Source organism: Panulirus ornatus, chromosome 13 (assembly GCF_036320965.1).
Source record: "Panulirus ornatus isolate Po-2019 chromosome 13, ASM3632096v1, whole genome shotgun sequence".
NCBI lineage: Eukaryota > Metazoa > Arthropoda > Malacostraca > Decapoda > Palinuridae > Panulirus > Panulirus ornatus.
This window is the reverse complement of record NC_092236.1, coordinates 56,268,820-56,340,908: the sequence shown is the minus strand read 5'-3', so window position 1 is coordinate 56,340,908 and position 72,089 is coordinate 56,268,820. Positions and strand designations below refer to the sequence as shown.

The window sequence follows — 72,089 nt, the reverse complement described above, 5'->3', positions numbered from 1 at the left end:
CACACACCTGGTCTGGTCACACCATCCGTGTTTATATCAATGACCCGTAATCCTCTGTGTGTGTGTGTGTGTGTGTGTGTGTGTGTGTGTGTGTGTGTGAGTGAGGGTGTGTGTGAGTGGGTGCGAGTGTGTGTGAGGGGGTGTGAGTGTGCGTGCGTGTGTCTTAGCTTTCTCAATCTCACCTCCACCTTGTCGAATCACCATTGTACACACACACACACACACACACACACCATCACCTAATCATACCCCCCTAAACCACCTCCCGTCCAATCAACAATGCTGATGTCTGCTGCAATCATCCCTCGCGGCATCCAATCACATAGATCAAAGTTAATGTCTCTGGGAGATTAGCGCCTCTTGGTCGTCTATCAAACACGGGTTCGCAACCAGGTCAACACCACAGGATCAACAGGCCAGAGAGAGAGAGGGAGGCGCTCACCAAATGGTCACAATGTTCCTGTGAGATTTACATACGTTCGTCGTATGCAAATTTGGTCAGGCCTAAATGCCATATGAAGCTCCCAGTTTCGAGCGGGGATGGTGAGGTGTGTTGAAGGGCCGTTAAATAGGATGGACAAATATGACAATAGGTTCCTTTAAAATACGGGAAATATGATGAGGAATCCTTGAAATAGGGGAAATAAGATGAAGACTCCTTTAAATAGGAAAAATATGATAAAAGACTCCTTTAAATAGGAAAAATATGATATAAGACTCCTTTAAATAGGAAAAATGGGATAAACGACTCCTTAAAATACGAAAAATATGACAAAGGTTCTATAAAATAGGGGAAATATGAGGAAGGGTACTTAAAATAGGGGAAAATATGATAAAGGCTCCTAAAAATAGGGAATATATGACAAAAGGTTCTTAAATATAGGGAAAACATGATAACGACTCCTTAAATTAAGTGAAATATGACAAAGACGCCTGAGATGAAACTCAAAATACATGAAAGAAAACACATACTTAATACTTTGTGTGTGTGTGTATGTGTGTGTGTGTGTGTGTGTGTGTGTGTGTAATATCCTGAAAGCACTGGATGAAAATCCAACACCAGCTCGTCGGACGGACTCAGACGGATTTAACAAACTGCATCGTCGTAACAAAGGAAAACGGAGTGAGGACGATTGTAAACGAAAGAGAAAAAGAAATGAAAAATATACGCGTAGGATGTAATTTACTAAATGAATGAAGGAAGGAAGGAATGAAGGAAGAAAGGAATGAAGGAAAGAAGGAATGAATGAATGAAGGAATGAATGAAGGAAAGAAGGAATGAAGGAAGGCGGGTAGGAATCGGAGTGACAAAATGGTAATATTATACAGGGAAAAAATGAATGAAGGAGTGAAGGAAGGAAGGAATGAAGGGAGGAAGGAAGGAAAGAAGGAATGAAGGAAGGTGGGAAGGAAGCCGAGTGCTAAAATGGTAATATTATACACGGAAAAATACTAAAATCACCCAATTAAAGGCCAGAGGATAATATTCTACAGATGGGCTCGGTCGCCCGGCTCACACACACACACACTCAACATCTTATTTTTTCCCCCATTGATGCTGAAAGGTAAGACGATGGTACGATGGTAAATAAGGCGCGGCTGGGGGGGAAAAATAAGGAGGAATGAAAATACGACACAGATGCACGAGGAAAGGAACGTTAAGAAGGCATTAACGGTGTAAGGGGTGGAAAAAGCAAGGGAGGAAACTCACACACATTCGGAAGAGGGTGTGGTGGGTGTGTGTGGTTGTGGTGGTGGGTTGTAGGTTTTTTTTACGTCTATACAGAGGGGAAGTGTTGGAATAAGGGGGAGACACAGGCCGAGGGGAATATCAGAGCACTTTAAGGGGTTTCGAACGAGGGGTTGGAAGAGAGGGATGATATATATATATATTTTTTTTCTACAAGGCGTGAAGACGAGCTTGATCTATCGTACGATAATAGGGTAGTGAGGGCGTGTTGAAGCTTGATCTATCGTACGATAATAGGGTAGTGAGGGCGTGTTGAAGCTTGATCTATCGTACGATAATAGGGTAGTGGGGGCGTGTTGAAGCTTGATCTATCGTACGATAATAGGGTAGTGAGGGCGTGTTGAAGCTCAGGGAAATTGGCTGTGTGATGGCCTCACGAGGATGTAGTGGTCTGTATAGATGGAGCTATAAAAAAAAAAAAAAAAAGAGGGAGGTGGGGGGGGAAGAAAAAAATGAGGGAGGTGGGTGGGAAGAAGGGAAAAAAAATGAGTTATAGCTAGTGATATTGGCGGAGTTAGTACACCAGGAGTGGGGAGGGGGGGAGGGGAGGGGGAAGTGGAGATGTGGGAGAGGCGAGGGGGGGAGAGAGGGGGGTTTATCTCTAACATGTGGATCATTACTGTACTAAAATGTGGATCAGCAAGAGGGTAGACGGAAAATGAGGGTGGATGCTTATGTGGCTGTATATGATGGAGAGGTGGAGGGAAGGGAGGAAGGGTGGATATACAGAGGTGGATGACGTGGTGGATCAGCTCGAGCGGTTTTATGCGATGGGATGGGTAGGTGGACGAAGGGTATACATACAGAGTGGAAGATGTGGTGGACCAGCTCGTGTGGATGTACCTGAAGTGTTGGTGGAGGAGGTTAGAAGGGTGAAAGATGTGGTGGACCAGCTCGTGTGGATGTACCTGAAGTGCTGGGGGGGTGGTGGAGGAGGTTAGAAAGGTGAAAGATGTGGTGGACCAGCTCGTGTGGATGTACCCGAAGTGTTGGTGGAGGAGGTTAGAAGGAAGGGGTCCACATGTATTGTTAGACGCACAAGAGGTTAGCGAGTGAGAAGAATATTCTCAATATTCTCAAAATCTTATGCCATTCATCCACTGGAGGTGAGTGAACGATGACTGAACTATCCAATTGAAATGAAGGTGGGTAGTTACGGCTCTCGGGTTGATGAGGGAGCGTTCATGTGGTTCTAAGTCTGTGGAAAACGCTCTTTAGAATGGAGGGTTTAGCTGAGCCTGATATATAGAAGGGACAGTTTAGCTGAGCCTGATATATAGAAGGGACAGTTTAGCTGAGCCTGATATATAGAAGGGAGGGTTTATCTGAGCCTGATATATAGAAGGGACAGTTTAGCTGAGCCTGATATATAGAAGGGACGGTTTAGCTGAGCCTGATATATAGAAGGGACGGTTTATCTGAGCCTGATATATAGAAGGGACAGTTTAGCTGAGCCTGATATATAGAAGGGAGGGTTTAGCTGAGCCTGATATATAGAAGGGACAGTTTAGCTGAGCCTGATATATAGAAGGGAGGGTTTAGCTGAGCCTGATATATATAGAAGGGACGGTTTAGCTGAGCCTGATATATGGAAGGGAGGGTTTAGCTGAGCCTGATATATAGAAGGGACGGTTTAGCTGAGCCTGATATATAGAAGGGACGGTTTAGCTGAGCCTGATATATAGAAGGGACGGTTTAGCTGAGCCTGATATATAGAAGGGACGGTTTAGCTGAGCCTGATATATAGAAGGGACGGTTTAGCTGAGCCTGATATATAGAAGGGAGGGTTTAGCTGAGCCTGATATATAGAAGGGACGGTTTAGCTGAGCCTGATACATAGAAGGGACGGTTTAGCTGAACCTGCTATATAGAAGGGACAGTTTAGCTGACCCTGATATATAGAAAGGACGATTTAGCTAACCCTGCCATATAGAAAGAACAGTTTAGGAACCTTGATATATAAGTGGACCAGTTCCTGATATAATGAACTAGATTGAGAATGGGGAACAACAGAGCGTCTTGAGAGTGGAGGCTGGGAAGGTGGATCTTCTAATGTTCAAATGTGGAAAGTCCAGAGTGGATTGAGTGAGAAATGGTGTGTGAAGGCTCGGGTGTGTTAGAGAGAAGGGATAATGGTAAGGAACAGAGAAGGGATGGGGTGTGGAACAGAGAAGGGATGGGGCGTGGAACAGAGAAGAGATGGTTTGTAGAAGATGTGATCATGGGTGTGGAACAGAGAAGGGGTGGGGGTATGGAAAAGAAAGGGGTTGGAGTGTGGAATGGAGAAGGGATGGGGTGTGGAACAGAGAAGGAATAGGGTATGGAAAAGAGAAGGATTGGGGTGTGGAACAGTGTAAGGATGGGGTGTTGAACAGAGAAGGGATGAGATTTGGAACATAGAAGACATGGAATGTGGAACACATATACATGGTTGAGGTATGAAATAAATATACGAGTGGATGAAAAAATAACAAAGGAAAATCTAGACTAGAATTCTACAATGGTTTGAGAAGCACGCGAGAAAAGATGGATAACAGAAAGGAAGAAGATGAAGAAGAAGAAGAAAGAGAAAAAAGGTGGAATAACAGAAGAAAAGTAAGAGAGAAATGTGAAAATAAGTGGTGTGGAGTGGCGCGAAGACAGACATACAAACAAAAGCAAGGACAGGAGTCTCAACAGACAGACAGACAGACAGACAGACAGACATGTATATACCTCCAAGAACATTAAAAAAAAAAATCATTACCCGTTAATGAACTTTCGAGTACCCAGAACATTATGAACAACATTACACGAGAAAAAAAAGAAGAAAACAACATCACGGAGTTTTGAAAAATCCTTAAATAACTCCAAAAGATATATGAAAGGGGGGGGGAACTTTTCTTACTGTAGCAATTTATGGACATAAAAGTCTGAAAGGCAAGATAAGACTACAGAAAAATCCGCTCATTTACCAAGAAAAGTTGCCGTCATCTGCATACATTACGGAATCTAATTCCATCATTAAACAACTCGGGAATATATATATATATATATATATATATATATATATATATATATATATATATATATATATATATATCCCAGGTTCATACACTCGTATCTGAGCTCTGGATATTAAGAAACCATCAGACGAAAAAATTACAGGTAATTATGTATGTATGTATGTTGAAATTACTGATAATTAAATACACAATCAATTACAAGTGTAAAAAAAACTCCCCCTTCCACGTACGGTTAACAAAATAGTAACTACACATCAAAAAATACTATATTATCCAAGGACTCTCATCAAACATCAAACTTTAACTTAAACGTCTTAATTCGATGAAATACGCGAGTTTAGCTTTTCGAAACAACGAATTATAATAATAATCATCAAAAGAAAAATACATTGTTTAAAGAACCCCTTTTCCTAACGCTCGTTCGCGTAATAATATGAATATATAAATGTCTTTATTGCATAACCACACGCCAGCCATGAAACTCAGACAGACAGACATAAAGACAGACAGACAGACAGACTAATGGTGCCCCAGTCCATCACTCCCGCCTCTCCAAACGATCCTCAAAGCAATGATTATTAACCTCAAATGGCACATATAAATTTGCATGGGAGAGGGAGGACAAACAAATGGCTTCACTGTGCATGCCTTACGAGAAAATAACTGCGCTATTATTCCTCCTAACTACCTAAGGAGAAAAAAAAATAAAATAAAAAAAAAAGCCACCCACTCGAGCCATAGAGTGGGGACTAAAAAGAATTTATTTACAATAAATCATCATCGTTTTCTTCTTTTATTTAATCCGTTTTCTTTGTCTTTCTTTTCCACCTCCCTCTTCCTCCTCCTCTTCCTCTTCTTCCTCTTCTTCTGTCTACTGGGAAAAAGAGGAGACCTTCGAGAATGTTCCTGTTAATGGCCTTTAATTCCGGGGCTCCAGTCACGGATCCTCGCCTCCGTATATCACCGGCTGCGTCTTAATTAACAAACATCCGGTTCCGGTTTCCGGAAATTGTTTACGCGCAAATAATTAAGACGAAATTACCTTAACCAATCCACTTCTTTGCTTACGTGTCTTGTTATATATATATATATATATATATATATATATATATATATATATATATATATATATATATATATATATATATATATATATATTCACTACACTGTAGGGTGTTGAGTATGTGTGCCCATGTTTTTGCCCACGTATGTGAATGTTAAATGTGTTTACATGGGTGAAGGGAATGATAAACAACACCTCTTGTGTAAACAGTTGAACTGAAACTGCTATAGCTAACCTTTCGGTATCCCTGGGGGAATTACCACCGTAAGAACAACCTAAAATACAACCAATCACAATTCACAACCCAAAACACAACCAATCAGAATTCACAACCTAAAACACACCCAATCACAACCCAAAACACAACCAATCACAATTCACAACCTAAAACACAACCAATCACAATTCACAACCTAAAACTCAACCAATCACAATTCACAACCCAAAACAACCAATCACAATTCACAATCCAAAACACAACCAATCACAATTCACAACCCAAATTACAACCAATCACAATTCACAGCTTAAAACACAACCAATCCCAGTTCAACCTAAACACAACAAATAATTCACAACCTAAAATACAACCAATCACAATTCACAACCTGAAGTATGATCAATTACATTTCACCTCCTAGAATGTAATCTACCACAATCAACAACCTAAATTACATCACTCACAATTCACAACCTAAGCTATTATCAATTACAGTTCACAATACGATACCCGAAGCAAAATAATCATACCTAAAACACAAAAGTTTCAGTAGAGTACAACAGCATTATCCAATTACCAAACACGTAATTCAAAAAGTAATTAAACAAAAGACAATAAAACTCTACCTTTCTCCAAGCGTCAATGGCCTTTTTTTTTTTAAATCACTTAGTCCAACATCGAGTGGATAACAAGGATTAGAAATAAACATATGATAAAATATACTGGCCAGAAATAATAATAAAAAAAATAATAATGACAGGTCAGAGCAGCACATCCTCCTCCCTCAAGCCACTGGCCAGCACTGACACTTACACAAAATTTTACACAGATTAAATCCCCTTCCCCCCCCTCGAGGTACCGTTTTCTAACAACCGTCGAAGGTAGTTTAGCTAACAACCCAGCCGCTCGTTTCGCGCTGATACGCCCCACACTCGGTAATATTGAATAAACGCGGATTGTAGAAAAAACATTTGTCTTTATTCATTTCTAGGGATAATTAAACGATACTGGTTAATAATTTTACATAAACACGCTATGGTTAACATCCACCTCGAACAGAAAACGAGAGGAAATTAGAAAATTCGAGAAGAGTTCCACCATAAATTCTACCCTAACTTAATACTTGTAGATAAAATACCCGAACGAGCCTAATTACATCGTTTGTCATATTATAAAAGTGTAAAGGCCCTCCCTCCCCCCTATCCCCCCAAAAAAAATATAAAGGCCAGACATTTATAAAACTCGTGTGAACTATCGCGTTTCGAGTATTACCTGAATTTACATTTTTATTTGCACTTTGGTCCGATGTTTATACGTGGGGATGAGAACTTTAAAGAATTCATTATTGTACAATCATATTTTTTTAATATCTTTTTTTTTTTGCAGAATAAATCCACTGTGTGTGGAATACATTCACTCCGGAATACACTGAGTTAGTGAAGGTAAATTTAGAATACATTGACTGAATGAGGTGACGTACGAGATTACTGTCAATGTATATAAGGTATAATTTGAATGAATGTTACGTAGATGATTATGAAAGACTCCCCGTGAATTTATTCCGGTTGTGTGAGTGTTAAATGATAACGAAATTAATTTCGAATTACTTCATCACGTTCGTTGGAAAATGAAAAAAAAAAGGTTATCAAAACATATGATAAAAACAATAGTTTGAATCTTTATGAATTGTTATTTTCCGATCTTTTCTATAGAAATAAAAGCGCCGTGGATGTTTTAGATCAGGCCAACACATCTCTTATTGAAATATATAAATGAATTATCGTATATTTGATACAATGTTTAGGGGGCAGCATAAGTTGTCTGCCATGCCGACCAAATGTTGGAAAAAATAAAAATAAAAATAGTTCAAGAATCGTATAATAATCTTATGTTTTGTCACCACCAAATATTATCGAATATTCATTACAATATCGGTAATACGTGAAGACGTAATCTTAACCCCTTGACCATGACGACACGACACGACCCCTCCCCCCTCCACCCACGACCCTCGAGTACGATGACGTGGGTCAGCCTGTGACCTGACCCGTAAGAGGTCACAGATGGGTGACTGACAACCCCCCAACCCCCCACCTTACCTTACCCCCTCTTTACCCCCAGTTTTCGACACTGTCAAACCCCCATACCACAACTAAGATGGGTGTTCGACCCCCACCTCCCCCCTCTTTCCCCCACCCCACCTTAAACAACCCCCCCCCCACATCACGCAGGTGAGTGCTGGACACCTTTCCACCCCCCCCCCAACCCCACCTTAAACCCCAAATACCATAACATTTCCTCCTAACAACATTAACCCCCCCCGCCCCGCCCCACCCCACCCCGCCCCGCCCCCCACCAACCCCCTACACCCATCTCACAACGCATGGCTGCGCGACAACCCCCCCCCCCCCCACGCTTCGCACACACCCCACCATAAACACAAACCAGGTGGCGCTGTGACCCACATTAGGGTAACATTAAAAGATTCGTTTCCCAAGATCTCGAGGGGGGCGTAAACCCCTCCTGGGGAAGAAGGAGGGGGAGGGGGAAAAAAGGGGGGGAGGGGATAAGAATCCATCTCCAGAGGGGCGTAAACAACCGGCGAGGGGGGTGGGGTGGGGGGGTTTGGGGGGGTTGGTGAAAGAGGTGGAGGAAGAAGAGAAAAAAGCATAAAACAAATACGAACGTACAGGATGCCCCGTCTCTCTCTCTCTCTCTCTCTCTCTCTCTCTCTCTCTCTCTCTCTCTCTCTCTCTCTCTCTCTCTCTCTCTCTTACTCTCTCTCTCTCTCTCTCTCTCTCTCTCTCTCTCTCTCTCTCTCTCTCTCTCTCTCTCTCTCTCTCTCTCGTGATGTGATATGCCTCCAACAACCCATCCGCCCTCCCAACCCCACTTTTTTTTCTCTTACTCACAGGTAATTCATAGAAAACGGGAGGAATGGCTTAGCTACGTGTCTTCAGTAAAATCTCCCTAGTGCACGGCGGTGCGAGCCTTGTGCACGGCGGTGCGAGCCTTGTGCACGGCGGTGCGACCACTGAGCACGACGGTACGACCCTTGAGCACGACGGTACGGCCCTCGAGCACGACGGTACGACCCTTGAGCACGACGGTAGGGCCTTCGAGCACGACGGTACGACCCTTAAGCACGACGGTACGGCCCTTGAGCACAACGTACGACCATTGAGCACGACGGTACGACCCTTGAGCACGACGGTACGGCCCTCGAGCACGACGGTACGACCACTGAGCACGACGGTACGCCCCATGAGGACGACGGTACGACCACTGAGCACGACGGTACGCCCCATGAGCACGACGGTACGACCCTTGGGCACGACGGTACGACCTTTGAGCACGAGGGTACCTTTGCGTACAACGGTACGACCCTACCCTGGAGCACGATGGTACGACCCTTAGGTACGGGATGGTCTGGCCTTTATAAAGCCTGACCCTTTAGCCAAGGGTCAAGCTAAAGGCCATAGCACTTACCATCGAAGGGTCGTACCGCCATCTGACCTCATCTGACGGTACGCTAACCCCACCTGACGGTACACTGTGACCTAACCGAACGGTACACACTAACCACTACGTACCGTACCTCCAAAATATTACTAGCTAGACAAAAACATCCTCTCCCATCACCCACCAGTCTCCTATTCCTTCTCTACCACCTCCCATCTCCACATCCCTTTTTCCCCTCACCCTTTCCCATCCATGTAAATAAACACTGAACCATTACACCAAAACTCGTATTTACACTAAATCTTTCTTTTATTTATATATCATTATGTCTACTATGCTCCAAGGCTCCAAGGTCTAAGGTAGCATCTAATTTCGAGATCTAGTTTTCTTCTCCCTCTTTTTTTTTTTTTTTTAGAGACTTAATGAACGCGGGAATGGAGAGAGAGAGAGAGAGAGAGAGAGAGAGAGAGAGAGAGAGAGAGAGAGAGAGAGAGAGAGAGAGAGAGAGAGAAGGAGATTAGAACTATCAGCCAAGTTCTCATTCCGCGTCTTAGCAGACGACCGAGGCGGGAGGCGGGCGGGAGGAGGAGTGGGTGGAGGAGGTTGGCGGGCGGACGACAATGCCAGTGAGTTATTTCTCTACTATTAAGAGAACAGTAATGATTAGCGGCCATGATACCGGGATTTATGAGACGCTAAACAACTTACTGGCGCTCGAGTCGAAGGGGAAAAAAATATATATATAAAGGAAGAAGAAGAAGAAGAAGAAGAAGAATCCCTTGAGGATGATGCATACATCTATCCATCCTTTTATGGCACAGATTTTGGAGGAGAGAGAGAGAGAGAGAGAGAGAGAGAGAGAGAGAGAGAGAGAGAGAGAGAGAGAGAGAGAGAGAGAGAGAGAGAGATGAATTTATACATTCGGATGAGATATCTGAAACCCTTTGGTGACCCTTGAAGAGCCCTCAGCTACGCCAGCCTAGCATTTAATATATAGATATATATATACATATATATATATATATATATATATATATATATATATATATATATATATATATATATATATATATATATATATATATACACGAACAAAATGCATATGAACGCGAACATTCACTAACGTAAGACAAAGAGTATTCGAGTACATAGTATTCGAATAGCGGTAGCGCTCCCGCCTGTTGCACAGGGGTCCTGGGTTCGATCCTGGCTGTTGGAAGCCTGTATGTTCTATGAAGGTGTGCGTCCATATGCACTTTGTTAGTGTGTATATATATATATATATATATATATATATATATATATATATATATATATATATATATATTAGTTGGAAATGACCCATCTTCAAATCACTTGCCTATTCAACAAAACAGCAGAGTAAAAGCGAATAAAAAAAAAAATCAGATATCATCTACAAGTCAACTATCTATCAATACATCTATTATCATGATTATCATCATCATCATCATCATTGCACGGTACAAAAACATCTGTTTCCACCACAGACACAAATTCATAAAACTCTAGCTTAGTACAACATTTATACGCATTTATAAAGATACATCAAAACTGGTGAATGACTAGAGTGTTTGAACAATCTGACATAAAAATTTTTTTTTACATATTTCCATCACATATTGACACACATATATAAACCCTCGGTGATGAAAATCAAACATGGCATCTGATGGCTTGTGTTGCCATAACTTCCGTGGTCTGAGTGTGGCCAATAAAGATGAGACGGGCGAAGATGGAGATGAGGAAAAAAAAAAAAAGAAAAAGAAAATGGGAGAGTGCGTTCCTTTAAGAAAAAAAAATGAATATATATTTCTTACGGAGAAAACGTATTAGAAGAGCAAAAAAGAAAAAAAAACCATGAAAACCTTTAATTTTCTTTTTTTTTTTTTTTTTCAAAACCTGATGTTTGAGGTATTATATGCAAGGGTCCTGAAAAAGCACTCGTGTGATTCTGGAGTCTATTATTCCAATTTGAAATCCAATTATAATCATTTCAAGCGTATTGCTTTGATACGGAAGCTATTTGCGTGTGAATGAACAGCACACACACACATACACACACACGTAATACACATGTACTCACACACACATAGAAAAGAAGAAAAACAGATACACGTAGTGCAGTGGTTAGCAATGGTGACTGATTCACGCACGGGACCGTCCGGGTTCGAATCCTGGGCGCGGCGTCGGCCCACAGCCAAACTAACTGTTCATCCTCCCCTCGGAGGGTGTGTGTGTGTGTGTGTGTGGTGTACATTCACAGAAGAAAACATGACAGATAGACATCTTTGGTTAAGAGACGGGGGCAAAACAAGCGTAAAACTCTCTCTCTCTCTCAATATATATATATATATATATATATATATATATATATATATATGAGAAATTTGACATATCAGCTGACACAGACTGTCATATATTGCTTTGTTGATATTACCGAGCCTCACGAAGCCACGCCGCTCCCCGGCGTCACTCCACTTTAGAAAGGGAGTCTATCGGCCCAGTTGAAATACCTCAGTGTGTCTATTTTTTTTTTTTTTTTTACTTACAAAGGATGGAATCCCATGATGACGTCCGATGAAGAAGGGAAGTTAACATAAGGGGGATCACATGGCTTCCAGTCGAATTAGAAGATCAAGATCTCTTTTTTTTTTACTTTCTTTTGCTATGAAGAGAAGCCAACTCCATCCCATCCCCCATCTCTCTCTCTCTCTCTCTCTCTCTCTCTCTCTCTCTCTCTACTGTGCAGCCCTCCTCAGTCGTCTAGGGGGTCTGAGCCATTGCATAACACACACACACACACACACACACACACACACACACACAGAGCTCTCATATCAAGGGGGGGGGGATAATAATCGTGTGTCCTTACAATTCTGACAATAGCAGGTAAATCTTTTTATTCATCTTTAAATAAGAGTATGGGTTGTTGGGTCATTCAGTCATATAGTTAATCAAACAGCGGTCTGTCAACTACCCGGGGTTGTTAAGACGCTCAGACCGTCAGGTTGTAAATGTAAATATACAACCCAACAATTGTGTAATAAGAAAAAAAAAAATATAATCGTGATATACAGAAAAACATAATCGCTGAACACCCATTTTCTATTCAAAGGTTCTGTAAGACATGTTCTTAATGACACATAAATACACACACACACACACACACACGATCTTAAATCAGTGATCTTACGCATCTAATAATAAAAAGAAAGTCTATTATATTTTTTTGTCACTGAAAGAAAAAAGAAAGAAAAGGAAATCGAAGGATAATAATTCTGGCGTAAGCAACGAAGTGAATGAAAGTCAGTCATGCGAGAAAGCAACATAGTCTAGCCATTAACCAAGAGGCCAATGAAAACCTCAGGATATTGCTCAACTAACAATATGCCAGGAATATATATATATATATATATATATATATATATATATATATATATATATATATATATATATATATATATATATATATATAAAACGCGCACCAGATGTTTTCATATCTCCAATAACATCGGTAGAATTATGAACGGTCGTTAGTATGAAGTGAAAAGCTTGATGCATTGGGTAACCCCCCCAACACATACCCCCACACCCCCACCACATAACCCCCACACCCCCACCACACACCCCCCACACTGCAGTGGACAGATAAATGGCCCGTGGTGGTGTGGACTGCCCAAAGTGGAGACTCAAATAATTCATGCTTCTGATCATTATTCATAGAAATGGATGGAGTAGAAATGTTGCAGTAAACTATTCGTTGTCCGTGTGTGTGTGTGTGTGTGTGTGTGTGTGTGTGTGTGTGTGTGTGTGTGTGTTTCAGAGAGAGATGATATTTAACGCCTGTTAGAAATGTTTTAGCGTTGCACGACAGACACATCTGCCCTAAAAGCGGCTATACACACACAGAGAGAGAGAGAGAGAGAGAGAGAGAGAGAGAGAGAGAGAGAGAGAGAGAGAGAGAGAGAGAGAGAGAGAGAGAGAGAGAGAGAGAGAGAGAGAGAGAGAGAGAGAGAGAGAGAGAGAGAGAGAGAGAGAGAGAGAGAGAGAGAGAGAGATTCCGATTTGTGCCTTTAATGCTTCACACAGAAACGGTCCGTCTTGAACACCAGCTTGCGTCAAGCTTAGTTCTATGCGTTTGGTTAAGCTTGAGTGGCCGACCGGACCCGAATGGGGTCGGGCAATTTAAGGAGACGAGGTCTTGCAAGCAACAGGAGGTGAGAATTATAGGGATCAGCTGATGCAGGATGCCGAGACCCCAAGTTAATGGGGCTCAGTTAATAGACAACGGATCAGCCTGAGGATGAACACAACGGCTCAGGCTGGAGTGAGAACTGGATCAAATGCTGGAAACCCAGTCTTTTGTGTGTGTGTGTGTGTGTGTGTGTGTGTGTGTGTGTGTGTGTGTGTGTGTGTGTGTAAGGATGAGGGAAAGGTTCCCGTCAATGACATCACAATCTCAGGTGTGCCATCACTGGCACAGGTTGAGTGCGTGTGCGTGCTCGGAGTGTCACTATCGGCACAGGCTGGATGCATGTGCTCGGTGTGCCATTACCGGCACAGGAAGGCCCGGGTGTAAGTACTGTGTAGTGAGCGCTTTTAAGTAGATGTGTGAGTGTGTTGTGTAAAGTGTGAGGATGTAAATAAACTCTTTGACTTTAATGTTTCCCTTCGACACAAAAACCTAATTTTTAACTTTAATATCATATAATATTAACATTTCAACTCATACCTTTAAGAGTGCAACGTAATCTTTGATTTAATTTGGAAATCAAAAAGATATTTACGAATTGTATGTCACCTATCCTTCATCCAGACTCGTTTACTATGTACCATCCAGTTACATAAGTCTGTCAAAATCCCACTGTGGTAAGTGTACCATCATGTGGATTGTACCATGTACAATCGCTCATCTGGTATTCTCAAACCCTTCCACCCCCCTTTTGAAGGTGTACATTGTACTACCCTCGTACCACACTCCAACCCTGGGTGTCCTTAAACCCTTCCCCTTCCCCCCCTTCAGGATGTACATTGTGCTATCCTGTACGTGTACCATCCTCCAAGTCTGTGTATGCTACACCATCCTTAAATCTAGGGTACACATCCATTCAGAACGTGTACCATAAACTAGGCATAACAATGATATGTACCATTCTTGGAGGAGTTGAATTTACCATCTTAACCATTGTACCGCTTAGCACCAATGCACATGTACCATTAGAACAGGGTACGGTACATGAGGTTGTAGGACTGTACCGTATGACACGTACCGCCTACCAGCGAACTGGCTCATGTAGCGAAAATGAAGATAAAATGTAATATATATTATCATATCTTCTAACGCCATATACAAACAGATACACCTCGCCATCAGTAGACAGTAAGATACTCAGCTTCCAGCTTAAAGCTGTAAGATAATCTTTGTCTCCAAGTAGAAATTAATTAGTGTACAAAGCCTCCGGGTTCGCCTACGTATGAGTATATGTAGTAGAGCAACGGAATGAAAAATAGACAGAGCTGATAATCTACATGTTTAGTTTCTTTGATATAATTTGTCTCTACACCGCTGTAGATTAGTTAACTCGTATTGAGAAATCATCGAATATAATAATTCATTTCTGTTGAGACTGTATTACGTTTCTTCCTTTTTTGTGGGATATTGTAAACAGGAAGAGAGAAGTGTGCAATTGCAACGGGATCCCAAGAGCTTAACCAATGAATCTAGACATTTACTTATGTTGGGGGTTAAATAAACGTTTTCTATTTTGACACTTTTACAGAAAACAAGAATCTTTTAACAGAAACTAACATAAATTTACCATCGCTTGGTAAAATTTACAAACACAAATTGCAGTAGTGTGGTAGTTAATAGTTGCGACCTATCCATATAACTGGCACTGGTTTTGATCCTGGAAAAGACAACGGGTCCACAGTCAACCCAGCTGTTTATCCTCTCCTTTGGGGCTGGACGATGAATGAGTACCTGGCGTATGCTGGATGTGTTTATATGTGTAGGAACGTTGGAATGGTTTGACAAGCGGGTAGATATCATTTAGATATTCTCAGTTGCGGCATTGGCTCTATTCTTCTTATCTTATCTTCCCTTCTCACCAGGAGGCTGCATCTGGTCAGCCCAGGAGGGGCCCTAGGATGAATACCTGTGTTGGTTGTGACCCAACTGCCTGTTCCAGGATTCGATTCTGGGCTGGTTCCGTGGGGGAAGTCATTAGCAACAATTCCCATTCTCTCATTTAGTCCTCCTCCTCACCATCTTTCCCTCGATAATACTCATTCTATAGTTTAAAAAGCTGTCAACCACGGAGTATCAAAATCTTCGTACAGTCAAAACACATCAGCCACATCGACGATCGGGAAATCTTATATATATATATATATATATATATATATATATATATATATATATATATATATATATATAATCACCCCAATTACCTAATGTGACATTCCTCTCATCCTAGCGTGACTTTCAGGCAATCAATACCTTCACAACCTACAATTAGAGGGAAGGTCAAACCCTTGACCTCAAAAGCACAATAGGAACTCCTTGATCCTTGTTGTCAATGTCATTGGCGTCCTATCCGGTTTTCGTTTTCTTTGTCATTCAGTTCGTTCGAGAAGTGACTAAGCCATTTCTTTTTCCCTCCCAGTCATAAATGTATAGAGTTTTCTTTTTATAGAAAATAGAAATTAATGAATAAATATCGATGTAGGGTAGTCTGAAGCAGGTAGCTGTAAACCTAGAAAGGAAATCTACATAATTATACTGGGTGTGACCAGCCGGGCATGGTGGTGCGTCAAGGGTTGAAAAGTACTTCCGCTGTGGTTTAAGAACCCGGAAGGTGCAGGTTTAAGCGTACGGACTACCTTACTGGCTACTTGAGGGCCACGTAATCACCCGCAGCACCGGATGAGGAATGGCTTCGATCACAGAAATAAAGAGGAAATTATATTCTTTTTTTCTCTTTCTCTCCACGCATTATTATGATGCTTTGGTTCGCCAACCTGGTCCTGATTTTTCGGAAGGATGTAATCATACCAAGAATGTAGTGTTTCGTACCCTTACTGTTATACTAAGAATACAGACGCGTGTTCGAGATCGAGTAAATTATAGAGACAGGCTGAAACTCATTGTGAAACTACAACACGTTTCAGGAACTGAAACTCGACATTTTGTATGCGTGTGTGTGTGTGTGTGTGTGTGTGTGTGTGTGTGTGTGTGTGTGTGTGTGTGTTACATAGAGCTAAATGGAACGCCAGCAAATGCTTCCTTCCTTCTACCGTCGAGGGAATTTGAATTGCCACTGGTGTTTACCATCTACAAGGATGTTCACTGTATGTGTTACTCTTCGTAAGTAAACTGATCACACACGGTAAGGGGTGTAATTGTTACCCAAAAACCATCGATCACAATCAGATCTCTGATTAACGATCAGTCTTAGCCGTTAGGCCGGGGGGCCAAAGGTGATTTGAACAACAGGATGTGTTTTGTGCCAAGATATTGCAATGTCAGGATCTCAATTTTTTTTTCTTTTTTTTTTTTTGTTTCCGTTACAGATGGAGAGCCAAAGTTTACAAGTTTTCCTTGATTTGATGCCCAGCAACCCAGATTTGTCTCGTCTCATCAGTTCACCCTTACTTACTTCAAGGGCTCAGGCGTGTGTAGCATGATGAGCCATGATACGGTAATACATTGAAGCTCAAGGCCATGTCCTGTGGCATACCTTTTGTTTTTCTCTCTCTCTCTTCTCAATAAGGAGCTCTTCTAGAAACCCCCTCCTCCTGTATTATTCAGTTCCCAATGACTTTCCCTCCAATTAACGATCGAGAGAGGCTATTTCTTCTTTTTTTTAATGTCTGTATCTTCAGTCCCTCGAACATGACCTATGGTGTATGAACATACTGAGAGTCTATTTGGTCTTTGAATTACCTTTAACACTCCAAGAAGAAAGAGTTCAGAACATCTCGTTCTGTGGTTATAGTTTGATGCTGACGACTCCGATGATCCTAGGTAAGTAAAGGCGTAAATCCCAAATGAATAATACTGAAGGGTCATACACGCAGTCCCAGCGTGTATGTGTGGTCTTGGAATTACCTTACACACCTGAAGGACTTTCAAAGGTTTCTAATCAGTGGTTATAACTGGATATCAACGGTCACAAAGACCTCGACATTTATTACGGCTGGAGCTCAAATAACAAGCCAATGAGGGGTCGAAGTGATGGATCGTAAAACCTGCCGAGGAATGGTTCGAAGCTCCTTGTGTGTGTGTGTGTGTGTGTGAATATGGTGTCTGATTCTGTAGTGGGATCATCGAACTGGTTTTACTTTCCGGATGTATGTAATGTTAGACGTTGTTTAGTGTTTGGTACCTTAACACTGTACTGAGAATAGAAATATCATCATCTATAAATGGTAAGAAAATAGATAGGTTTTGATACCTTCATGAGAAACTGAAACTCAATTCATTTTCCGAGTTCTTCCCCCTTTTTTAAATGACACGTTATTATGAATATCATAACCCTTAGTAAATGTTTCAAACCATTAAGGTAAGGGGAACGTGAATCACCATTGGTGTTCACTATTTACGGGATAATCACTGTACAAGTGATCAAAGTGATCACACAGTGAGGAGTGGAACTGTTGCCAAGATGACCCCCAATCATGATACGTCTTTCTCTAACGACCAACTCTCGCTGTTATGTAAAGAAACAACGGTGATCCAAAAATCGAAGGTTGAGATTTTGTACCAGGAAATCGCACAGTCAAAAATTCAACTTCTTTTTTCTGTAAGAGACACAGAGTTTTGGGTTTACAAGTTTTCCTTGATTTAATATCAACAACTCGGGTGATTCCAAGTCATCAGTACACTTGCTTAATAATGGGTCAACATCAATACACATTCCATATGCTTTCAACATTACTTGTGTCTCTCTTTTTTATGTATTGATTTCTAACGTTTAAACCAAAGCCTTTCCTTAACAATCTGTACCAATTGATATTATCATTACACTCTTACTACCGACTTATGCCACACATTCAGTGTGCTCTTACAATCTGCTCAACACCTGAAGGGATATTGAGAGAAGGGGTATGTTTACTGGAGGTTTATGAGAGTAAGATGACCATGAGAAATTAGAAAAGTAAAGAGCAAATTGAGGGATAATTCAAGTACATTCTACTGCTCTCAGCCAATCATGTCTCTAGTGTGCTTATCGCTCACTGCATCTGCAAACAACTTAAACAGAGGGGAATGTAAACTGTTTACTACATCTGCAAACAAGTTAGAGGGAATATAAACTTTTTTTATGATGGTGTTTCTACCCAGCAAACTCAAGGAAGAGAAAAAAAACACCACCACCTCAAAGCAGATCTTCAACAGCAGGAAAAGAATGAGTTGCGCTGCGTAGGCCGGTAGCTGGAGCGGGTGAGCAACTTTTTGCAGGTATTGCGCAATGATGGTGTGGTGTGTTGGTGGCGGCTGTGTGTGTGGTGTTAGTATAGTATAGGAAGGCCTAAGGCAACGCAGACACGAACATGCCTACCAACAACCCACAAAAATTGCGCTCCACACTTCCCTGTGATCTTTGTTATGACTGACATTGAGATTTATTTTTTGTATTTTCTTTTTACAGGAAGAATTGGGCACGTTTTTTTTTTTTTTTTTTTTTTTTTTTTTTTTTTTTAGAGCGCAAAGGTATACGAATCTTTAGTGTAACGGTGTGTTTAAGGGTTCGTGGTGATGAGGGGGGGAGGGGTGGGTTAAAGGTCGTACTTTGGTTTGTTTCGTACTGACATGCTCAATGGTCGTTGCTCAAGGGTCGTATTGACGTGCTCAAGGGTCGTACTGACGTGCTCAAGGGTCACACCGTCATGCTCAAGGGTTGTATCGTCGTGGTCAAGGGTCGTACCGTCGTGCTCAAGGGTCATACCGTCATGCTCAAGGGTCGTACCGTCGTGCTCAAGGGTCGTACTGACGTGCTCAAGGGTCATACCACCCTGCTAAAGGGTCGTAGTGCTGGTTCACCTCGTGTCGCAACATCGTGCTCGGGGGGGGGGGAGTCGGTCGTCGTACCGTCGTGTTCAATGGGGTCAAATTCCTCTCTAAATCATCCTAGTCGTTGACCGTGTTGATCCCACGACTGCCTTTGAGTCTTTCCTTCCACGTATCAGACCTTTCCCGTCTTGTCCACCTTCCCTCCCCTTGGGGGGGGGGGGAGCTCTTAATGTTGCTGACCTTAATCTTGCTCGGGGGGGGAAGGGAGGGGAGGGGGGGAAGGGAAGGGTAACCTTACTATCCCTGCTTGTTGTACTTGTGGTTGCCAACCTACATATCTCCCTTTGGGGAACTCGTGCTTGCCTGCTTCACATACAAGATCACATTCCATACAAAGGCAGATAACATAACATAACATAACATAACACAACATAGTGGCATACAAAGGTAAATAACATTATATAAATGGTGACTCAGAATCTATACAGACGTTCATTTAAAACTCTTAAATATCAACCATGATGGTAAACTCAAGATAAATGACGACTACAATTATAAGACGGTAATGAAAAAGAAAATCTAACGTTAGAGGTTTAAAAGACTTGGAAGAGTTTCGATCGCTTTGAATGTGGCATCTTATTTTCTCCTCTTTTCAAACTACTGAGTTCAGGAAACAGACTTGAATAAATTTCCTATAAATCGTTACATACTCGACTAAATGTGGAAGAAATGTGGTTCCTACTACGCAGCTCACAGTCACTTAGATTTCAAGGGCTTTGAGACCAGTCGATGGAATTTTGTTCTGATTGTGTGAAAGTGGGAAGAATGTTTGTGATATTATCATCTGTCCAGATAAGATAAATTGGTTGGATAACTTGACCACATTTCAGGTTATTAGTAATGATAATGATTGTAGGTTATGATTAATTACGTTTCAGCTGATCATTAGCTCTACACCACTAATAAAAATAATAATAATAATAATAATAATAATAATAATAAGATAATGATAATAATAATGATGATGATAATAATAATAATAATAATAATAATAATAATAATAATAATAATAATAATAATAAGATAATGATAATTATAATGATGATAATAATAATAATAATAATAATAATAATAATAATAATAATAATAATAATAACAATAATAATAATAATAATAATAATGATAATAATAATAATAATAATAATAATAATAATAATAATAATAATAATAATAACAATAATACACCAAAACAAATCAAAACAGATTCATGAGAGTATTTGTCTACTGAACTCACATCAAAATCAATAATACTTCAACGAATTTGGCGACCAATACTGTCTTGCATTTCCCCGTTTTCTGTTTCGTTCTCTTGGGGATATCCGGTTAGGAAATGCTTGTGTGGGGAACCCCCTTTCCTCGCTCCCTCCCTACCTCCGCTGGCGCTACACTTTCCCTGACCTTCTCTCCAGATGTCCTTCAACAGTGTTACCGGGTACTCCATCTGGGTGGGACTCCCTAGACTTACGACCTTCTTTTCCTAGTACTGACAAATGGTTTCCAGATATCATATGCGAGACTGGACGTGCGGGATCGTAAGGGGGCGTGCTCGTGAAAGAACCGTCGTGGTATACGGGGAGTGACGTGATGCCTACGTGCTGAACCAGGTTATATCAAGTGGTCACTGGAAACCACGGAGAGGAGGGTCAGTGGGGCCTGGTTCTGTATGGGGAAGTGACGGTTCTCGCTGCATCATACATGGCAGCTAGATCATGATTGTGGACAAATTTGAGGCAGGGCTTCATCTATTACCATCACCCGTAACGAACTCCCTCAATGTCTGGCGACCTCAACGCACTTCGGTTCTCAACGCAAGTGATCCAGACTACCTAATCACCCCAGAGGTAGGTGGGTGGCTGGGTCAGAGCCTGTGACCCATCTCTAGCCAGGTCTTCCCACAGTTGACATGCGCTGGATATGGATGACCTTTACCCGTGGCACTCCGGTCTTCCCATATTCTCTATGATGGAGAAGAAGAAGAAGAAGAAGAAGTTTAAGACTAGCCGTTGACGTCACTAAGTTAGAAACAGATGAAGTTTACACCTTAACGGCGTCACCAAGTTAGAAATAGATATAATCAAGATAAGTGACGGTGTCAACAAGTTAGAAATAGATATAAATTAAGACAAATGATAACAACACTCAGATGCTCTTGTCGAAGTGGGGGGACTCAATTAGGCTCCCTCGGGCAGGGGCTAATTACTAAATCAATTCAATCCTGGTTAGTCAGACGGAGAAAGGGCAGAGAGAGAGAGACAGACAGACAGAAAAAAAAAAAACAAAAAACAGAAGGAGTTTCGTCGGGTCGAAGTGAAGAGGCTGGGCGTGGTTCTGGAGTTGGAAAGGGTAGAGGTGGTCGTGTAAGGCAACCTCCTGTGGTATTTGTCGTTCCCTTAGGGGAGATACGAGTACTGGGGTCATGACAGGTAAGGCTGAGGGAGCTGGGGGAATGAACTGGTTCGTGGAGATGTGACTTCGGTTTTCGCAAACTAACGTTCTAGATCCAGTTGTCTTCTCGTGGATGGGACCAGTTGAGCATCCGGGACACGAATACGTACGTTACGGTACAAGAAACATGTTTCGTTAGACTTCTCAAGACGAAACATGTTTCGTTAGGTTTGATGTCTTAAGAAGAAATAGTCATCGTGCGGTTCAATATTCACGAAGCATGTTTCGACCGACACACGAAACCTGCTTCTTTAACTCTGCCATTTACGAAACATGTTTCGTGAAGTCTAGCGCATGATATTTGTGGGCACATACTGGGTTTGTATGGGGTTCGATCCCAGAGAGGTGGGTGGGCAAGTGGATTCCAAGGTGGTGAACGACCGTACGGGTGATCCCAAAGTGGGGATAGTGCAATGGGTATATCCTTATCTACAGCACCCCATGAAGGATGCAGGAATATTTATATATACCTTTTGTCGTCAACACCGAAAACTAGGAGAAAAAATATGTCATATATAATCCTCTATTCTTCAGAAACTAGACTGAAGTGACTGTAACCTTGGGAAACCATCATAATTACTTTTACAATTAGTAAAATTAGTAGACAGTAAGCATGGAGAAGTCTTATGAACCCTCACTTATCAAAATTAGGGGAAGACTTCAGCCTTGGAGAACGCCAAGCCTTCATCTTGTCACCGCTCTACCACAATAGCCAGCGGAGGTGGTTCCCACCCTGAGATGTTCAGTGTCGAGTTGTATGGCAGTGAAAGTGACCAGACAAGCTTTTAGCAGGTGTCCTTGGTCGTATAAGACCCGAGCTATCGTTCTTGTTGTTGTTGTTGTTGTTGTGGGTGGAGTGAGGTGGAGGGAAGGGAGGGAGAGAGGGAGGGAGGGAAGTGTATCTTGGGGGAGAGTTGAGGTTTGAGCCAGTGTGGTTGGAGGAGTCGCTGATAAACAAGGTTTGAACCTGGCACGTTCGGAACACAATTAACTGAAACTGATGATGATGAAGTGTGTCGTAATGCATGACTGTCATACCTTGCGTCTCCCAAGACACAGTTAACATTTCGTAGCTCGCTCTCTCTCTCTCTCTCTCTCTCTCTCTCTCTCTCTCTCTCTCTCTCTCTCTCTCTCTCTCTCGTTGGATCATCTGTCTACCTTTCTATCCCCACCACACCACACTGACGTGTGAGTTGCTGATGTCTCCTCCCGTTACTCACACCAAGCCTCGAGGAGGCGCGCCAGTGGTCTGATGACGACGGTACGATAGATAAATAGATAGATTCGTCCTGATGACGACATATCTTCATTCGTCGACGGATTGATGTTTACTGCGTGTATGGAACGTGTAGGGAGGGGGAAGGAAGCCCATTCGCTGGTGAAATTCGGTTCTTGGAAATGAGAAGCGAAACTTCTCAGTGGTTCTGTTGCCTTGAGCTCTCATGTAAGAGTAGACATCTGATGTACCATGCAAGTGAAATGGCAGTTTTTTTTGTAACCTAATCATGCGCTTTACTGACGGGTCGTGTAACCTAATCATGCGCATTACTGACGGGTCGTGTATCCTAATCATGCGCATTACTGACGACTTTTGATACCTAATCATACGTGCGCATGGAGGCTCTTGAGCACCTAGTCACTGTAAATGCTTTTGAATCAACGTGTCTATAAAATTAGCAGCTGAAGGTCTTGCTAGGTTAGCAGGTGTCCAGCAGTGTTGGGCAGAGCAGGTACCGCTCGTCTAGGACGGGAGAAAACGGGATGTGACACAGTGTCATGTCTAGACCCGATCCCCCATTAGCCATAGACGTGACCTCGCATCTCCCAAGTGACACATCCTCACGTCACTCTCTTCTGAGTCCCAGGGACGCTCCCTCGACAGCCACTGCAGGACAGTCATGCAGTAAAGGCAAACGTTTTCTCTCCCCCCCCCCAAGAAAAATATAAACGTTTTTGTGGTCACACGTTTTCTGTCGTCCCTTCGATGCTCGACCAGTTTTTCTTGTTGTGGATGCGTGACGTCATCTTCCAATAACAGACCAACAGAAACGGAGTCAGTCATAGACAGTGACTCGGGTCACTGCCGCTGTTCAGTCATCGTGACCTATGTGGGTCAAGTCAGGTCACTGCCTCAGGACAGTCACTGTGACCTAAGTGAGTCAGGTCAGGTCAGGTCACTGCCGCAGGACAGTCACCATGAGCTACGTGGATCACCTGATGAATAAGTAATTTGATGGTCATCCCCAGACGTTGGGATGAAGGAAGTACTTGATTTAATCACCTGGGACTCTCTGTCCCAGTCGTTGGTGGCCATAATGTTAATGACTCGATTGGTCAGTCATGACCGCTCTATAAGGAGGCGTGTCATTAGGTCTCATCCGAGTTCATCCCTTCCTCCTCTCACACTTGGGAAGGACCTGTCATAATCACACACGAATGAATGACAGTCGTCATCATTGAACACATGAATGAATGACATTCGTCATCAATGATGAAGAAGAAATAATAAAGTTTGTTGATGGAGTTCCCGAGGGAGATCAAGGCTGTGTGTGTCGAACATTTCGAACCAGTTTCAAATCTGTTCCGGATCACCTTACCTGCAGATATGGCTTGCTACTTCTGTTGAGTCAAACTCATTCTAGTTTCGAGCCACTCTTCACTGCTTCGAAGTTCTTGAGCATAATCTTACGGTCGAAATGTCCCTCAGATAGTACAGTCGTGGACTTATGTCCTGGGATGGCCTGGAGTCTGAAGTTCCGGCACACCAGTGGTCGAAGCTGTACCGAGGCCACTGTATCTACCAGTCGAGACAGAGGGTTCGATACTGCTTTGACCATATGTGACGTAGGACATTTAGTACCGAATGTACAGCACTAAACAGCTAAACCATAGAACTAGAAGTTAAACCTTCTTCAGATCAAGCGATAAAGTTGAGTTCCGAACTGTTTATAACTTTGTGAAGCCTTGCCCGGGGTCAGAGAGCAACGCTTCCTTCATTATAGAGGAAAAGATCCACGAGTCTCTCATGAAGCAATCATACACGTTTCCACAAAACATGGAGTAGCAGCGCCTTTCTGGGTGAAGAAAGAGACCAGATACAACCACAAGATACATAATTATCTTGACCCAATATTCTCTAGTGGATGTAGTTACTACTACGTTCTTGTGATTACGTTCCCTCAATATGTTAATGTGGCGGCCACATCACCAGCCCTTGATCGCCTCTGGTCACATCATATACCAGTTCCTCCCTCAACCAGCGTACTTGGCCTCTCGCATCACGTCTTGTATTCGTCGTCCCCCCCTTTCCTCCTCCTCACCCCTTCTCATCCTTGTCAGAGAGAGAGAGAGAGAGAGAGAGAGAGAGAGAGAGAGAGAGAGAGAGAGAGAGAGAGAGAGAGAGAGAGAGAGAGAGTCACCTTTGCCACCTCTGTCTGACAATCGAAAGCCTCAGATAGCCTTATATGTATTCTGGGAATCCCCAATACAGCCCCCAGCCCCTTCCCCCTATGCCCCACCCCACAAAACCTCCCGTTCTGAGAGATTAATCTCTTTTTCCTTCTTTTTCTTTAAGTACTGACTCACCTTTCAATCCTTGGCGAGGTAGCGCCAGGAACAGACGGGGGTGGAACCATGAAAGCAAAAGATCTCACCTGGCTCCTCTTTCTTCGTCCTTTGGGAGAGAGGAATTGTATAGGATTCTGGGGAGATAGGGCAAGAGGAGAGAGAGAGAGAGGGATCCTTCCAGCCTCTCCACTCTCGTCCACCTTAAGTCACCACGTAAGGTACGTGGGAGATCAGTGGGGAGTATATTTCTTCTCCCATCTCTCCAAGGGATGATTTATATAATTCTTTATTTCCTTTATAAATATTTCGATTTAGAGGAACTGGATTCCTCAATCATATATATATATATATATATATATATATATATATATATATATATATATATATATATGGAGTTAATGTTGATATGAAGATCAACATCTGCTCATATAACGTATGTTATATAGCCACTCACAACTCTCAATCTTGAACGACCTCGGTTGATCTTGGGTCTCACAAGCCTCACAATTGGCTCACAACCTTGATGGATGTATATCATATATCATTATGGAACTCGATCCCTTGTCGCGTCTGTCACTCCTCTTCCCTCAGGACAAATGTGACAGTAATGATAAACAAAAGAGGCACAAACTCTCTTCTTAAATCTTCAACTTCCCTTCAGTACCTCAATAGAACTGTCGATCTTGTGTCTGTCTGTCCACCTCTGAAAGGACAATTAGAGGTAATGGTAGTTATTAAGGGTCATTTCACCAGTTGGTCGTATGTGGTGAGGGAAAACCAATTACTTGGGACATAGGAATGAACTTCTCTCGTGTGGGTACTGGCACAAACCCCCTTTGTCGTATTAGCCTGAGGGTTGGTTGTGAGTCACAGTGAGGCAGCTGGAGTCTGTTGCACACAACTTTCTCTCGCCTCTTCTCTCTTCCCTATGACAACGTAATTACCGTCCACGGAAGTACTGTCAACGCGGACATGGGGGTGGGGTGTGCTTCTTTCGATTGTGTGTGTGTGTGTGTGTGTGTGTGTGTGTTGGCTAAATTCTATATGGATGTGACTGACAATAAGGGGAACTGGGATTTATAGAATTTGCCTATAATTCTCGTAGTGTTAAGACGGAGTTTGGTTTAGTGGGATTTATAGAATTTGCCTATAATTCTCGTAGTGTTAAGACGGAGTTTGGTTTAGTGGGATTTATAGAATTTGCCTATAATTCTCGTAGTGTTAAGACGGAGTTTGGTTTAGTGGGATTTATAGAATTTGCCTATAATTCTCGTAGTGTTAAGACGGAGTTTGGTTTAGTCTAAAGGCGTTCAGGTTGAACGAACTATTTCAGACTCTTACTTTTAATGTCTTTCTTTTTTTTACCATACATTCCGTCTGTCTCTTATTACCCCTCTTCCCCCATCCGTTCCCGTTCGGATGGTACACCGTAAAAAGAAAACGACGGGAAGATATAGGTGAAAGAAAACAGGATGGGAGGGGTGGGTTGGTGGGTGGTGGTGGGCGAAAGTGTACTTGCTTGGGGGCGAGGAGGAGGAGGAGGAGGTGGGGCAGGAGGGAGGGAAGGTGTGTGTGTGTGTGTGTGTGTGTGTGTGTGGGTCGCGTTCAGCCTTGGGCTTGCACCAGCCACCAGGTGACCAGAACACACCATAGAGGTTGGGAAGTTGGGAACCCGGAGACGTGTGGAAGGGTCAGTCTGGGCACTGTTTCCGAAGCGCTTACACGCACGCGCGCCCGCTCGCTCTTCCTTCCCCCCCCCAACGCACCCCTATATCTATATATATATATACCCTCTTCCCGGATCCACGCACCTCATCTTTTACGGTTATAGAAGCAGTAAGTAGACAGTGCGTTACCTTAATCTATCCCCTCACAATATGTGATGTTTTAGGTACAGTCCATTTTCTACGAAAAAAAAAATAAGGTTGTGGTTATATGTGGGGTAGATTTTTGAGTTCACAGCTGCTTTACCTTGTTAATGAGGGTCGTTGACGATTTGTGATGCGTTGCGCTTACGCGTCGTGGGAAGGAACAAGCTAATTGGTCGTTAGATGTCTTTAATCAGTTCGATGGTGGTAAGGTTCGGTAGGGGGGTCTTCTGTTCATGCCCCAAAGGTTCACAATGTCGATTTCGCTTCAATGTTACCAGTGTCTTGTGAATTGCGCAGAGCTACGTGAAAAACATCTTTCCTTTTTTAAATATTGATTTAAATATTGATAATTGAGGCAATCCAGTGTGATATTTGCCAGGGTCACCAACCCACTCCTTGCTTACGTAATTGGTCCAACAAGCAGTTCGCTCGTCATGGCTATACGGTGGACGTGAGTGATGTATGGTTAGTGCCCGGCGTCTCGAGTTGTGCAAGGCCCCCAAAATTTTATATAACCCGGGCGGGTTGTCGTTGTAAAATACTTGTGGTTGTGGCCAGAGCCACAAGGTTGTGGTTGTGCTGGTTGTGGTTGTACAGCGCCGGTCATACTACCCTGGCAATGTCGTGGGCAGTTTTTGCAATATGAAAATGGACGAAAGGAAAAGAAAAAAAAATTTATTGTGGGTGTGTACGAGGTGATGGTGGCGGAGGGGAGGGAACGCCGGGGTCAAATGTTGTGGACTGATGAACTTTGACCTACCTTAATGTGGGCTAGTGGACTTTTGACTTTCCTTCATGTGGACTCTGGCTTGCCTTAATGTGGGCGAGTGGCCCATCCACCTACCTTAACAGGACTCTGGCTTGCCTTAACGAATGGCCCATCCGCCTACCTTAATAACATAGACCCTTGAACGATGTATGACCTGTCTACAGTACGGACAAGTGACCTTTGACCTGCGCCCTCTCGGTAATTAACACTGAACCTTATGATGAAGAAAAAAAAGTTTAGAACGAAGGTCCAAGAAGAATGGAACTTTGAACCAGTTTTTGTCCTGTGGTGTTGAGAGGGGAGGAGGAGGAGGGGTAAGCTGAATCTTTTCAATCTATGAGGAAATAAAAAAAAAAAAAACTTGGAACACGACGGAACAAAGAGATTTCTTGAAGGTGGCACGCGTGACACACACACACACACACACACACACACACACACACCAAATGGCGGCGAACACTTCGGCAATTTTCGTTTCGATTTTCGAAGGTCAGGAACCTGCTGCTGGGTGACCTAACCATGGCGTTGGGTCATTCGTGGGCGTGGCGTGTGTGTGTGTGTGTATTGGTCAGTCTCAGAGGTTTTAAAATTTGAGGGATAAAAAAAGAGGTTTGAGGTTTAGCTGTTTATAGGCGATTTCATATATATATATATATATATATATATATATATATATATATATATATATATATATATATATATGACAATTTGTAGATATTTATCTCTTTACTAGTGTTTTGGAGTTATGAGATTTAAGAATATTCGAGATTCTTCTCACAAATATTGTAATAACTACGTAAAAATTATCACATCAGATATTTTTCTCTTTCGAATAAGGTTTGCCAATTTCTCCGTAGCTTTACGTTAAGAGGAAGCGTTAACGATATTCTAACACCAGACTACGGTGGAGAAAGAGTCAGGCGCGCGGATTGTCCACGAAGGGAGAGGAAAGGTTGAACTTTAGCAATGCATGACACTCCTCCCGCATGACACTCCTCCCGCATGACACTCCTCCCGCATGACTCTCCTCCCGCATGACACTCCTCCCGCATGACTCTCCTCCCGCGATAGCGGTGTGGGGGGTAGCGAGAGCGGTTCGGCGGACTAGTTTTTCTGGAGGTGGAGGAGGAGGAGGAGGGGGAGCGGCGGAGGAGGCGGCGGCGGCCTTGTCTCGATGTGTCAGGCGTCCGGGCGGGCGGGCGGGCGGGAGGAGGAGGGCGGATCGGTCGGTATCACTCCGCTTCCCCTACGCTTGCATTACGTGCCAAGGAACTGATAAGAGGAATTAACTGGCGCCTCTGGAAGGAACTACTACTACTACGTTATCCTTAGAGATAAGCGATATCAAGCGCATTAATCTAAGTGTCCTTACGTATTAAAGTAGCTCAAGTGTCTCTGTAATGAGTATTCGTAAACAATAGCGTTCTTTAATTGTTTTGGCCTTTTTTTTTTCTCCATTCCTTGCTTGTGGCCTTGTTTATTAATATCGCGTTCTTATCTGTTCTATTACGTTCTCGTTAATATCGAGTAAGATTAATATTAATCGCTGGAACACGACTGTACAATCTGAGTATTTTCGTATTACTCATTTCAATTTCGAGCGATCATCTGTCTTATCCATACGATACAATGTACGTTTGATTTAATCACATTACTTTTTCATTCAGTTTGAATACACATTGTTTCACTTCGGGAAAGTTAATGTATGCATAACTGGGGGGTGGGGGTGGTTCTGGCTCCTGTGTGTGTGTGTGTGTGTGATAAATAGGACGATAAGTGAAAAGGTGCTGACGTAATGGCCACTAATTGGCGAACTACCGTAGCTGCTGTTGTGTGTGTGTGTGTGTGTGTGTGTGTGTGTGTGTGTGTGAGAGAGAGAGAGAGAGAGAGAGAGAGAGAGAGAGAGAGAGAGAGAGAGTATGATTGGCTATTTTATACGCACTGCATTCCATGGCACTGTTCGGTTAAAGGGAGATAAAATCCGGTTACGCGGCACGCCGCTCCCGAACGTCCGGTTTGGATTTGTTGGCGAACCTGCCCTGGCGTTGAGGTTATCGCCACTACGTATGAATCACGTTAGTCCGGGTTCGAGATCCGGATATGATGACGGCAGTGGGTACATGACTGACCTGGCTGTTCATCTTTGGCATATATGTATATATATATATATATATATATATATATATATACATATATATATATATATATATATATATATATATATATATATATTTCTTTTCTTTCAAACTATTCGCCATTTCCCGCATTAGCGAGGTAGCGTTAAGAACACAGGACTGGGCCTTTGAGGGAATATATATATATATATATATATATATATATATATATATATATATATATATATATATATCAATACACAGCTAATATTTCGTTCGTGAGCCTTAAGAGAAAACTAAAATATTGAAGAAAAGAAAAATAAGATTTGGTTATTTCTCTGTTCTTCTTACCAAGCAACAATTGCGACTAAAAAAAATAAAATATATTAGGGTGGTGTAGGTGTGGGGGGGGGGGGAGGAGGGAGGGTGGGAAGGGAATAGGAGGTACCTGACCTATGTATACCAGGGTTGCCAAGGTTGTGTATAGGTTAGTGGTCAGCGCCGCCAACCACGCCACCAACCTTACCCTGCCTCTGTGCGCGGAAGAGCAGGGGGGGGGGGGGGGGGGGGCAAGATAATAAGACGAGGGTTGTCAGGGGGGTTAAGATAAGACGAGGAGTGTCAAGGGGGGGTAAGATGATAACACAAGGGTTGTCAGGGGGGGTTAAGATAAGACGAGGAGTGTCAAGGGGGGGTAAGATGATAACACAAGGGTTGTCAGGGGGGGTTAAGATAAGACGAGGGGTGTCAAGGGGGGGTAAGATGATAACACGAGGGTTGTCAGGGGGGTTAAGATAAGACGAGGGGTGTCAAGGGGGGGTAAGATGATAACACAAGGGTTGTCAGGGGGGTTAAGATAAGACGAGGAGTGTCAAGGAGGGGTAAGATGATAACACAAGGGTTGTCAGGGGGGGTTAAGATAAGACGAGGGGTGTCAAGGGGGGGTAAGATGATAACACGAGGGTTGTCAGGGGGGGTAAGATGATAACACGAGGGTTGTCAGGGGGGGTAAGAAGATAACACGAGGGTTGTCAGGGGGGGGGGGGCAAGATTATTAATAATCTATACATGTTCCATCCGCTTATTCTTGCCAGCGTTCCGACCTCCTCGCTTCCCCAGCACCTGTGAATGGAACAAATATATATAATTTCCCGTTACGTCCAGAAATATCTGTGAATTCAGACCTTATCCCAAGTGTCCTTTACAGGTTTTTCTTTTCTTTCTTTTTTCTTTTTTTTTTACTTGTATATTTCCTGACTGAACACCTGCTGGTGTCTTTCAAACGAATGTTTCATTAATATTTTCCGTAAATATTTTTTTGCTCCGAATTCTGAATTAACCTGAAATTTCCATTATATTCCTAAGTACCGTTGAGCCGTGATACGGTTTTCCATTGCACGAGAGAAAGCATTTTTTTGCATTCGCTTTGCAGGCGGAGTCCGGTAAACGCTTATTGGTTGGCGCGTTCGAGGTTAACGCTGAATCATTTTATCATTCCATTCATCTCATGATTTTGATTCCCACTGACACAGACCTGTAGTGCCAACCCCGTACACTGAACGGAGGCTAAGGTCATGCAAACTGACCTCGGCTGACGGAGGCTAAGGTCATGGAAACAGACCTCGGTTGAACTAGTGTTGTTTTTGTGGGTACGATGGGGTTGTTAGCTTCCAGGGTAATTATCAGACCGTCATTATCATTTAATCAATTACATGATATTGAAAAAAAAAAAACAGGTGTTCAACGTAACTGAAAACAGAGACTCTCACGCGAGGTAGCGCTAAGAAAAGACAACAGAGGCCACATTCGTTCACACACTGTCTCTAGCTGTCATGTAATAATGCACCGAAACCACAGCTCCCTTTCCACATCCAGGCCCAAAACTTTCCATGGTTTACCCCAGACGCTTCACATTACCTAGTTCAATCCACTGACAGCACGTCGACCCCGGTATACCACACCGTTCCAATTCACCCTATTTCTTGCACGCCTTTCACCCTCCTGTATGTTCAGGACCCGATCGCTCAAATCTTTTTCACTCCATCCTTCCACCTCCTATTTGGTCTCCCACTTCTCGTTCCCTCCACCTCTAACACATTTATCCTCTTTGTCAATCTTTCCTCACTCTCATTCATATATATATATATATATATATATATATATATATATATATATATATATATATATATATATATATATATATATATATAAAACCACTGTGCTAAGAGGGGTAACGAACCCTGAACTTCATGTCATGTTGCCAAGGGCGATGGTACAAGTGATGGGGGAGGGGGAATGTATGGGTGAGTGAAGGGGTAGGAAGGGAGGAAAGGAGACCAGTTGAGGCGGTGGTGTTAACAGCTGGTGGGAGGAACTGGGTCAGTGAGATGATGATGACTCTGCATAACCTGAGAGGGGGGTGGAACAGGTGGGAGGGAGGGAGGGAGGGAAGGGCTGCGGGACAAGTCTTGCGGGATGGGGGGCAATGCTGGGGGAGGAACAGGTTCTTCGATAAAAAAAAAAGAAAAATCCTTCCTGGGGGAGGGGGGGAGGGAGGGGGGGGGGGGGCGTGGTGACTTGGCCATTGCTCCTTTGCGGAACAAAGCCACGCACACCCTACGCGCTCCTTTAAGTCGCTGGGGTAGTCATGTCGCAAGGGCGGGGCGCCCCCCCCCCCCCAAAAAAAAAAGTCTACATTTGCTCATTAGGTGGTCGGCTGTTAGAACAACTTCATGTAGAGGAGGGAAGAGGAAGGAGGGAGCGAGTGGGGGTTAGTCATCATTACCTGACGTTCCATCACTGGAAACTGGATTATTAGGAAGAGAAAAAATTTTTGAAGGGGTCGGGTTTACGTCGCCCCTGTGGAACGCCTTGACGCCGTCTGGGACGTCAGGTGAGGTAGGTAGACTACGTCACCACATTAGGTAGACTGGCCCGTGTCGTGTTGCAAGGGTTCCTACATGACTCCCGTGGGAGTCCATCCTACAGCCACGTAGCAAGAGACTACGTCGGGGGTCGCAACAGAGGACAACGGTAGGAGGTACGTCGGGTGTCGCAAGAGGACAACGGTTGGGGGTACGTCTGTGATCGCAACAGAGGACAACGGTTGGAGTTACGTCTGTGATCGCAACAGAGAACAACGGTTGGAGGTACGTCGGGTGTCGCAACAGAGGACAACGTTGGGGGTACGTCGGTGGTCGTAACAGAAGAACAATGGAGGTACGTCGGTTGTCGCGAGAGGACAACGTTGGATATACGTCAGTGGTCGCAAAAGGACAACGCTGGGGGTACGTTGGTTGTCGCAACGGAAAATGCTGGGTCATTTCGACAGAAAACATTCGTGGTCAAGACTGAGATTTCAAAGGTCAACATTGTGTGTGAGCATATACTGCATATTGTTTTACATTTACGTGATGTAAAACATCCAAGAATTCCCCCTCGCTCACGAGTTATTTACGAGTGCAAATGACTTGAACAATGACACCAGTGTGTAAACAAGTGAACATATTTTGAACTCGCATCAGTGAACGTGTCTGTGTTGAACGTTTTCTTGGGTCAGTGAACAGTGTCTGTGTTGAACGTTTTCTTGGGTCAGTGAACACTGTGTTGAACGTTTTCTTGGGTCAGTGAACAGTGTCTGTGTTGAACGTTTTCTTGCGTCGGGAGGTTCTGGCCTTTACTGCTCGAGCCTTATGACTGGACAGGTTGGGATAATAAGCCTTATGACTGTACAGGTTGGGATAATAAGCATTATGACTGTACAGGTTGGGATAATACTCAACTTGTATATAAGTCTTGGGAGCATAATGGACGTGTCAGTGAGTGTACTCAAGCAAGCGTTGAGATCGACCTTCCAATAAAGTTACCTGTCGACTGATCCACCTCCTGCGCTACGGAAAGTGGCAGTTCCAACGGGCTACAATGCTGTATAACTCGACCTTTTTTTTTCATTCTCTCCTAGTCGCTCCCTTCTGAACCTCACACACTGACCAATGGTGAGTGACGAACGAGAGAGAGAAGCTTTTTAACGTGGGGGAAAATACATCCGCGTGAGGACATTTCGTTCCTGATGGGCATTCTCTCTCTCTCTCTCTCTCCAGTGGGCCTGTAAGGGGAGAGGAGTGATCAAGTGTCTTGAGAGACAGAAGCAAGCAAGCGCTTCTCGCTCCCACGGGAGGAGGAGGAGGAGGTGGCCAGCACCAGTAGGAGCTGAGGGAGGGAGGGAGGGTGAGTGTGAACTTTATACACCGTCCTTCAGCGGAGACCTTTATGCCTCCCTGCCTCCCCTGGTGGATGACGGCGAGACTGGGGGAAAAAAGAGAGACGCGACGATTGATCATCTGGAAGAGACTGTGGCTGGTGATCAATATGGTGGATGATCTATTGATCCTAGTGATCAAAAACGCGTATTTGAGTATCAAGATGAAATAGTTTAGACACTTGTTACCGTAGCTACATAGCTGACCTAGGATGTATATAGTTAGGAATGGGGCTTTGATTGTGAGAATCGAACCCGGAACATTAGTTTGAGGTGTTGGTATAAAAACAATGTTACCAAGGTTACCTGTCAAATGTGTCTGTTCTGTGGAGCCATTTAGAACGCCTTCCCCGTTAGTCGCAAGCCGATGAGGGTTGTAAAACCTTCTGGTAACACTTGAGTCCTTCGTCCCCCGGGCGGGTTGGTTCATTAATTAAAGCGAGACATTTGGAGGATGATGAGCTTTGGGCTCTTCATCTTCCTCCATCAACTCGACTGCTCTCGTGTGGTGATTACCTTCACGGTTGAAGGGGAGGAAGTGGACCTCTACATTATAGTAGTAGGAGAAGGCAGGCTCGTACAACACCACTATTAGCTCACCATAAACAATAGATGATCTATTGGCCTGTGATCACGTCACTCGCCGAAGGAACAGATTTTTCACTCATTATCTGCTTAATGAACCAGCTTGAGGATAAACTACTTTCTTAATGAATGACTCTATTGTCTGAACGTTTCTGGCAACAGCAGGGCGCTTATTCCTGTATCCAGTTGCCTTGATTAAATATATATATGTTTTCGTATCGTTTCGTTCGACGGGGCAGAGGGGAGGTGACAGAAGTGTGGGGTTTGAGGAGGTGGGGTGAGATTGGCTACAGGTTGTCATTCTTGACTGATGGTTCGCGATAGATGGAAAGGTCAGCTGGAGTAGATGGCAGACCAGGGACCTAGTGGGTTGGTTGGCTTGGGGTTGGGAAGGTCAGAGGAGCGAATCTGGAGCTGAGAAGGTCAAAATGGGTAAGTAACCGCGGAGGCTTGACCTGTTGTGGTGGGTGTGGAGGGACTTGCTACCGGCATCGGGTCAAGGTTTGTGAGAGACGAGGCGCTCACAGGGGCAACGGAGTCTGCTCGATGACTACTTGAGCACGACGGTGCGACCCTTGAGGACGACGGTACGGCCCTTGGTTGTGGTGGTGTGACCTTTGACCCGAGCTGTATGGGTCATGTCAAAGGCCCTGGTCATTATACCCTAAGTTCGTACTATTATACTTCAGGGTCGTGCCGTCGTACTCGGTGATAGGGTCGTGCTCAAGGGTCGTACCGACGTACACAATGATCATACCGTCGAATCAAAGGGTCGTACACATTGGGAATATAGTCGTACCCAAGGGTCATACCGACGTATTCAAGGATCTTAACCGTTACGTTGATTCTGACGTCTTACCCAAAGAGTCGTACCGTCGTACTCAAAGGTCGTATCAAAAGTCGCACTACAAGACTATATTTAGTACTATTCATAACTTTAAAACCTTCAATTTTTTTTCGTACTTTGAAGATGTTCTCCACACTAGGCAACCGTCAAAGGATTCAGAATCTTTTTTTTTTTACGCTAAAAAAAAAAAAAACCTGTTTATTCAGACATGACGTGGGAGGATTGAGAGAACGGATAGAATTCAAACTTGTTCTGATCAGCTGTGGATACCATCAAATCTCCTTAGTTATAATGAAAACATTTGGTCATTTATAATGACGTGTGCAATGCTGCAAGTCGACCCGAGAGTGTTTGTTGTTAATGACAATTTCACAGCTTTAAGGTCGTGTGTGTGTGTATATATATATATATATATATATATATATATATACACCAGTAACTCTAATCCAGACTCTCTCTCTCTCTAATCAGTGTCGACTCCTCTAAGACGATTCCTGAACCATCTGTGTGGCACTTCATGTGACAAGGTTGCTTTATGACAGGTATTTGACCTCGTATGACACGAGATGCGAGTACTGCTGGTGCATACACTGATCGTCTTGACATTTCCCCTCTTGCATAGTCTATAATGCTCTTGAATATTCCAGGGAACGGAAAAAAAAATTGACAAAAACACCTGTTAAACTTCAAAGTATAGATGGTGTAAGAAGTTGAGAAGCATCTATGATCAAGGTCTTCAAAGATGCTTCAGGTATTTACGTGGTTTTTAGGTGTAGGACACGTCTGGAGCTGCTATATTGTACTCCTGCATTTCGAGACGGTTAAACGATGTCCCATTTGTTCAAACACCTGTTCACGGCTGTTTAATTAAAAGGCATCTATATCCCTATATAACTAGTTAAGTCTGAGCGCCACGCAGGAATCCGCACATCGAACTGAGCGAAGTTTAAAAACTAATACTTCGTATACGTCCTCGAACACTTGACAACCTTCTTTTTCCATCATCTATTGATGTGGAACCGTCAAAGCTCTGCCGCCCGCCCCGCAAAACCATCACATCCTTGATCAGTAAAGACGATAATGTCTTCGTTACCACTGACATTGCTTTCACTGGGGAAGGAGAGAGATCTCGAGGGTTTTTGATCAATACGCAGACCCTGGCCACACGTGTGGTACCTCTCTCTCTCTCTCTCTCTCTCTCTCTCTCTCTCTCTCTCTCTCTCTCTCTCTCTCTCTCTCTCTCTCTCGTGGTGGTCTAAACCCTTTCGTGTTTGGGTGTGGCACAGACAAGGTCGTCTACAGCCAGCGTTCCCTTGACCTCGTACACTCTCTGCTGCTTTCTTTGTCTATTCGAGTTTATTCGCTGTACCTCAGCAGCGGCGGCGACAGCCGAAGTAGATAATTTCACTCGGGTTGGGTTCCCCCTCCTCCTAGGCTTCTCCCAGCAGTAATGACTGCTTTGCTGGTGATTTGATGCGGGTATTTCGCCATAGCATTTTCATTATCAGTGACCCGTGGTGGAGAGTGGTAACCCACATCGCTGTAGTAGGCCCCCAAGGAGATGTGAATCACAGCTGTCGAGTGATCGGCTGTGTGATTACTACTGTTTTGTGTTTTATCAAGGGAAGGGGGAATGGGGATGTAGGGGAATGGGGATGGGTGGGAATAGGAGGTAGAGAGAGAGTTGTACATTCGTGTTGCCCCGTCATCTTGACCTTGTAGGTCACATGTCCGTACGTCTATGTAGGTAGGCACACACACACACACTCTATGCCAGGTGTGTGTGTATGTGTTTACCCTACGCCAGGTGTGTGTGTATATGTTTACCCTACGCCAGGTGTGTGTGTGTTTACCCTACGCCAGGCGTGTGTGTGTTTACCCTACGCCAGGTGTGTGTGTGTTTACCCTACGCCAGGCGTGTGTGTGTGTGTGTGTGTGTCGATCATCCAGTAGCTTAACTACAAAACGCTTCTGGGTTACCCCTCATTAATTTAGAAAAATATGAGGAAGAGATGCGTATGACTTGCTACCTTGCGGGAGCCACTGGGTGTTGTAAACAAACCCGTTTTTTGTCAACATTTCTAAGCTCTTGCGATGCGCTGAAATGATTACGTTTACGATGATGACCACCTCTACAATATTGGGTCACTCGCAACGCTACTGTATTCATAGTCTAAAAAGTCCCCCTTGTATTTGTGTTTTTCGTTGCCATATCACCAATTACCACGCCAGAACGAGGCTTTCGTGTTGCTGTGATGCATTATACAAAGCTGCGTATCTTCCTTTCACTAGCCTTGTTCAAACCCATTCTTGTGTGTCTGTGTGTGTGTCTAGCCACTGTGATTAAGTGGAGGGGAACGGCATGCGACACTCGGGTAATGTCTGCGATCCTCTCTCTCTCTCTCTCTCTCTCTCTCTCTCTCTCTCTCTACCCCTTGGTTAGATCTGCACGGTCTGAATCTGACCAGGTATGCGGGGAGGGGGGGGGGGGGTCGAGGTCAAAAAGGTCAGCGGCCAAAGGTCATGCGGGGTCGGACAGTCCGTGGACATGATAGTGCAAGCGTCATCGTACACACACACACACACACACGAACACAGATAGGAGGAGTCAAAACCACGACAGACGAACTAGGTGGAACGGAGATCCATTTTATGTAAACGTGTTGGGGTTTTTCAAGCTATAGAAAACGCGGGTTGGGATAGAGCTTTCTCTCGCGTGGGTTTAGCTGAGCACCTTTGGTCGAGAATACTATATAAATGCCTAGATATTAACACTAATAACGCTGTTCTTATAGCACTAAAGTACTCAAACATTACCTTAACATTTCATTCATTATACTGGGCTAAGCTGAGGCTTGGGATAGTGTGGGATGAACAGTGGGACGTAATCAGGGATATCCCAAAGAAAGGTTTCCGGTGGGATACACACACACACACACACACACACACACACACGTGTCTAATGATACGGAAAATCCGATCAAGAGAAACCGGGTTGCGTAACTGCATGCGTACGCTTTGCGTAACTCCTGATTTGGAATTTTGTCCGATTTTCCATGCGTACAAGTCTTGAGTTTCCTGTCGTTTTTACGCACCGTATGTACGCGTGTGTGTCTTTTGATTAAAGAGTTATTTACGAAGTTTGGGGTCATTAACCGAGTACTTTTATTACCTTCATAATCTTGTAAATCAAAAGGCACTGTAAACAGATTTCCGTGGGGCGAAAAATCACTAATTGGTAACCTTAATCTAGTAAATGTAAACTTGCGTCAGTTTACACGATGTAAACCTAATCATTTTGTTAAATGTAAACTGCTGATTACTTCGCTAAAGATAATACTATTGGTAACGCTGCCAAATGAAAACCTGATTGCATCGCTGAATACAAAGTGTCTCATTATGTATCTACTTATCATTCATCTACTTAAACTACTTAGAATTCAACTGAGGTAGACTGAATACTACATGTAGACTATCTACTAGGTAACTGGTAATTATTCTTACTAGATATAGGCTACGAATTACTACAGCATGTTAATTCGTTAATAGTAGACTAATATTCATTTCTAAGTGTAAGACTCTAATTACACTTGAGTATTTCGCTATATATATATATATATATATATATATATATATATATATATATATATCATGGAGATGCTGTCGTATTATGAGCCATCTGTACGAGAGAACCACCTGTTGTGTACCTTGGTACATGGGAGTACCACCTGTGTGTACATCTCACCACCTGAATCATCATCGCTTGTGTCGCCTATAATTCAAACGTACCAAGATCTGATTCATTTCTCAAGAATTCTCGCGCTTTGTGCGTCTAATGGATGCGTAAGATGTCACTGTTCATCCCGTAGCCAGGACAAGGGCGTCGTCTATATTTCTCTCTCTCTCTCTCTCTCTCTCTCTCTCTCTCTCTCTCTCTCTCTCTCTCTCTCTCTCTCTGTGCTTGTAGAGGACGGTAAGTAACGTCATGGCCAAGCGCTTGCGTGAGTGAGGTCGCGAGGTGGTGTTGGGGAGGTGAGAGGAGGGGAGGGAGAGGGCATTCAACTACCTGTTTACCTTGAGCGCTTGTTTACATTCGACATCAAAAGTCATGTGTTCTGAGATAACGTTTGTGATGAAATGCCTTCCGCCGGGGCTAACCCCCGCCCTCCGGGGCCTTGAGTCCCACAGTGTACGATCCTTGAGGATGACGGTGCGATCATTTCGAACTTCGACAGTGTACGACGATCATCCTTGAGGACTGACGGTGCGATCCTTGAGCACGACACAGTTTACGATCCTTGGGCATGACAGTGCAGTCCTTGAGCACGACGGTACGATCCTTGGGAACGACGGTGTGCGACCTTTGAGCACGACGGTACGATCTCCTTGAGCGTGGCTGTACGATCGTATCCCCTTGAGCACGACAGTTTACGACCCTTGGGTATGACTTGGGTGATCCTTGAACACGACGACGGACCGAATCTGTCGCACTGACGGTACGATCATTGAGCACGACGATCTACGACCCTGAGCACGACTAACTGATGCTTGAACGCGTCGGTGCGACTTGTAAGAGCGACGCTTAGCTCAAACAACACACTCTTATTTCGGACCACATTCGCGGTATCATATACCCACCCACAAACGAAACGTCTATTCACGTTCTAATGCAAGACGGAAGAACCAATTACGAAAAATTGTTGTTTATGTAAATATATGCATTTCCCAAGCTAATGAACTGCCCCAGAATTCTATTTCTGAAGTCGAGTCACCCCAGAGACATTTTCTGGCCTGTTTATGAGCATTTCTATTCCTGCAACAGTGCGGGGAAGTTCCCCTAGTGTGTGAGGGTGTGTGTGTGGGGGTGTGGTCCGCATACTGCATCTAGCGGACACGAGACTCCTGCTCTGGTTGTGAAACGGGCATCTGTTAATGCCTGTTGATCCAGAGCAATTCTAAGTCTTCCTGTATGATGAGATCACCTTTTTCTAAAAAAAAAAAAAGAGGATAAGAAATCGATAATGTCATCTGGACGGAGACACACACCGACATTTTGCGGAGATCACACATGAGGTCTGTGATGAGTGAATCGGTCGGGGATCTACAAATAGAGCGACGAAGGATCGTGGCGTGATCTGAATAGCTTGATTGCTGCTCCTGCCACCGTTACCGGGGGGAGGGGGTAGGGGGAAGGGGATGAGGAGGTGGAGGGTTCACAGAACACAATGCTGACCAGACTCTCTGGAAATGTTACAAGCGAGGGAGGGAGGGAGAGGAGGTGAGGTGAGGTGGGAAGCCTTGAAAACGCGACAAAGCCAGACGTTTATTGGAGTACTACTTTCATTTGGTCGTTTTTCAATACCGCTCGCACGCGAGGTGGTGGACGACGACTTGCCCAGATGAGCGAGTTTTAAAAAACATCGGGAATGGTACAGTGGCTGAATGGATTTTTTTCGAGGAGGATATAATCTACGAAAATCTTGTCTCGTCCCTGTAAACATTTGTGGAGCTAATTCAGTCAAGGTCACTACAGCGTCTTGCACCGCCGCGCAACACACACACGCACACACGGTCGTCCACAGCATCACCTGTGTACCAGAACGGACTGTATCCTGCCCAGGGTGTGGCGGACTCGTCATAAAGGGGTGTGTGGGTGTGGGTGTGTGTGCGTACCTAAGGCAACTTCCGGATTCGGTTCCTGTGACAACGGACGGAAATCCTACGTGCCTTCGGGGAGGCCGGGAGTGGGAGGAGGTGGTGTTCCTCCACCACAGGTACTTCTTCCTTCATGGCCATTCTGGGGAGGGAGGGTCCTTACCTCCAGCCACTATATCAGCTAGCGAGCTGGACGCTGGCCCCGCAGACCACTGGGAGGTCTCGTGCCGACAACATCTGAAGTGGATTACTACCCTCCGCCTCTTCCTCCTCCTCCTCGAGTACACGAGAGCTAAAGGTCATTGTATACATAGATCGTTCGCAGCGATCCTTTATGGTGAAGACGTTGGGGAAGTGTTGATTAGAGTCTCTCTCTCTCTCTCTCTTGCATGGAAATGAGACGTTTGAATATTGTAGAGCTGGAGTGAATATTGAATGGTAATATCGACTATACAATCTTTACTAATATTCTCACTGGTGTGGGGGAAAAATATAAAAGACTGAAGAAGGAAGAGACTGGAATTGATTTGCTAACCATATTCGATACAGAAAATGTTCATCAAACTACCTCTTTGTTTCACAACTTTAGACTGACTTGGCATGCTATACAATCCATGTCATAGCAGTCTTAACTCTTGACTCCCTTAGACAAAAAGTTTGTTTTTAGAATAGGCGTATACGACTTGAAAAACATATTCAACCTCGTGGAAGAACACCCAGATCTTGTGTGGCATAGTGTTGAAAGTCTACACCTGACCTTGTGTCGTGTTTAATGATTTGTATACGTTAAGTGACTGTGGCTTCTTTGCTGTCATCATCCCTCGGTGGCCTGGGGGAGGTGTCGTGCAGTAGACACGAGAGATAATATGAGCGTTTCGTGTTACAGGCAACAACATGGAGACCTTCCTGAAGATGGTGGTGACGCTGGTGTGGTGGGTTCTCATCTTCGTCCCCACCGTCACACAGGCAGGAGGACGTAAACTCGAAGGTAAGACAGCCAAGCGGTTCTTCCTGTATGTGTGTGACGACCTATTGTGGTCTTGTCCTCTGCTCCAGCGAGCGACGTTTCGCTAAGTTTCAACCTTCTGAATTTCTTATTCAACGCACTGGGGGGGCGTGTGAGTTGAAGATGTGTTTGCGTGGTGAGGGAGGCTGTATTGTGTAACCTGGTCGAACGCATGGACTCTGGGGAGGATTCAATGATTAGAAAAGGTCGAGAGATGAAGATAAGCTGATGAGGCACTGGGGGGTTTACCTCTGTGTACCTTGGTAAGGTGTAAAAGTGACTCGTTTAATGCACGTACCGTCGACGGTGTAGATACACAACTTCCAGTCCTCGTTCGTATTTACGTGTTTGTGAAAATTTTTCTCTCGAGTCTACTGCTCAGGTCGGTGGGCCGCTAACATGACTGTGATTTAAAGATAAGAACTTCTATTTCTGTGATCTTCCAAGTCCGTTTTCTACTGCCCGTCAACCCACAGCGTCTACCTGGGACGACAACAACATTACTATGGTACAGGACGACTGATCAACGTCATCTAGTCGTTCTCTGAGCCTCGCTGGCAGACTTGCTTCTGGGACAGTGACGCTGGACGACTGGTCGTCCTCTTATAATAAAAGGTCACTGAACGAGCAGGGGGGGTCGTCACCTGGGGATGTGACGAAAAGACACGAGTGACGAACTGTTTTGTGAAAGTGTGTGTCTTTTTGGTATGAAATTATCCAGTCTGGTTGGGAAGATGCAGTTAATTTGCATGACGAACACAATCTCAAATTCGAATATGAGATCAATATTTCTTTTCTTACGTAAAGCTGCTCAAGTCTAAACTTGTCTTGGACTACAATAATAAAAGGACTCTAGTTTTATATCTAGTTAGTTGAAGTCTGTCTCATAAAGCGAATGTCGTATGGTTAAAGTCGACCTAAAGTTATATTGATTGGTAAACCCTGAATCTCTAAGATAGAAGATGGGAAGTCTTTGTCATCTGAAAATGGGAATAAAGTTTCCATCTTTAGGCTTTCGAACCCGTGGGATGCGCGCTCGGCCGAAAATCCACCACAATGAAACATGAAGATGTTTCTAAGCGTTTCATGTGTACGCCACAACACTTTGTCAGTGGTTATAAAAACGTAGAATGATGAATCTTAACAATAAAAGCATCCTTAAATTTTTTTTAGGTATTCTTAATACTCTTGACAATAGTGACAAATCGATAATCAATTTTCCCTTAATTTTAGGATTTCTCCAAAAACAAGTCCAAAATTATCTTCATGTTTAAGTCGTAAATAAAGCCATTGGTGTGTATGATAACCATACATAACAAAATTACCCTCAAAAAATTGTCTACCAAAAATCACCCGTACGAATGACCCATCCTCGAATGAGTCATTAAACCTCTGTAATGACTGTGTTTTTGACGATTCCTTTCCCCCTTTTTCTACTGGACAGCTCGTCAGCACTGGTGGGACCTGGCCCAGAACGAGCTGGCCGCTGCGCTGAACGTCCGCCAAAACTGGAATGTGGCCAAGAATGTGATCATGTTCCTTGGTGATGGCATGGGCATCACAGCCAACACCGCCGCCAGGATCTACAAAGGCCAGAAGGAAGGAAGGAATGGAGAGGAAGGATACCTCACGTGGGAGAGGTTCCCCAACGCGGCGCTCCTCAAGGTACCAAAGTCTCGCTTCATACTTGGGTCCTACTTTGTTTCTTTCCTTGTTCGTCTTCGTCTTTCCTGTCGGTCAAAGTAGTATTGTCATAAGTTTAATTCCCGTCTCCATCTTGCCTCCTCGCCTCGTGAAGACGAGAGATTTCCTGGGAAAACATAGTCTCTCATGACGAATACCATCTGTGCGATGTCTGTTTCTTTCCTTACACAGCTCAGCTTTGGAAATCCTTTTATGTTCTTGTATCTTTCCTAAATCCTACAACTTGAACCATTTGAAGAAAAGACTTTGTGTCAATAACTTCCACAAACATTCTTCAATGGTGTCCTTTTTCATACCTCGCTTCATTATCTCTGTAGCTCTTATCTAAGGTCTACCAGCCTCGATAAGATTGGCTTTTCCTTATCTTTTCTTCGTCCTTGTGATCATCTTCTATTTATCCTGCTCAAGGTTCGTCCTTGAATGAGAACTTTCGTCCGTGACTGAAGCCATCGACGTCAGTTATAGACCGACAGTTTAACGTAGATTTAACAGTTAACGTAGCGACGTTCTCGTCCTCTGGGAACGTCTATAAGAAAGAGCCAGCAGTTCCTTCCTCTCTTAATCATTGCACTTTAGCATCATCCAGTTCCTGTGCAGTACGACAACTGCAGTGACCACACCCACCCCCCTCTCTCACTCGTTGCCTTCCAGACGTACAACGTGGACAAGCAGGTGCCAGACAGCGCGGCCACAGCCACCGCCTACCTCTGTGGGGTCAAGGCTAACTACTACACCCTCGGGTTGGACCCGGAGGTCATGCTTGGGGACTGTGCTGCCAGCAGGAACTCCATCTACCACACTCCCTCCATCCTCACATGGGCCCAGGAGGCCGGCATGGACACAGGTCAGGTCAATACTGGAGTTATTAATGACCCTACCCTAAACTAAGTTGAATTAGGTGAACATACTTACCCTCAGGGGTTGAATTAGGTCAATACTATGACAACGACCATTAAGAGCGTTGAATTGTCAGTACAGTGATTCTTAATGACCCTTCCATTAGGACTGAATGAGGTCAATACTATGACTAATGACCCTATCATACATGATGTTGAATTAGGTCAATACCGATTCTTAACAACCTTCCCATACACAAAGGTGAATTAGGTCAATACTATGATTCTTAATGACCCTACCACGGGTTTAAACCAGGTCAATACCACGACACAAACTGACCCTTCCACAAACAGGATTAAATCGGGTCAACACTATGATTTCTTAACGACCCTACCAAGGGGTTGAACCGGGTCAGTACCACGATCCAAACTGACCCTTCCATAAAACAGGGTTGAATCTAGGTGCGGTGCTTTATTGACCTGATATTATGCTAAGTGAATGGGTGACTATAAAGGTCATTTCTCATTATTTTGGACTATAACCATTATTCTTCGTGTGGGTGAAATCACTTGACCAGCAGTGTCAGGTTAGCAAGTATATCATGGCATGTTTTTACAAACCTCGGATCTTGGTCTCGTGCTCATGACTGCCCTCTCTAGTGGCACTGGATCCTATTAAATCTTATAATTAAACTTGATTTGAATGGGATTTGAAGGTTTTTAGCAGTTTACCCCACAAGACGTACCACCGACTTGTGTTACTGGGTGTATTTTGTGTGTTGTTGACGTGTTTGACTCTGAGTGTATTTGTTTGTTTACATTTTGAGATTTTTGAGCAAAATGTCGCGTCCTCGACCGTGACCCTGTTCTCGAAGGACTTCTGGTTTATCAAAAAGCCACAGGAAATTTATTCTGAAACCACTTTTCTTGCTTCTGGACGAAGTGGTATGTCCTTGTTTACACCCTTGCCAGGTAGTGGTGCCAGCCATGTTACTAAAATGGCAGGTATCGTGACCAAACAGCGTTACTAACGTAGCAGGCATCGTGACCAAACAGCGTTACTAACGTAGCAGGTATTGTGACCAAACAGCGTTACTAACGTAGCAGGTATCGTGACCAAACAGCGTTACTAACGTAGCAGGTATCGTGACCAAACAGCGTTACTAACGGAGCAGGTATCGTGACCAAACAGCGTTACTAACGTAGCAGGTATCGTGACCAAACAGCGTTACTAACGTAGCAGGTATCGTGACCAAACAGCGTTACTAACGTAGCAGGTATCGTGACCAAACAGCGTTACTAACGTAGCAGGTATCGTGACCAAACAGCGTTACTAACGTAGCAGGTATTGTAACCAAACAGCATTACTGACGTCGCGGGTATCGTGAAAACAGCTTTACTAATCTTACAGGTATCGTGACTACACAGTGTTACTAACGTAGCAGGTATCGTGAGTACACAGTGTTACTTACCTTGCAGGTATCGTGACCACAACGCGGGTGACCCACGCCACGCCCGCGGCAACCTACGCCCACTCCGCCCACAGGAACTGGGAGTGTGACGGGAACTTGGGAGAGAAGGGGGTCGGATGTATGGACATAGCCGACCAACTGGTGTCTGAAAACCCAGGAAAGAATATAAAGGTGAGGTTAATGGTCCCAGCATGAGGGAGGAGGTTAATGGTCCCCAGCATGAGGGAGGAGGTTAATGGTCCCAGCATGAGGGAGGAGGTTAATGGGTCCAACATAGAGGTTAGTGACCCAACTTAAGGGCCAATGTTAATGACCCAACATAGGGGTCGAGGATCATGACCTAACATAGGGGTCAAGGATCATGACCCCAACATAAGGGTCAAGGTTAATGACCCAACACACCTCAACCTGTTGAGATAATGACTTTAATGATACATGATGATGACACGTAGCCTCGCTAGCCCAACTGGCTTAATGAGCCCACAGTCTTCGTCTTTATTTTGCCGACACGTTTGTCGTGTTGGTGTTCACAACGACACCGTCTCTCCCACAGGTGATCCTGGGAGGCGGACGACAGGTCTTCGGGGCGGGTCTGGGCTCGGTCGACAACGACACATGCATCCGGACGGACGGACGGGACCTGACGAAGGAATGGTTGGAGGACAAAACCAACAGCGGCCACACGGGTCGTTACGTCACCAACACGGGAGAACTGCACAGTGTTGACCTCGAGGATACGGACTACCTCCTGGGTACGTGAGATCTCGTGGACGGTACTGTATGTGAGGTCTCGTGGGCGGTACTGTATGTGAGGTCTCGTGGGCGGTACTGTACGTTAGGGGGAGGAAGGAGGGAGGGCGGGCTGTACAGTGCAATAACTGGTTAATCATTTGATGTCAATAATCAAGAGAGAAAGTGTTGCTTGGTTGTAGTTGGTCTGGTCAGAGCAGACACGGTACAATGTACAACATGGGTCAACCTGATCTTCCTCGTCCTTTTCGTCCCCCATCAGGTCTCTTCGCAGACTCCCACACGCCCTTCGAGGTGGACCGCCTGGTGGGGCCTTCAGGGGCGCCCTCGCTCAAGGAAATGGCCCTGAAGGCACTGAAGTTCCTTCAGGAGAAGGATAATGGCTTCTTTCTCCTGGTGAGTAAACATTTTGCTGTATCACACAAACACAAACAAAGATTGTCTTTCCTTTTGAATCTATCTGTTCAGGTTAAAGGCGTGGTGTACTTTGTCCATTGTGTCGTTTGTAGGGTAACAAACAAGCTCTTAGTGTTAACTTAGTCTGAAGGATAGTCTTATATATATATATATATATATATATATATATATATATATATATATATATATATATATATATATATATATGGTTTGTGAAAGATAATGTAAGATCTAAAATCGTAAATGTTTGAAGTGTAGGTTCGAAAATCTCAACAGAAAATGTGAAACGAGAATGCTGCTTATATATATATATATATATATATATATATATATATATATATATATATATATTTCCAAAACTAGTTTTTAAATAATGATAATAACCCTACTTACATTGTATGTCCCCGGTCTGTAGAACTGATATCCAATTATATAACTGGATAACCAATGATGGTTTGGTTGGTGTGTTCAGTCAGAGTACATCTGCCAACAGGTGTGTTCAATCACTGTTGTCAGTGTGTCTGCCAACAGGAGCGTTCAGTCAGTGTACGTCTGCCAACAGGGTGTTCAGTCAGTGTACGTCTGCCAACAGGGTGTTCAGTCAGTGTTGTCAGTGTACGTCTGCCAACAGGGGCTTTCAGTCAGTGTTGTCAATGTATGTCTGCCAACAGATTGAAGGTGGAAGGATTGACCACGCTCTACACGACAACTTACCTCGCAGAGCGTTGGAAGAGACGGTGGTCTTGGACAACACCGTTGCTGCCGTCCTTAAGGTAAGATAAGGGTCCTGGCCCTTGTTACCCTGCCCTGGCCCTTATTACCCTGCCCTGGCCCTTGTTACCCTGTCCATGGCCCTTGCTACAACGTCCTGTTACCCTGTCCAAGGCTCTATCACTTCAGCCTTGCTTTTTACCTACCTCTACACATACCCTCCACCTTTGCCTTGCATTTGAACAAAAACATAAAGAAAAAAATAAAATATTCTTGAACCTGTTTTTTTTTTTTTTAAGCCAAAAAAGCCTAATAGACTCGTGGTCTTGGCTTTTAAACGGAGGGATTACATTTTAAACGGAGGGATTACATTTTAGACTAAGGGATTATATCATAATTATAGACTCTGGTTATTACATTGTTGTTGAACTATCATTGTGTCTCCTTGGGTGGGAGCTGGTGTGTATATATCGAATTAAATGAAATTTAAGGATTTTCTTTTTAACTTTGTCCTAAGTAAACAAGAACAATAAAAATAAGACCGGAACTATATAGATGTAATTATGGTATTGAAATTTCTTGCCCGACCGGAAAATATACAGGTAAATATTCAACAGATGTTAATCTACCATTTTTGTAGCGGTAGGACGAAAAGGTAATGATCAAACTCTGTTAAATACAATGTTAACTCTCCCCCTCCCCTTATATAGCAGTTGTAGAGGAATAGATTCAACCCCAGATGTTAAATACAATGTTAACTTCCCCTTATGAAGCAGGAAAACACATGTTAAATACCATGTTAACCTAAGGCTAGTTAGCAGCAGGAAGACAATGTTAAGCAGGTGTTGTTCATCGTTGTCCCACACAGGAGGTCGACCTGGAGGACACGATGGTCGTGGTAACGGCTGATCACTCCCACGTTATGACCATTAACGGTTACCCCGACCGTGGCAACGACATCTTGGGTGAGTCCATCCCTCGTTGTTGTCGTCTCTGGCTGGCGGTCGTGCTGGGCTGGTACCACGACTGCTAGTGCAGTCGTCACAGGGGGGGGGGTCTTTGTGTGTGTGTGTGTGTGCATAACGACATGCATAGTTCATGGTCGGTGTATACCATTCTATTGTCTCCATGTGTATTGTCCTCCGTGGCCCATAAGGATACTAGATGTCTCCTTCTCTTTGTCTCTATCTCTCCTTGTCTCTTTCTCTATCTCTCCCTACTCTCCTCCTATAACTCTCTTTATCTCTCGACCTTATCGGCTCATCGTATAATCTATGAGCATAACCCACCTATTTATCTCTAGCCACAGTGAAATAGTTTGTTCTCGTAAAGGCATCTTTCACACTTGGGTACGAATCTGTTCTTCACCACCTCTCTCTTCTTTTTTTTATAAAGTCATTAAATCATTTCCTGAAACGGATCTCTCGCTTGAAGGTTTTTTTCTTTTTGGTTTGACGTCGTTCTCCTTTTCCCCAGGTATAACGGGAGACATATCCAAGATAGATGGCATGCCTTATACCACGCTGATGTTCACCAATGGCCCGGGTTATAACTACACCATCGAAGGAGACAAGGTAATTTGAGAGATGATGTGTTGTAAGTCTTACTCTATTGCCTCTGTGGTGCTGATGTTAGTGTGGCAAGTTTAATAGCTCACACTGAAGTTCATTCTTTCTCTGGTTGGTAGATAAATAGAGGTGGACTTAGGTTTGCGGTGGAGGAGAAGCACCTCCACCACAGCTTTGAGGGGGGCCTAGCCACCTCGAAGGTATCCACCAGTCTGGGGATGTAGCCTTCAATGTGGACAGGCCTAATGAGCCTACCGGGAATGTCCCATATAAGGAGGACATGGGCCCTCTCTTAACAACCCTAATGAGCCGTCTTAGGGTTAGTAATTCTATAATTTGGTCACCTCTAAGCAGTACATCAAGGTAGTTTGGTTTAAGCCAGATCTCGATGGCTCTGGACACAAAAGTGGGCGAGGCTTAAGAATCCTGGTCTCGTACTGATGTTTTGTTCCTCCTTTGTTTACCCCGCAGGTGGTGCGTCACGACCCCCGAACTGTCAACACGAAGCATGTGGACTACAGGAGCCAGGCCGCCGTGCCCACCCCTCCCATAGCGGAGACCCACGGAGGGGAGGACGTCGCCATATGGGCAGTGGGTAAGTCCACGTCGAAGTGACACATCGAAGTGATGACACACTGCTTCTCTCTCTCTCTCTCTCTCTCTCTCTCTCTCTCTCTCTCTCTCTCTCTCTCTCTCTCACGAGTGCGTTTGTCATCATTCCTAATAGTCATCATCCGTTAGAAAACATTTTTACCTTTTCCCCAAGATGGCCTATATTGCTTCAGTACACTTATAAAGGTTAATGGAGAAGTTAACTAACCCAATTTAACTTTTTTTTCTCTCTCTACGACCCAGGACCCATGTCTCACCTGTTTCATCGAACCCACGAGCAGCATTACGTCGCCCACGCCATGGCCTACTCTGCCTGCATTGGTCCCAGTGCAGACAACTGCGAGAGGCCGGCCCACGCCTCCTTCACCAAGGACCGCGCCCCTCCTAAACCTACCACGACACATCCTACCATACTCCTGCACGGCCTGAGGAAACCCAAGTCTGGACCAGCAGGAGCTGCCAAGCCAAAGTTCCCCACTCTCTCCCCGATCCTTCAGGATCTGCTGGACGACAACGAACAGAAGGTGGGTGGTGGGGTGGTCACTCCTAAAAGGTCTTGGTGGGTGGTGGGGTGGGGTGGTCACTCCTAAAAACTCCTTCACATCCAAGTCTTTTCCAATTACTCAGTCGCTTCTCTAATCACTTGCTTAATTACCTAAATGTTGAGGGGTAAGAAAAAAGGAAAAAAAAATGTTCAGCCATCACCTTTATACTAGGATTTGAACAACCTATAAACCTGCTTCTGTTAAGTTACACTAAATGGATTTGATGAATATGACACACAAAATGCCATCACAAATTCATGCAGAGCTTTTATATCGAAAACTCTCTGGCCAGGTACGTTTATACATCATGTATTACAATTCATATACGTAGTTTATATAATAGCTTACACGCATTGTATACACGTAGTATATCGAATGTCCACAACTAGATGGTTTGTAACGATCCACTGTGTGTGTGTGTGTAGTTCACACTAACTATATAACCTCGTCTAACAGAGCCACGTTAACAGTCTGTTAACACCGACTCTATATTTCAGATCGTGACGGCTCTGGGTACAGAGTCTGTGAAGAGTTTCTCCAGCGCCAGCGACGTGAGAAAGCTTCTAGGTCAAAGCGCAGCTGAAGTTCACAGCGTCTGATCGTCCAAAGTCTTGACACGTAAGACCAATTCTCTCATTCACGTTACAAAAAAAGAAAAGGAAAAAAAAAACTTCCAAGTGTCAAGCTTAGGTCCAGAGTTCGAATCCTATTAGCATAAGTACAATGAATTATTCATTTGCATACCTAGCGTCTTGTTTTGATAACGACATAGGCCGTTTTCTACATCGTCCCTCTTTATATATCAATATTCCTATAAAAGACGTTCCTCCCCTTTTTTTCCCCCCCCCCTCCTTCACTCTTACTATCTTCAGGAGAAAGATTGGAGGCGTTGTTCCAATGTCAGTTTAGCCCTTATGATGTACGTGTCAGTAGTGACTAGGAGGAAAAAAAGTGTTAAGACAGGAAACAGGAAATTAGTGTTTATTTACCCGTTTTCTGTTAAGAAATGCTAGACTTGTGTAATTTTTTCTTTTTTTTTTTTTAGTAGAGCAACATTAGACGCCTGTAGATTTGAATAGGATTATTAAGAATGTTTTGTGAAAGGAGTGGATGCTATTGTTTACTTATCAAAACCCTAAGATACTCTAATCTCGCAGGAAAATACAAAACTACATAACCCTGTTTCTAGTTTCGAGGCCAAACTATTCTACCCTCGCCCAACTAACCAAGCCTCTACCCCATTTCAGGACATCGCTGGGTTGGCCAACTGGGGACATCCCACGGCCGGCAGGACTATCATCAGGGATGACTGGTACAATATATATACATAACCCCAGACTATACAAATCCAGGTCTCTGTGCACTTCTGAATTACCTAGAAAGGAGAGGTCTCCTAGCATCTAGGTGGCATCTAAGCCTCTAGCTGCTCTCCTCTTTATCGACTGTAGTTCACGTTGCTAACTTCTAGATTGAGATGCGATGGCATCTAGGTGACCTACCCATTTAGTCTAGATGTAATTAGGCTCCATAACTTTGTGGCACATCGCCCAAAGGGCATATATATATATTATACCACCAATTGATTATACCACGTCGGTATGCATACCTTACACGGCAATAGATATATAAATAGATATATAAATCTTATTCATTTCTACCTTTTGATAAGTCTCTGCTCGTCTTAGTATGTACAAAAAAAAAAGTATCAAAAAAACAAGATTGTGAAACATAATTACAGCTAAAATTTAAATAAGTGAAATACACTTCCACATTCCGTAGCCTATCACAAGCCGCCATATTTGGTTTGAGGATTGACGACGGGTAACCACCCACTCTCTCTCTCTCCTTGTAGATATTAAACTAGTTCTCTAAAAACTTACTTGTATGAACGAAGGGGATCAAATACTCGACGAATATGATCGAATATCCAAATATAGCACGAAATAAGCAAAACATTCCTTAGGTTTTGAAAGAGCGTCAGTCCCTTCCGGCGTCTGTTTCAGGACTGACGTGTACATGTTCGGTCGTTAGGTTGTTGACGCGTCATTTCAAACGCGTCATTTCATACGCTTCAACTAGATTTTTTTTTTTTCGAGTTTGGTAAAAGTCAATTGTACTTAAGGTTATTTACAAATGATTGATAAAAACGAATATCTATCGGTAGAGAATAAAATTAGCCTGGACAGGAAAGAATAGTTGAGCGTATTAATAATATACATGTAGTGTCAACTTGGTAACAAGGCGTTTTCAGCTATTTTGACTGTCATTCCTCTAACAACTACATACATTGTTTAAATGAGCAACGTTTTTTATATATCGTTCAAAGACTTTATAAATCATTCGTACGAAAGTAGAACCTTTCGTGACTTTTTTACCAGTCTTGTAAAAATTTTGGCGGAACGTTAAAAAAATTTGGTTTGAAATAACGAACATAAGAGGAGTCAGTGTTCAAATAGAGGAGGTGGGCGAGTATACGCTCTTCAGGACCCAGAGAACTTGACGTAATATCACTATTTAGATCCTCTATAATATCTGTAAGTGTATTATACTCTTGATTGTAGTTCGTTTTGCTATATAACGTACAAATTTAGCAGAAGCTGCCCTTCGAAACCTTATAAAAGTAAGGTGTTGTGGAAATAATAATTTCAATGTTGTTCAAGAAGTTCATCTGTTTCATCCTCTTTATTCATTTACATAATTAGTAGGAAACTATTGTCAAAGTTTATGTATTTTGAATTTCAATTTAGTTTGGTAAAGATATTTTTCACACTTAAATGGATAGAAATGAAAAAGATTATAGCACTTTGGCATATATTGTTCAACCTGACTTTGATCTCGTATATTTTATATATTTATTTTTTCCTTACTTTTGCCAACTTTAAGTTAGGTAATGACGCCATCATTGTTATGAGCTATCATAGACAAATGACATTAACTAGTTGACTTTGCAGACTAATGGGAAACAAAATGAAATGGTTAATGATAGGTTTGGTTGGTGATGTGATATAATTTTTGGTATGTCTCAGTATGGCTTTAGGAGGCTCCGATTTAAATACCGAAGTGACATTTAGAAAATTTGCTAATAACTATATATTATAAGTTTCTTAATTGTAGATAAAGCCTATTACACTACATAACAATATGTTATGTTCCGGCAGTTTCAGAGAAGTGATAAAAATTCTCGAACCAGTTGGAAGGTATTGTCTCGCTCGTCCTGGGAATTTAGGGAAAAAAATAGATGTTATATGATTCATTATATAGATCAAAATTGAACAATGGGTTGCCAAAGCTTATGCCTTGGCCTTAAACATGGTTGACGTCTATAATCTTTGTATCGGAACACGCAGAGAATATTTCTATATAATTGCAACAAACATAGACTGTGTCCTAGGTAAAAAAAAAAAAAAAAAGGAAAATGTACATATGTAAAATTGTACCTAACAGGCAGGAGTGCCAACGTTAGACTAAGGCTATAGCGGTGCTGGCAAGTGTGTGAGGATGGCCGTGGAAATGCGTTGGTACCACTGCTTTTACCCCTAAAAGCCAGAAATCATTTCTCAACATTTCTATCATTTACACCAATTTTAAATGCGTAGTTCCATGACTGCGCTTTACGTTTGAGCTACGTTTGTAAAGCGTATGTTTTTTTAACGTCACTCTAGTGTTACTTGCGTCCACGGATATTGGGGCTTTCAAGTGCTGACCCACTTATTCCTTGACCTTTGACCTCCCTCCAAAAACCAGTATGGCAGAGGGTACGAGTTAGTGTGAAATTTTAGTGGACGTATTGACGATTGACTCATAACTATCAGTACCATTTAGTATCATTCAGTATCATTTAGGAGGTGGGGGGGGGGGGTAATGACCTCATCCTTGTGACCAAGTGGGATAGGCCTTTTATGCATACTTTAAGGGCGAGGTGGTTAGGGAGGGAGGGGGGTCCTTACAGGGTCGAGAACCACCCCTCGCCCAACCCCCCTCCTCCCGCGCCACCGGACCTTTCTTTGACCTATTGCCCGCATCCTGACTTGACCTCTGACCTCTTGAATTCAGCAGCGTTCTTCGCTCTGGATCATTCCCCCCCCCAAAAGGTGATTTCCAACCCCCCCCCCCCCATAACTTTAATGTCTATCGTAAGGAGTGGAGGTACTGTCACTTTTGAACAGTCTCTCATCACATTACCGTAGAAAATGGGATATGCAAACTAAGCACCAAGAGGTGTGGTCTCCAGGTCAAAGTTGAATCAGACACAAAAGAAAACGTAGGGTTGTATTGCCCCACCCGACCCAGCTTAACGGCCAGTTCCTATGACCTAGTCTCATGTTCTGACCTCAGGGGAGAGGGTCTCTGCGACTTGTAAAAGGGAGTCCATCACTACCCTGCTTCTGATTGTAGCGCAGATGTTCCATAAAAGGTGTTCTGGAATCATTTGTGTGTGTGTGTGTGTATTATATATATATATATATATATATATATATATATATATATATATATATATATATATATATATATTTTCTTTCAAACTATTCGCCATTTCCCGCATTAGCAAGGTAGCGTTAAGAACAGAGGACTGGGCCTCTGAGGGAATATCCTCACCTGGCCCCCTTCTCTGTTCCTTCTTTTAGAAAATTAAAAAAAAACAAGAGGGGAGGATTTCCAGCCCCCGCTCCCTCCCCTTTTAGTCGCCTTCTACGACACGCAGGGAATACGTGGGAAGTATTCTTTCTCCCCTATCCCCAGGGATAATTATATGTGTGTGTGTGTGTGTGTGTGTGTACAGTCAGATGGAACATATAGAGTATTACATATTTCCTGCGCGTATGAGGAAGCAACTTAAATGAGGCGTAAGCAATATGGGGAGTTGAGAAGACCCAGAAATCCAAAACCTTCCTGTATTACAACACTCAAAATGATGAGACTCAGAGCCAAGGGTTGTGCGTTTCTGTCAACATGGCAGGAGAGGGAAATATTGTACGTTTACATCGCGTTCATATTTTTTTTTTTAGACTATAAGATCCATTGTGCAGGTATTGCCATATTTGTACTCGGTCTAATGAAACCACAGTTTCAGGAAATTGATGTATTTAATGTAATTTATTCTAAGCGTTATATATATGTATATATATATATCAAAATCTTATATGCTAAAGATTTTTACACATACACTCTCAGAAACACGAGTGTGAAACTCTTACCGTAACACACAAATAATAATACCCACACACACACACACACACACAAACAAGTACTTCAGTACTTGGTTTAACATTTGGAAATGGCGATGGCAGATGAACACTGCTTCGGTAAATGCTACTAACGAAATGCTTTTAAAAGATAAGTTCCCGTCTTGTGTTCCGAAGACATAAGATAAAACATATATACAAATATTTTGAGCAATGATTTACAAAATGTCGTAGACATAGTCTTGATATAAACTATGGCAGTTGTAGAACCACAGGGTGATCTGAGGGATCGTCTTTATTGATCACAGGAATGTGGACAACACTGAAGGAATATTTGGAGGCAAAATCTCTGTAGGATCATATGTGAATATACAGAAGACATTAAAGCGAATGGCCTAGTTTCTTATCAAGACAGAACTGCTCTCTGTGGTACTTCATTGATCTCTGAGGATCAATATTAATCGTGTAGTACTTGATTAATCACTGAGGATCAATCTTGATCCCATGCCAAGCGAACGTTAGACCAACTGACGCTGGGAAGCAGCTATGGACAGAGAGAGGCGAGGTGAAGCTTGGTCTTAGGTGGTGGGTCTTGGAGGTTCACACCATACGTCGAGACGGGGCCGACCTCCGACCCAGGAGCTTCTGCAGGTCACTTGCGATGGAATAGCTCCTCACAGACTCCGTGCCCAGAGCTGTCATGATCTGGAATGCAAGATAATCTCTGTGTTAACGGATTGTTCCTTGGCGTTCCTTGTACAAGCAAAGGGGCAAGATATTGTTAAAAGAAGGGGTTGTGGTTAGTGTACATGGCCTTAGACACACACACACACACACACACAGAAAATTAGTCTCGAAATCAGCAAAGCTACAGAGAGTTGAACACATCGGAATGTGAGACATAATCAGATCAAATCAGGGATGAAACGTTGATACGTGTAAACAATAATACGTTTAAAGACACTACATGTAAACAACAACAGTACATGTATACAGACAAACTTGATAAACAGACAACAGAGGTTTGTGGCATGATCGCCTCATCCAACTAGCGTAATTGTCAGAGGAAGGTACTTTCGTGCATTGGTGATTATGATGGTGTTCAGCTGAACACACGAGAAACATGAACAGGTTCTTGAGTACCCAAGTGTTCAAAGTACTGGCTGAACATAATCCTTATTTTTTTTTCTAACCCCTCATAACATTCGCGTAATTAAGCCAAGTACATAAGGAAGCAATTGAGTAATTAGTAAAAAAAAGTCGTGGGTGTGAAGGCGTTCATTTGGGAGGACCTGTGTACCAAGGAGCGAGTGACCACTACACCACCCACCTTCTGTTCGTTGTCGTCCAGCAGATCCTGAAGGATCGAGGAGAGAGTTGGGAACTTTGGCTTGGCAGCTCCTGCTGGTCCAGACTTGGGTTTCCTCAGGCCGTGCAGGAGTATGGTAGGATGTGTCGTGGTAGGTTTAGGAGGGGCGCGGTCCTTGGTGAAGGAGGCGTGGGCCGGCCTCTCGCAGTTGTCTGCACTGGGACCAATGCAGGCAGAGTAGGCCATGGCGTGGGCGACGTAATGCTGCTCGTGGGTTCGATGAAACAGGTGAGACATGGGTCCTGGGTCGTAGAGAGAGAGAGAGAGAGAGAGAGAGAGAGAGAGAGAGAGAGAGAGAGAGAGAGAGAGAGAGAGAGAGAAAAGGAAAATTGTGTTAGTTAACCTACTCCATTAACCTTTATAAGTGTACTGAAGCAATATAGGCCATCTTGGGGAAAAGGTAAAAATGTTTTTAACGGATGATGACTATTAGGAATGATGACAAACGCACTCGTGAGAGAGAGAGAGGCAGTGTGTCATCACTTCGATGTGTCACTTCGATGTGGACTTACCCACTGCCCATATGGCGACGTCCTCCCCTCCGTGGGTCTCCGATAAGGGATACGCGGGCACGGCGGCCTGGCTCCTGTAGTCCATATGCTTAACGTTGGCATCCCTCGGGTCCTGACGCACCACCTATGTCGTGGAGAAATTCGATGATGTTAGTATGCATGCGTAGTGCGCGCCGGGGGGACCTGAGAGAGAGAGGGCCGTGTCTCAGGACATGGTCGCCCTTGGTAGACTCACTTAAGGCCTGTAAGGGAGGGCCATGTCCCAGCTCATGGACGCACCTGAGGAATCTTGAGCCGAGTCACAGGCCATCAGATGGGTATCCCCGTTACAGCTTTGGTGCTCTACTACACATACCCCAGACTTGCTGCTGACTTACTGATCTACCAAGCAGAGAAGGGAGGAACAGCTGGGTAAACTGTGTAGCGCGGTGTCTGCCTCGCGCCGGAGGACAGAACGCAGACCGGTGGATTAGGAGCCAGCGGAGCTGACCACCACACCACAGAGGCACAGACTAAATATCTACAACGCATTAGATCGCGGGGTCTTTACCTTGTCTCCTTCGATGGCGTAGTTATACCCCGGGCCATTGGTGAACATCAGAGTGGTATAAGGCAGGCCATCTATCTTGGATATATCCCCCGTTATACCTGGGGAAAAGAGTATAACCAACAAATGTTCACATGAGACTGACTTTAGGGAAATATTCAATAATCTTGACTTCTCATGAATACAATCATATCCTTTGTGAAAGATGATTGGAGGGAAAACTTCTGTGATAAATGATTAATCATTGAGTACACTCAAAGGTAATGGATTAGCCGATACGGTACAAAGAGAAAGACACAGTGGAACAAAGAGAGACAAAGAGAGAGAGACAGCAAGAGATAATCCAGTTAGGGTCATGATTAACTTCAAGGACAATTGATACTCGTGTGGACGAGAGAAGGCTACGGAAACCCTCCCTGAACATACGTACACGCAACAAATGAATTATCTTTACGGTTGAGTTCGAGAGATTTCAAAATGAACACTGCGAATTCTGTTGTCTCGGTAGGGCTGGTATGTGTGAATGTGAAACGCATTTCTTAATAATCATGGCGTCTGATCTGTATAGGAATTACTCTCGAAATAAAGAATAAATAAGATGCATTGCAACTGTTTGAACACAGTGTACTGTACATTGTATACTTTGGTTTATGAACATTGGGGGATATATATATATATATATATATATATATATATATATATATATATATATATATATATATATATATATATATATTATCCCTGGGGATAGGGGAGAAAGAATACTTCCCACGTATTCCCTGCGTGTCGTAGAAGGCGACTAAAAGGGGAGGGAGCGGGGGGCTGGAAATCCTCCCCTCTCGTTTTTTTTTTTTTTTTAATTTTCCAAAAGAAGGAACAGAGAACGAGGCCAGGTGAGGATATTCCATCAGAGGCCCAGTCCTCTGTTCTTAACGCTACCTTGCTAACGCGGGAAATGGCGTATAGTTTGAAAGAAAGAAGAAAAGAATATATATATATATATATATATATATATATATATATATATATATATATATATATATATATATATATATATATATATATATAAGGAAACCAGGGCAGGACCCTAGTCTTCGTCACACTGTCTGCCATAAAGATGTGAAGATATTTTTTTGGTGTGGTGTACGTCGATAAACACCGCCACAGTGAGGCAAGGGGGTCGTACTGGCAGCACTAGCAGTGGTGGTCGTGGTCGTAGTACCAGCCCAGCACGACCGCCAGCCAGAGACGACAACAACGAGGGATGGACTCACCCAAGATGTCGTTGCCACGGTCGGGGTATCCGTTAATGGTCATAACGTGGGAGTGATCAGCCGTTACCACGACCATCGTGTCCTCCAGGTCGACCTCCTGTGTGGGGCAACGATGAACAACACCTGCTTAACATTGTCTTCCTGCTGCTAACTAGCCTTAGGTTAACATGGTATTTAACATAGGGTGGAATGCGTACTTTTACTGCTTTCTAAGGGGAAAGGTTAACATTGTATTTAACATCAGGGGTTGTATGTGTTTAACTATAAGGGGAAGTTAACATTGTATTTAACATCTGAGGTTGAATCTATTCTTCTACAACTGCTGTATAAGGGGGGAAGTTTACATTGTATTTAACATCTGGGGTTGAATCTATTCTTCTACTGCTTCGTAAGGGAAAGATTAACATTATATGAATTTTAACGTTGGATGTTTTCTCCTTATGCTTCATAAGGTGAAGATTAACATTGTATTTAACATCTGGACTGAGAGCCTTATTAACAAAATTAAGAACCAGAAATGGAGAAATTCGATTACATATCATTCTACCTTCGCTTCTAATACAGGACAATTTGATATCATCTAAAGACTACGTGAAATAACATAGTCATTCTTTTAAGTTCATTTATTCCTTTATTTATCCACACCATCTCCATAATATTGACCAAAGAATTAAGTTCAACTGTGGTGATATCTGACACTGTGTATCTCTGGGGCAATCTCCTAGGTAAGAGTTGAAACAAGGTTGTTAGATGTTTCGAGGTTGTTAGGATCCTTCGCCCACTGATGCGACTTGAGTGTGACTTACAACTGGCGATGTTTCTTTTGGGGTGGAGCAAGGATGAGGGTGGTGGGGTCGAGTTACCGTGAGCAGGGCAAGGTAATGGGGTAAGTGACGGTAAGGTAGGGTTTAAGAGTAAGGGCCAGGGCAGGGTAACAAGGGCCAGGGCAGGGTAACAAGGGCCAGGGCAGGGTGACAAGGGCCAGGGCAGGGTAACAAGGGCCAGGGCAGGGTGACAAGAGCCAGGGCAGGGTGACAAGGGCCAGGGCAGGGTAACAAGGGCCAGGGCAGGGTGACAAGGGCCAGGGCAGGGTAACAAGGGCCAGGGCAGGGTGACAAGGGCCAGGGCAGGGTAACAAGGGCCAGGGCAGGGTGACAAGAGCCAGGGCAGGGTAACAAGGGCCAGGGCAGGGTAATAAGGGTTACACAGTACGGGTTAACAAGGGCCAGGACCCTTATCTTACCTTAAGGACGGCAGCAACGGTGTTGTCCAAGACCACCGTCTCTTCCAACGCTCTGCGAGGTAAGTTGTCATGTAGAGCGTGGTCAATCCTTCCACCTTCAACCTGTTGGCAGACAGACATTGACAACACTGACTGAACACCCCTGTTGGCAGACATACATTGACAACACTGACTGAACACCCCTGTTGGCAGACGTACACTGACAACACTGACAACACCCCTGTTGGCAGACATACACAGAGTTACACTGACTGAACACACCTGTTGGCAGATATACACTGACTTAAACTGACTGAACACACCTGTTGGCAGATATACACTGACTTAACAGTGACTGAACACACCTGTTGGCAGACATACTGACTGAACACACCAACCCACACCTTCATGGAACTGGTTATCTTAAGAGATAAAACAACGATATCAGTTTGACAAAATAAGATAACACCGACCGTGATATGTCATACTGATATTACGTTTTTCGTAATGGGAAATATATCGAAATTCCGCAAAGGTTCGATCTCATATCACATTTTCTGTGATATCCATTCAAAAACCCATGGCGCTTTCGATGTGTCATTTCGGGATAAACCACACAAGTCCCACGAACTAACTAACCAATTAAATCACACGAACTAACTAACCAGTTAAGTCACACGAACTAACTAACCAGTTAAGTAAATTACGGTAGATAAATCATAAATGACACGATAACATTTATGAAATAGAGTTTAATTCAGAGGCTTGGCTTATATCTCCCCAAGTTACGTGTTATCATTTATTTTTTTCTTTTTAGACTGTCTCTTTTTTTTTTTTTAATGACCTTATAGTAATAGGTCATGATATCAGACGGGGTGCTTGCAGGAAGGCGTGGCCGCGCGGAGGTCGAAGAACCAAGTTTTTATATACATAAAGATACTACGTAACAACCCCCCCCACCCCCCACAACCCCACCGCCAACCCCCCCCCCCCCCCAACCCGGGTCTATGCGCCTGCGCAGACTCGCGGCGAACTGTTACGGTTCTTTCGTTGTCTACCCAAGGCCTCTGCCGGCATGCCAAATACAGATCGTAAGTCTTCATAAGGAAGAGGAAGGAGAGAGAAAAAAAATTGCTTTTATACCCTGAGTTGGATGAGTGAATTCATAAAGTATGCGTCTGTCTGTAGGTGCATAATTGCGTCTCTCTGTAGTTTATTATTGCTTCTCTCTGTAGGCTTTTATTGCGTCTCTCTGTAGACTATTATTGAAGTTAATGGGCAACAGAAAGGCGTGGCATATGGGGCATTAATCTCGTGTCGGTGATTTGATTTGATAAAGGAAATGTTACAGAGTTTATCTCATCCAAACAGTTTAGTGCTCCGGACGGGAATGGACGGATGGATGGACAAGATAGACTGAGGCACAGAGAGACGGGACAAAAAAGGTATAGTACCACAACTGAACACATCTTTCCATGTAGATATTTTTCCTAAGTCGGCCCTCATCGTCTTCCACAACCATTTGACCACCACAGCCCTTAACGAAATTTGGAGACTAGAGATAAACGAAAACCAACAATACATTCCCTTTTTAAGAATTAGATGAAATAAAAAAGAGACCCTCTTTATCATAATGATAACACCGTTTATCCGTCGTATCGCATAAATGGGAAAACAGATTTTTCCAGAAATTGGTCAACACTACGAGGCGTCAGCTCTTATTTTACCAATGAATTGTGGTAGACGAAACGTAATCTCTAGTTCAGAGGGTGCAAGCAGAAAAAGCTGGCTTTAGTGAGAGAGAGAGAGAGAGAGAGAGAGAGAGAGAGAGAGAGAGAGCCACGGTGCACTTCGATAAAGAATAATTTACCTATAGGAGAACCTACGAGTTATGATCATGGCAGAGAAGCGACTCACCAGGAGAAAGAAGCCGTTGTTCTTCTCCTGAAGGAACTTCAGTGCCTTCAGGGCCATTTCCTTGAGCGAGGGCGCCCCTGAAGGCCCCACCAAGCGGTCCACCTCGAAGGACGTGTGGGAGTCTGCGAAGAGACCTGATGGGGGACGAAAAGGACAAGGGAGATCAGGTTGACCCATGTTGTACATTGTACCGTGTCTGCTCTGACCAGACCAACTACAACCAAGCAACACTTTCTCTCTTGATTATTGACATCAAATGATTAACCAGTTATTGCACTGTACAGCCCGCCCTCCCTCCCTTCCTCCCCCTAACGTACAGTACCGCCCACGAGACCTCACATACAGTACCGTCCACGAGATCTCACGTACCCAGGAGGTAGTCCGTATCCTCGAGGTCAACACTGTGCAGTTCTCCCGTGTTGGTGACGTAACGACCCGTGTGGCCGCTGTTGGTTTTGTCCTCCAACCATTCCTTCGTCAGGTCCCGTCCGTCCGTCCGGATGCATGTGTCGTTGTCGACCGAGCCCAGACCCGCCCCGAAGACCTGTCGTCCGCCTCCCAGGATCACCTGTGGGAGAGACGGTGTCGTTGTGAACACCAACACGACAAACGTGTCGGCAAAATAAAGACGAAGATGAAGACTGTGGGTCATTAAGCCAGTTGGGCTAACGAGGCTACGTGTCATCATCATGTATCATTAAAGTCATTATCTCAACAGGTTGAGGTGTTTTGGGTCATTAACCTTGACCCTTATGTTGGGGTCATGATCCTTGACCCCTGTGTTAGGTCAGGTCATGATCCTTGACCCCTGTGTTAGGTTAGGTCATGATCCTTGACCCCTATGTTAGGTCATTAACATTGGCCCTTAAGTTGGGTCACTAACCTCTATGTTGGACCCATTAACCTCCTCCCTCATGCTGGGGACCATTAACCTCCTCCCTCATGCTGTGGACCATTAACCTCCTCCCTCGTGGTGGGACCATTAACCTCCTCCCTCGTGGTGGGACCATTAACCTCCTCCCTCGTGGTGGGACCATTAACCTCCTCCCTCATGCTGGGGACCATTAACCTCCTCCCTCGTGGTGGGGACCATTAACCTCCTCCCTCATGCTGTGGACCATTAACCTCCTCCCTCGTGGTGGGACCATTAACCTCCTCCCTCGTGGTGGGGACCATTAACCTCCTCCCTCGTGGTGGGGACCATTAACCTCCTCCCTCATGCTGGGACCATTAACCTCCTCCCTCATGCTGTGGACCATTAACCTCACCTTTATATTCTTTCCTGGGTTTTCAGACACCAGTTGGTCGGCGATGTCCATACATCCGACCCCCTTCTCTCCCAAGTTCCCGTCACACTCCCAGTTCCTGTGGGCGGAGTGGGCGTAGGTTGCCGCGGGCGTGGCGTGGGTCACCCGCGTTGTGGTCACGATACCTGCAAGGTAAGTAACACTGTGTACTCACGATACCTGTTACGTTAGTAACACTGTGTAGTCACGATACCTGCTACGTTATCAACACTGTTTTCACAATACCTGCTACGTTAGTAACGCTGTTTGGTTACAATACCTGCTACGTTAGTAACACTGTTGTGGTCACGATACCTGCCAGATTTGTAATACTGTTTTCACGATACCTGCTACAATAGTAACGCTGTTCGGTTGCAATACCTGCAACGTTAGTAACGCTGGTTACAATACCTGCAACGTTAGTAACGCTGTTTGGTCACGATACCTGCATGATTAGCAACACTGTTTGGTTACAATACCTTCAACGTTAGTAACGCTGTTTGGTCACGATACCTGCATGGTTAGCAACACTTGTTTGGTCACGTTTAAGTGAGAGAGATCGCAAGGGTAGTGTTACGGGATCAGCAAGTGTGGAAAGTTTGTCCACAAGCAAAGAATGCACGAGGCTGAACTCTGCATGGCTGAACATTGCATGGCTGAACCTTGCATGGCTGAACTTTGCATGGCTGAACTTTGCGTGGTTCTTATATAGTGTATTTAGAAGATCACGTAGAGTACTGTTACGGTCGGTGAAACAACGAGTTGATGAACGAACCAAGATGATGATGACATGAAGTCTTGCCATGAAAAGATGGAAAGCCTTCGAACCAAGGTGATTGAGAGAGAGAGAGAGAGAGAGAGAGAGAGAGAGGAGAGAGGTTGGAGAGGTTGATCCATGAGTAGGATATGCAAGCAGCCGTGGTGCATGTGAAAGATAACCACCTCAACAGATGATTTAAGTATTTCCGGTCTCACGAGTCGTTTGATTGTTAGCCCCCCCCCCAAAAAAAAAAAAAAAAACTGGGATCAGTGTTTAGGATACGAAGATAAACCTCTCCGAGCTCAAACCATTATATAGTCCTTAGCAGACGTCATTATATATATATCATACATCATTTCCAGGACTGGAATCCAGGAAGTTTTTAGAAAAAATAAAAGTCACTGTTCCTCCAACACCACGAACTCCAACAAGCTTTTTTTTTTGGTCAATTGGTAGTAAACAATAGAATGCACACGTTGTATATATATATAAAAAGATAAACAATTTACTGCTCCATGACCTTGGGAGAGTTAATTATCAAAACAACAAACTCATGGCCTGAAAACAAAACAAAGATATTCGTAAATGACCTTGATAAATGACCTTTGAACTCTTGCTCGTGCACAACATCAGACAAGTAAAGTCATAGTTATCAAGTCCAAAGTCAACCACTAATGGTAGGGTCATTAAGGACCGTAGTATTGATCTAATTCAGTCCTGAAGAATCAAAGTATTGACCTGATTCAACACTGTTTGTGGTCATTAAGAATCATAGTATTGACCTAATTCACCTTTGTGTATGGGAGGGTTATTAAAAATCAGTATTGACCTAATTCAGCTTCAGGTATGACAGGGTCATTAGAGTCATAGTATTGACCTCATTCAGTCCTAATGGTAGGGTCATTAAGAATCATAGTATTGACCTGATTCAACGCTCTTAATGGTCATTAAGAGTCATAGTACTGACCTAATTCAACCCCTGAGGGTATGTATAGTCACCTAATTCAACTTAGTTTAGGGTAGGGTCATTAATAACTCCAGTATTGACCTGACCTGTGTCCATGCCGGCCTCCTGGGCCCATGTGAGGATGGAGGGAGTGTGGTAGATGGAGTTCCTGCTGGCAGCACAGTCCCCAAGCATGACCTCCGGGTCCAACCCGAGGGTGTAGTAGTTAGCCTTGACCCCACAGAGGTAGGCGGTGGCTGTGGCCGCGCTGTCTGGCACCTGCTTGTCCACGTTGTACGTCTGGAAGGCAGCGAGTGAGAGAGGGGGTGGGTGTGGTCACTGCAGTTGTCGTACTGCACAGGAACTGGATGATGCTAAAGTGCAATGATTAAGAGAGAGAGGAACTGCTGGCTCTTTCTTATAGACGTTCCCAGAGGACGAGAACGTCGCTACGTTACCTGTTAAATCTACGTTAAACTGTCGGTCTATAACTGACGTCGATGGCTTCAGTCACGGACGAAAGTTCTCTCATTCAAGGACGAAACTTGAGCAGGATAAATAGAAGATACACAAGGACGAAGAAAAGATTAGGAAAAGGCAATCTTATCGAGGCTGGTAGACCTTAGATAAGAGCTACAGAGATAAAGAAGCGAGGTATCAAAAGGACACCATTGAAGAATATTTGTGGAAATTATTGACACAGTCTTTTCTCAAATTGTTCAAGTTGTAGGATTTAGGAAAGAGACAAGAACATGGAAGGATTTCCAAAGCTGAGCGGTGAAGGAAAGAAACAGACATCGCACAGATCGTATTCGTCATGAGAGACGATGATTTCCCAGGAAATCTCTCGTCTTCACGACGGCGAGGAGGCAAGATGGAGACGGGAATTAAACTTATGACAATACTACTTTTACCGACAGGAAGACGAAGAAAGAACAAGGAAAGAAACAAAGTAGGACCCAAGTATGAAGCGAGACTTTGGTACCTTGAGGAGCGCCGCGTTGGGGAATCTCTCCCACGTGAGGTATCCTTCCTCTCCATTCCTTCCTTCCTTCTGGCCTTTGTAGATCCTGGCGGCGGTGTTGGCTGTGATGCCCATGCCATCACCAAGGAACATGATCACATTCTTGGCCACATTCCAGTTTTGGCGGACGTTCAGCGCAGCGGCCAGCTCGTTCTGGGCCAGGTCCCACCAGTGCTGACGAGCTGTCCAGTAGAAAAAGGGGGAAAGGAATCGTCAAAAACACAGTCATTACAGAGGTTTAATGGCGAGTGATATCTGGTAGACAATATGGAGGATTGTTTCGATATGTATGGGTGGTATTAAAAGCACTCATAGCTTTATTTATGATATGAATATATCTGTGATTATGCTTGGATGTGATCTAATCTGTTTTAGGCGAGGCCGAAAACGGATTAGAAAAAGGAACACATCGGTTTTCGATTGGCTTCTGTTGTCGCCGGACGACTTAATTTCTTTCTAAAGTTCGAATGCGAAGCCCTGCCGGGGAGGATGTTCATTCTGTACACTTTTATAGCCACTGACGAGTGATGTGGTATAGACATATAGAAGAAACACTGTGGAAAAAAGGTTAGTTTTCACAAAACAGTTCGTCACTCGTGTCTTTTCGTCACATCCGTAGGTGACGACCCCCGCCCCCCCCCCCACTCGTTCAGAGGCCTTGTATAAGAGGACGAACAGTCGTCCAGCGTCACTAGATGACGTTGATCAGTCGTCCTGTACCATAGTAATGTTGTTGCGTCGTCCCGGTAGACGCTGTGGGGTAGACGGGCAGTAGAAAACGGAAGATCACAAAGAACAAAATGGTTTAGAAAGAACTGTCAAAAGTTCGTATCTAATTCTATAAATAAGAGTCAGGTTAGTGGCGGCCCTCCTCCATCCTGTGCTTCAGACTGGGGGAAAATTTAAATGCTTGAAGAGGATTAAAGACCGGAAATGTTATCTGTGCCGCTGTGGTGGTGGCGTTTATAAAAGCGCCTCACTCTACGTCTATCGAGATGTATAGAGTAATCCCAAAACATCAGGTTAAGTCTGTTTTTATCCATATTTCTCCATCTCTTTCTTTCATGAAATCCGTCTCATCAACTTCATTAGGTTTACACATCTGAGATATCACACACACACACACACACACACACTCACACACACACAGAGGCTTTCGATTGTTATAGGAATCACCTTCGTCAAGCAGTTCAAGCTAACCCAAAACCAGTCGCTCGCTCTCTCTCTCTAGGGTGGCCCAGGTACAAGACGACCACATTTCCTCACACGTCCCGACCCACCCAACCCACCTCCCGCCGCTCGAACGGAAGAGAACGACAACATTAGCACTCTTACCTTCCAGCTCACGTCGTCCACCTTGTGTTGTCGTAGTGGTGATGAGGAGGAGGAGCAGCCCCCCATACCATATCAGCGTCTTCCACATCCTCATCCAGGTGGTCTTCCTCCTCCTGTGTCGCCTGCAGCATGGAGACAGACGCTCATTGTTATTACCACCTCCCGTGTCGTATCCTCCAACCCCAGGACACTTGAGGGATAGTACGACACAGAGGGCACACACGCACACACACACACACACACACACACTCCCCTATTCATATACCTAAACAATGATCGAGGATCAAACAGTGCACACGTTATGATGTCGACTTGCGACACCCGGCACTGGAGTGTTTGGCACTTCCCTCCACACAGGTTTTCGAATCCGTCCGCATGCACCCATGTTTTTAACTGCAGACTCTGGGTCTGTCTGACAGAATGAGAGTTTAGAACACTTCTGAAGCCGATGTATGGTATAGCATTCTTCAGAAACTGATTCTAGAACCATCGTCCATCACTTTGCTCTTCAGCCTCGTGTCTTTCCAACACAAAAAGTTTGATCAATTCATATCGTTGGCATTAGCAGCCAATTTTTGTCACTCCAACTCCCAGTGGTTTGAAAATGGGCTCGTTTGCATGCCAGGACCCTCCGAAATCGGCCCTCTTCTTTGAATGCTACCTACCCCTTCGTCATAAACAATCGCCACAGATAACCTCTTTCTCTAATGACCTGATTCGAGAGGATCGGGTACTCGAAGTCAAAGATGTGTTTTCCCCCGTTCAAAGGTGTCGTCGGCACGAGGCCTTCCGCTACTGTGAGGGGATCACTTGCAACTTGCTGGCTGATAAAGGCTCTCGCTCTCTCTCTCTCGCCCACTAAAAGATCCATGAAGGAAAATCCGCCCGTCGAAACCCGCCACTTGGACTTCTTTACCTCACTGGGTTCTCCGTTGATCCTATTGCGTTCAGAGAACCCCCCCAGTCCGGGTAGGTTATGTGTGTGTTCTCTCTCTCTCTCTCTCTCTCTCTCTCTCTCTCTCTCTCTCTCTCTCTCTCCCACACACACACACACACACACACAGTGCTTGGGGAATTTCCCTTCACTATGACAAGGCTGGAAATGCTGCAGTTCATAACCAGGCCAGAAAATTTATTCGTGGGTGACTCAGATCCGGAAAAGAGAAAGAAATAGGAATTTCGGACCACCGTTCATGCGTTCAAGGGAGTGTAAGGAATCGGTGCTTACGTCTTACGTCAGCGTCGTAACGGGAAATACAAAGATATCTTTTGTTCTGTTGGCTGTAGAGTACTGGGTATGGCTACAAAGTGTTGTGGGGTCGAAACGATGAGTCCTGTATACCTACCACACACACACACACACACACACACACACACACACGGCATAAAGAAGGTTCCACAAATAGAATAATAGAACAGACCACACACAAGTTTACTACTATACGCACAGAAACTCATAAAAACCTCTACGCAGTTACACATTACAATGAAAAGGCGTACCCATGTTATGACGCAATTCAGCGCCGTAGGTAAGTAGGGCCTTCCCAAGCGCCCGCCCACATCACATGTGTGTGTGTACTGTGTATGTGACTGATGTGTGTGTGTCCGGAAACGTTTCCTTGGGTTATCCCTGGGACCTTCCAGTTTTCGTCCCACAATAATTCCAAGCGGTCTGCCTTTCACCTGCTACTGTGAGACGTCACACGAACAAGGTCAGGGAACACCTGCGTGACCATTAAGCATGACGAAGCCTTTACTGGCCCAGTGTGATATGGAAGTGCGAAGGTAATATAGAGTACATTTTAGTGCCATAACTGCAGTTTAGTGTTTCAAAGTGTTGGTATCTAGGTACTTATATAATGTTACTCGACTACGAGACAATGATATTCGTTTCAAACTTCATGAACGAGGATGATGTAGAAAAGTTCTTACGTAGATGTAAAGAAGTTCCTTACATAGGTGTAGAGAAGTTCCTTGCGTAGGTGTAGAGAAGTTCCTTACATAGGTGTAGAGAAGTTCCTTGCGTAGGTGTAAAGAAGCTCCTTACATAGGTGTAGAGAAGTTCCTTACATAGGTGTAGAGAAGTTCCTTGCGTAGGTGTAGAGAAGTTCCTTACATAGGTGTAGAGAAGTTCCTTGCGTAGGTGTAAAGAAGCTCCTTACATAGGTGTAGAGAAGTTCCTGCATAGGTGTAGAGAAGTTCCTTGCGTAGGTGTAAAGAAGTTCCTTACATAGGTGTAGAGAAGTTCCTTGCGTAGGTGTAGAGAAGTTCCTTGCGTAGGTGTAGAGAAGTTCCTGTGTAGGTGTACAGAAGCTCCTTACGTAGGTGTACAGAAGTTCCTGCATAGGTGTAGAGAAGTTCCTTAGGTAGGTGTAGAGAAGTTCTTTACGTAGGTGTAGAGAAGTTCCTGCGTAGGTGTAGAGAAGTCCCTGCCTACAGACCGCCTAGTTTAATGTAGAAATACAAGCGCCTTAACGATACTGCTATGAACGAGTGTTTGAGATATGTTCATCATATAAAAATAATATATCGACTGAATTATCATCAGTTTTTCATACTTGGATGTTCAACCGGTTTTATTTTATTTTCTCTTGCCCAGGAATTTTCAGAGGCCTTTCTCTTCCATGTGTGTGTGTGTGTGTGGGGGGGGGGGGGTATATATGCAAAGACGTATGCTCATGCGTATAACAGGTCTGGTCAGAAGCCATTTCTTCACCCCTTCCTCATCTTCACTACAACCATATACACATCTTCACTACACTAATATCTTCATCTTCACTATACCCATATAGATCTGGACAGAAGCCATTTCTTCACCCCTTCCTCATCTTCACTACAACCATATCCACATCTTCACTAGAGGAGCATCCTCATCTTCACTATACCCATAAAGATCTGGACAGAAGCCATTTCTTGACCCCACCCTCTTCACTAAACCAACATTCTCATCTTCACTACACCCATACAGGTCTAGTGAGAAGCTATTTCTTTGCCTTATCCTCATTTTCTCTTCTTCCACTACACCACTGGCCTTTCACCTGACACTTTACGCCTTAGGTCAAGACACATCTTCATCACAGCAAAGATGCGTTTTTGCTAACCCTTACACGTGAAGTCCGGTATTTTTCCAGTGAAAAGTCTTGACTGTTAAAAAGATCATGAAAAAGAAAATATTAAAGTACACACCATATGGGAATTTTGGGTTCTACTGTCCAAATCTGGTTATGCTATATCTATCAATGGCGAGTGTGGAAAGTTGATTGCCAAGTGTGGCTAGAGTGTTAGTATGAGTTACGATATTACATTCTAGTTCACAATGAAAAAAGAAAGTTCAGAAATGAAAATCAGAAATACTTCATATGAATGGCAAAAATAAAATCCCTCAG

At 43.9% G+C, this 72,089-nt stretch overlaps 2 protein-coding genes across 3 annotated transcripts; one reads left to right on the top strand and one right to left on the bottom strand.

Annotated features, from left to right (window-relative positions):
* Window positions 1-27,262: 27,262 nt before the first annotated feature.
* LOC139752925 (alkaline phosphatase-like) lies at window positions 27,263-52,883 on the top strand. Of its 2 annotated transcripts, none has more exons than XM_071668991.1 (14): window positions 27,263-27,444; window positions 42,594-42,695; window positions 44,158-44,378; window positions 45,069-45,261; window positions 46,733-46,896; window positions 47,279-47,477; window positions 47,738-47,871; window positions 48,564-48,665; window positions 49,472-49,568; window positions 50,080-50,177; window positions 50,643-50,766; window positions 51,027-51,307; window positions 51,826-51,946; window positions 52,576-52,883. In XM_071668991.1, the coding sequence occupies exons 2-13, from the start codon at window positions 42,602-42,604 to the stop codon at window positions 51,925-51,927; spliced, it is 1,809 nt and encodes a 602-aa protein (XP_071525092.1). In that variant the 5' UTR covers window positions 27,263-27,444; window positions 42,594-42,601; the 3' UTR covers window positions 51,928-51,946; window positions 52,576-52,883. The 2 variants fall into 2 exon arrangements, with proteins under 2 accessions (XP_071525092.1, XP_071525091.1); XM_071668990.1 differs by lacking the exon at window positions 27,263-27,444 and adding an exon at window positions 41,865-42,005.
* Window positions 52,884-56,445: 3,562 nt separating this feature from the next.
* On the bottom strand, window positions 56,446-68,838 carry LOC139752924 (alkaline phosphatase-like). The gene is made up of 12 exons (XM_071668989.1): window positions 68,704-68,838; window positions 67,330-67,550; window positions 66,452-66,644; window positions 64,621-64,784; window positions 63,722-63,920; window positions 63,353-63,486; window positions 61,457-61,558; window positions 60,214-60,310; window positions 58,943-59,040; window positions 58,393-58,516; window positions 57,842-58,122; window positions 56,446-57,216 (listed from the first exon to the last, which is right to left on the bottom strand). The coding sequence occupies exons 1-12, from the start codon at window positions 68,795-68,797 to the stop codon at window positions 57,112-57,114; spliced, it is 1,812 nt and encodes a 603-aa protein (XP_071525090.1). The 5' UTR covers window positions 68,798-68,838; the 3' UTR covers window positions 56,446-57,111.
* Window positions 68,839-72,089: the final 3,251 nt, after the last annotated feature.

Bases quoted from the DNA above. Each gene is read 5' to 3' on its own strand.
- LOC139752925 (XM_071668991.1), top strand. From the start codon at position 42,602: ATGGAGACCTTCCTGAAGATGGTGGTGACGCTGGTGTGGTGGGTTCTC. The intron at 42,696-44,157 runs GTAAGACAGCCA...TCTACTGGACAG, and splicing joins AGGAGGACGTAAACTCGAAG to CTCGTCAGCACTGGTGGGAC. The intron at 47,478-47,737 runs GTACGTGAGATC...GTCCCCCATCAG, and splicing joins GGATACGGACTACCTCCTGG to GTCTCTTCGCAGACTCCCAC.
- LOC139752924 (XM_071668989.1), bottom strand. From the start codon at position 68,797: ATGAGGATGTGGAAGACGCTGATATGGTATGGGGGGCTGCTCCTCCTC. The intron at 66,645-67,329 runs GTACCAAAGTCT...GCTGCCTTCCAG, and splicing joins CCAACGCGGCGCTCCTCAAG to ACGTACAACGTGGACAAGCA. The intron at 63,921-64,620 runs GTGAGGTTAATG...TCTCTCCCACAG, and splicing joins ACCCAGGAAAGAATATAAAG to GTGATCCTGGGAGGCGGACG.